A 72,089-nucleotide genomic window follows, 5' to 3' on the forward strand; every position below is an offset into this window, starting at 1 on the left:
TTAATGAAGAAATAGACAAAATATAAAAGAACCAAAAGGAAATCCTGAAGCTGAAGCATACATAGACACAACTAAAAAATAAATTGGATAGAGTTTTTGAACAGCCAACAACAGCATACATAAAACAAAATAAAACAAACAAAAAATCAGGCAACTGGAAGACAGAACATTTGAAATTAGCCAGTTGGAGGAACAACCACCAAAAAAAAAAAAAAAAAGAAGGGAGAAGGAGAAGGAGGAGGAGGAGAAGGAGAAGGAGAAGAAGAAATTTTAAAGCCTACATAAATTGTAGGACACTGTCAAATGAGTAAATATCTGCATCACTAGAGGTGCAAAGGACAAGAGAGAGAGAAATGGCCAGAGAGCTTATTTAAATAAACAACAGCTCAAAATTTCAAAATACTGGGAGAGATATGGGTACCCAGATACATGAAGCTCAAAGGGCCCAAGTGTGGTCAACCCAAATAAGGTTATCTGATACATATTATAGTCAAATCATTAAAAGTCAAAGACAAACACAGAAATTTGAAAACAGCAAGAGGAAAATGACTCATCACATGCAAGGGAACCCACATAAAGCTATCAGTAGATTCCTCAGCAGAAACCTTGCAGATCGGGGTGGGGGGGGACTGAGATTGTAGATGCAGGGAACAAACAAGATGCATTTATTTTTAAACTACCAACTGTAGATACTATACCCAGCAAAAAGTTCCTTCAGAAATGGAGGAGAGATAAAGACTTTCCCAGACAAATAAAAGCTGGGGGATTTCATCACCAATAGATCTGCCTTATGAGAAATGCTAAAGGAAGTTCTTCAAATTGAAATAAAAGGACATGACATAACAACATGAAAACATACAAAACTAACAACAACATTTAAATTATAGTAACTTATATAAAACTCACTGGTAAAGCTAACCATATTGTCAAATTCAAAATACTCAATATTGAAATGATGATGCATAGGTCATTTTTGTCTCTAGTATAACATTTAGAAGACAATTGAGTTAAAACAATTATACCTGCAATAATTTGTTAATGGGTGCACAATATAAAAATTATAAATTATGATGTCAATATTATGAAATGTGGGTGAAGAATAGTATAGAGCCTTTGTATGCCATTGAAGGTAAGTTGTTATCAACTTAAAACAAACCGTTATATCCATAATATGTTTAACGTAGGCCTTGGGCTAGCCACAAAGGAAAAAACATCTAGAGGTAAAGGTAAAGGAATTAAAGTGTACCACTACAAAAACTAAAATGGGAAGCAGCAAGAAAGGTAGAAAGTAACAAAGGACTGTCAAAACAGAAAAACAAAATGGCAATAATAAGTCCTTACCTATCAATAATTACTATAAAAGTAAATCAATTAAATTCTCCAATCAAAAGAAATAGTGTGGAAGGATACAAAAGAAAAAAATGTTTCAAGAATATGCTGGGTAAAGGAGACTCACTCTAGCTTTAAGGACACAAATAGTCTGAAAGTGAAGGAGTGGCAAAAGATATCCCATGGAAATGGTAACCAAAATATAGCAGGAGTGGCTACACTTGCAATAGATAAAATAGACTTGCAATCAAAATTGGTCACAAGGGACAAAGAAGGTCACTAGATGCTGATAAAGGTGTCAATTAACCAATTTGATACAACAGCTGTAACCTGGAGGACATTACGCTAAGTGAACTTAGCCAAGCAGAGAAAGACAAATACTACATGATCTCACTTATATGTACAATCATAAAAGTGGTACCCATTGAACCAGAGAGTAGAAAAACAGTTACCAAGGGTTGGGGGTTGGTGGGGAAAATAGGCAGAAGTTGATCAAAGGGTAATAAATTTTAGTCATACGATAAATAAGTTTTAGGGGTATATTGTACAACATAGTGACCAGAGTTAATAATACTGTATTGCAGTTTGCTTGAAATTTGCTAAGAGAATAGACTTCGTGTTCTCAACATACTGGAGGAAAAAAAAAAGGTAATTATGTGGGGTGATAGATGTGTTAACTAGCTTGACTTCACAACGTATAACTATCAAACCATCATGTTGTACACCTTAAATATACACAATCTTTATTTGTTACTTAAACCCCAATTAACTGGTGGGAGAAAAACACCCTCCAAACAAAGAAAGCCTAGAACAAAATGACTTCACTATTAAATTCCAGCAAATATTTAAACTACAACAACAAAAAATATCTAATTTTTTCTTAACCACTTCCAAAATGTGGAGCTAAGGGACCACTTCAAAACTCACTTTTTTGAAGTCAGCCTTACTCTGATACCAAAGACAGACAAAGACACTACAAGAAAAGAAAACTACAGGCCATTGTCCCTGATGAATATAGATGTGATAATCCCCAACAGCATACCAACAAATCAAATTCAACAGTGCATTAAAAGGATCAGACAGCATGACTAAGTGAGACTTATCCCTGGAATGCAAGGATGTTTCACCTTTTGCAGTTCAACTAATGTGATACATCACGTTAAGAGAATGAAGGATGAAAATCATATGGCTATGTCAAGAGGTATGAAAAAACACATTTATCAGAATTGAAAATACTTTCATGATAAAAACTAGATATAGAAGCATTGTATCACAAACATAATAAAGACCATACATGACAAGCCTACAACCCATGTTCTATTTAATGGCAAAGAGAGAGAGAGAGAGAGGAGAGAGAGAGCTTTTCCCCTAAGATCAGGAACAAGACAAGAGTGCCCACCCTCACCACTTCTGTAAAACATAGTACTAGAAAATCCTAGTAAGAGCATTTAGGCAAGAAAAGACAAAAGAAAGGCATCCAAAGCAGTAAGACAGAAATAAAAATATGTTTTCAGATGATATGTTCTTGTATGTAGAAAATCCCAAAGAATTCAAAAACGCTGTTAGAACCAATACATACATTAAGTAGAGTACCAGGATACAAAGTCAACATACAAAAATTGGTTGGTTTCTATAGACTAATAAGAGCTCTCTGAAAATTAAATTAAGAAAGCATTCCCCATGCAAACAACAGCACATCGCTAGTAAATTATAAAATACTGAAAGTTAGTAAAGACTAAACCAAAGACTCCGTGAAAGAAGAATCTGGTCATGTATAAAAGGACAAGAATTAGAATGGCATTGGACTTCTTGAAAAAGAACTGGATTCAACAGTAACATCTTTTGAGTTTTACAATCAATACATCCTCAAGTACAAAGATGCAGAGATTACGTCCCATACGCTTTCTGGTGAAGTTATAAAGGATGTGCCCTAGAAAAACAAGGCAATACACAAAGAAAGAGAAAGAATGGGATCCAGAAACAACCCCTTCAACTCAGGAGAGCAAAAAAAGGCAACATCCTTGTGTTAACAGTGGGGCAGCCAGAGTAGAGAGTGTATAGTCCTCATTGAAGAAATAAGACTGGGGGTTTTGAGACAGAGGTCTCCAAGGAAGCAGCATTAGTTACTGGATAAGTGAGTATTTGGATTAATACAAACTATCTGCATATGCACATCAAATCCAGGAGGGGAAGAAAAAAAAAAGAATTCTAGAAATTGCTGGATCAGGGGAGAAGGAGAGGCTGTTCAAGAAAGTAAAATTGAATTAGCTGAAACCAGAGTTTGTATTTGGAGGATAGTCAGGAAGTCACTAGGTAAGGCCTACACTGGATAAAGCAAGAAATGGCAGAATGAAGACATTATTAAGAAGAAATATAGAGGACTACCAAAATAAGTAGCAAGAAGAATGTAAAGTGACTGTTTCTGGTAAGTAGGCCAGAGGTGGAGTAGAATAAGATGAAGTTACTTATATCTTTTTTTTTAAATAAATACTTGATTAAAATACTCTACATGTGTTAATTTTACAAAAATAAGAAAATAAAACACTTTACACTACTTTAAAAAAAAATTAATGCCACACATGGCTAAACACAAAACCCAAATCTAAGTCTTGGTCTTTTGCTATTTAAAAAATATGCCCTTTAATTTTTACTATGATCTCCTAGTGAATAGCATATATTTTTGCTAATTATTTAAAATTAGAAGGCTGATAAATTGTTTTGTGTAGTTATTTTATAATAACATTAAGTGTATGTTTATAAAATACTTTAATATCTATTTGGCTGATCCTCTAAGAAAAGCCATCAATGCCTACAAACACTTTAATACTTATTAATGTAAACTGGTGTTTGTGGCAAAAAGTATCTTCATTTACTCCTAAAGTATTTTGGAATTTATTCCCAAGAATAACTTTCATGTTAGATTACTTTTTGTGTCAATTGTGCAAAATCAGTTAGATTTAAACAAAACAAAACTATCACATTGATGTAGTCCCTCAAATCAAATGATTTTTATAACTTCAGTTGCATAAAAATAATGTAGAGAGATTGTTAAAATGCAGATTCTAAGATATCTCCCAGAAAATGATTGTTAGTGGGTCTGGGATGGGAAAGAAAAATCAGCTTCTTTAAGAAACACTCCAGTTGATTTGATGTGGTTGATTCTTGGATCACACCTTAAGAAACACTTTTCTTGAATATTATTTTTTAAATTTGCATTAATATGTTTAATTTTTGATAATATGGCAAGTGACCTTTAACCATGTATTCATGGGAGACTCTAGATACTGCACTGTCTAATACAAAGCTACAAAGCACATGTGGATAATTTAACAGCTATACTTTATTTTTAGATGCTAAAAATACTAATTCTATAGCAAACTGTAATCTTAGGTAATAGGACTGTCTACATAACTAAATTTGTGTCGTAACCCTATGCATTTAAAGGTGGTTCTTTGAGCCCCCCCACAAAATATTTATGATACAATTACTTTAGGATCTCTAGCTTCTACTTTTAATGGAGAATCAGAAGATGATGCATTTGAATTGAGGGATTGTCAACATATTTTAAGTGCCCAATAGAAATAAAAACTGCATTCTTATTAGTGGTCAGGGAAATGCAAGTTAAGACTACAGTGATATGCAGTTTCCCACACTAAATGGATGGGTACATTTAATGTGTTTAAAACATATGTATTGTTGTTCATACTATTTTTAAACTCAAGAGAAAAAATTTGTTTGCATCATTCATTTGGGATGCAATTTTAAAAGCCTCTGCAGTGCTCACTAAATCAATTTCTCCTATTCTCTGTAAGCAAATATTTGGCAATTCATTCAAGATCACCTCTACAGTTGAATTTCTAAACTTTTTGAGGTGACAGGACATGTATATGACATAACATTGAAACACCTGGAGAACAAGAAAACATGCAATCCAATTCCAACTTTTCCTTTCAGGCTTGATTTTTTTCTTTACCTGCCTCTCATACAGTCAAGGAGACTGCTTTGCAAATTACAAGCATTCAGTATTTTTTCTAAGTTTTAATACTGTCATTTAGTTAGGGAAGGATAATCGAGCTCATAAGTGTTTTTTTTTTTTCCCTTTCAAGAAATACTAACTGAAAGCATAAGTTGATGGCATTCATCCTTGCCATTCTTCTCTTACCCTTTACTTTTATTGTGTTTCTATCCAAACAGTTAAGTTGTATTTGTGAACAAGTGCTCTGTGTGAGTGTAGATGGATGAGCAAAAAAGATAAAATGATGCATTCAGAAAATGACCCTGCTTCCTTGCTCTGCTGCTGCCTCCTGACCAAAGAATTCCCATGCAGTGTCTCCCATGCAGACATTGCCTTTGTATAACTTGGCTCAGTGCATTTTGTCTGTGTAACTTTTACCACTCCAAAGGACTATGCAGTGAATATGGCAATGGAACACTAGTGTGACAGTGAATTTTAATCACCTCCTTATTAAGTTTATTCAGAAAAGAAAAATTAGGAAGTGTGCTTTGCCATGAAAGAAAGGACATGTGCTGTTGAGGTTTGGACACATGTTAAGTAACAAACAATTCCTGTGCAAGATTAGGCTTCTTTTGAGGAGCAGATAAAATCCAGAGGACAATGATTCTATCAGATTTGACTAACAGCCAACAAACTTCCAGCTGGTATCCAAGCTAGATATAAGAGGAAAACAAACTTCATTTCATTTTGCAATTGACTTGAAGTGCTTCTTAATGGAAAAACAAACTAGCAGAACCCTAGTTGCTGCTTTACTTACTATAAACACTGACAGGCTTAGAGGTAGTTATTTGAGGTTTACTTGTCTAAATTTTGAGCTAGTAGGCATTTGTTGATCATTCATCTATTTAAAGCCAACTGTGTGGAGCAAGTGTAAGGTGTGAAGATTGATGTGGACCAGGATCTGTGAATCAGTTGCATGGTACACCAAAAAGTGCTGCTAGTGGTTTTGTTCCTTTTGAAGTTTTGCATACTGATTCAGAGCAGGTTGAAACTGAGGGTATTTTCCAAATAAAGGATACAATTAAAAACCTGCTCATCTTTTTCCAATCTTTTGCTAATTTTCACTCATTAGTGATTCTTTAGGGTCATGAAAAGTGAATTCTCTATAATCAAATGAGAATTCCAGGAGAAGGGGCTATTGAAATTGTCCCATTGACTCCATGATTAATACACAAATCTCCTTCAAATCCTGTATCAAGGGCTGTGTATCCCATATCTGGAGGCTCACTTCTATCCTCAAATCTAGACCCAATCTAACTCTTAGCAGGAGAAACTTTATTTCTCAGTAACAAAACAGTCTTGGCACAAGATTGCACAATTAAAAGCCTGGGGAGAACCATCAGAACAAAAAAAAACAGTATATTAAGATGCAAAAATATGGAAATATATATCATGTTCGTGGATTGGAAAAATTAATGTTAAAATGTCTGCACTGCCCAAAGTGATCTGCAGATTCAATGAAATCTCTATCCAAATCCCAATGGCATTGCTCATAGAAATAGAAAACAATCCTAACGTTCATATGGAACTCCAAAATACTCCAAATAGTCAAAACAATCTTGAGAAAGTATAACAACATACTTCTTGATTTCAAAATACATTACAAAGCAAACAATTAAAACAGCATGGTACTGGCATAAAAACAGACCTATAGACCAATGAAATGCAATAGAAATCCCCCAAATAAGCCCAGACATACACTGTCAATTGGTTTTTCAACAAGAGTGCCAATACTACACAATGGGGAGAGGAGAATCTCTCCAACAAATGCTGTTGAGAAAAGTGAATATCTACATGCATGAGAATAAAATTGCAGCTTTATTTAATCCAAAAGACTACTCAAAATGGATTAAAAGCTTTAGCATATAAGACCTGAAAGTGTAAATCTACCAGAAGAAAATTTAGGGAAAAATCTTCACGTCATTGGTCTAGTAAATGATTTCTTGGCTACAACACCAAAAGCACAAGAGGAAAAAAAAAGGAAAAATAGGCAAGTGAAACTACATCAAACTGAAATGGCTTCTGCTTGGCAAAGGAAACAATCCACAGAGAGAAAAAGGTAACCTTGGAATGACAGAAAATATTGGCAAACCATGTATCTGAAAGGGGGTTAATATCTAAAATATATCAAGAACTCCTATAACTCAATAACAAAATAACCCAGTTAAAGAATGGGCAAAAGGACCTAAAAAACCTTAATGAGATATCAGCTGACACCTGTAAGTATGGAGGTCTTGTGTACTAAAAAAATATAATGAGTGCTGGCGAATTTGTGGAGTAATTCATATCCTGTGCACTGCTGGTGGGAATGTAAAATGACAAAGCTGCTGTGGAAAATGAAAATGTAGGTTTCTCAAAACAAAATAAATAAATAAACATAGAACTACTATGTGATCCTACAGTCCCACTTCTGAGTATATAACCAAAAGAGCTGAAATCAGGATTCCAACGACATATCTGCACTCTTGTGTTCCTGGCAGCATTATTGACAATATCCAAGATATGGAAACACCTGAATTTCATCAAAGGATGAATATATAGAGGAAATTTGGTATATGCACACAGTGGAATATAATTCAGCCTTAAAAACAGGAGGAAATCCTGTCATATGTGTCAACATGGATGTACCTGTAGGACATTACGCTGAGCGAAGTAAGCTGATCACAGAAGGACAAATACTGCATGATTCCACTTACATGAGGTACCTAAAGTAGTCTAATTCATAGGAACAGAGAACGGTGGTTACCAGAGGGTAGAGGGAAAGAGAAATGGGAAATTGGTGTCCAATGGGTAAAAAATTAGTTATACAAGATTAATAAGTTCTAGATATCTGCTGTACATCATTGTGCTTATAGTTAACAATACTGTATTGTGCACTTAACATTTTTTTATGAGGGTAGATCTCATGTTAAGTGTTGATACCACGATAAAAAATGTCGTATGTATATGTAATGGAATCTTATTCAGCCTTACAAAGGAATGCAATTCTGGTGCAGGCTGAAACATGGATGAACCTTGAAGACATTATGCTAATTGAAATAAGCCAGATACAAAAGGACAAGTACTGTATATACTTCACTTATGTGAAGTGCATAGAATGGTCAAATACACAGAGACACAAAGTAGTATGGTGGTTACCAGGGTCTGGAGATAGGAGAGAATAGGGAGCTTTTGTTTAATGGGCACAGAGTTTCCATATGGGAACATGGAAATCTCTGGAGATGGATAGTAGTGGTGGGTGCGCAACAATGTTAGTGTACTTAATGTCACTGGACCACACACTTAAAATGATTAAAATGGTAAATTTGATGGTATGCATATTTTGCCAAAGTAAAAATAAAACATGATTGACTTTTTAAACAAAAACAATAACAGTATGCTTTGGGTTTATAAAATGTGTAATAGTAATATATATGACAACATAGCATAAAGAACATATGAGGGGGGAGAAATGGCAACTTACTATTATAAATCTCTAACAGCAGTTTTGGAGTGGTACGGTGCCACCTGAAGAAAGACCATGATAAAATAAGACTGCAATATAAATCCAATAGCAACCACTAAAATAGCAAAATAATAGTTTTAGACAGTAAGCCAGCAAGAGACAAAACTTTGAATCATAAAAAAAATCCAATTCATCCAAAAGAAGGTCAAAAAAAAAGAGGGAAAAAGGTAACAAAGGAAAGATAGAAAACAAAGAGCATGAAAAACAACTATATCAATAATCACATTAAATTTAAATGGCCTAAGTCAAGGCCTAGCAAACTTTTCCCACAAAGGGCCACATAGTAAATATTCTAGATTTGAAGGCCTGTGTTCTCTGTGCATCTAAACAGATCTGTCATTGGACTCAAAAGCAGTAATAGTCAAAACATAAACAAATGAGCATGTCTGTGTTCCAAAATAAATTTGCTTATTAAAGTGTATAGGTGACCATTGCTTGCAGACCGCTGTAAATGGCCAAAATCTTACTCCAAATTAAAAGCAGACATCATGGGATTAGATAAAAGAGCAAGACTGAACAATGTGCTGGCAAAAAGAAACATAATTCAAAAATGAAGACCCAAATGCATTGTGAGATATCTATCTATATATATATATATATTTCATGCTAATAATAATCAAAAGAACCCTGGAGCGGCTATACTTATCTCAGACAAAACAGGCCTCAGAAGTAAGAATAGCAACATGTTTAAAGGAGATTTTGTCATAATGATAAAGGGGTCAATTCATCAAGAAGACATTAAAAATCCTCAGCAATTCTGCATCTGACAGAGCCTCAACATACACACACACACACACACACACACACACACGCATGGATTCAGCTGCAAGGAGAAATAGTCAAATCCATAATTATAGTTGGAGATTTAAAGAGTTCTCTCTCAGTAATAGATAAAACAAATAGACAGACAATCAGCAATGAGGTAGAACTAAGCAAGGCCATCAATCAAATGTAACATGTTGACACTTACAGAATACTTCTTCCACGGAATGGAGAATAAAACTTATTTTTGAGACAATATGGAACATTCACCAAAATAGCCAAATACCTTGGACTGTGAAACAAGCCTTACCAGATGTAACAGAATGGATATCAAACAAAATGTGTTCTCAGACTATGATGACATTAAGCTGGAAATTAATAGCAGAAAACTATCCCAACACTGGGAATTAAGCAGCACACGTCGAAATGATCCTTAGGTCAATAAGGAGGTCTCAGTTGAAATAAGAAGTTTCAGTTTTTTAACTGAACAATAACAAGAATACAACATACCAAAATGTGTGGGATGCAGCTAAGGCAGCAGTTATGGAGAAATTTTTAGGTTTAAATGCTTATGTTAGAAAAGAAAGAAAGACTCCAATTAGTAATCTAAGATTCACTCTCAAAGGAGAAAAGAGGAACAAAGTAAAGTCAAATCAAGCTGTGGAAAGGAAATAAGATAAAAGCCAAAATCAATGCAACTGAGACAGAAAAGCAGAAAAATCAATAAATCAAAACACTCGACCGTGGCTTGGAAAAGATTAATAAATTGATAAATCTCTTTTATGTCAGGCCTGACATAAAAGGTGTGAAGATACCAATATCAATATAGGACTGAATAAGGAGTTATCACTATAAACTTGGAAACATTAAGACGGAATACTACAAAATGGCTCTACAATGAAAACTAGATGGTTTAGGTGAAGACAGACTATTTCCTTAAAGAACAAAAGCTACTAAAATGCCCACAAGATCAAACAGATAACATTGAATATTCATGTAACAATTAAATGAATCAAAGTCTTAGTCAAAAACAGATTTAAAAGGAAATCTGCAGGGACTCGTGGTTTCATTTGAAAATCCTCCCAGTTACAGAGGAAATAATACCCATTGAGTACACACTTGTGTAAGGAATTGAAGAGGAAGGACTACATCAAAACTCTAAAACTTACTTTGTGAGACTGAAATTACTCTGATACTACAACCAGATAAAGACATTACCAAAACAGTGATCTGCAGTCCAATATTCCTAAAGAACATAGATGGAAATAATTGTCAAGGAATTATTAGCAGATTATATTCCACAGCATATTAAAAAGGATAATACAGCATGACCAAAAGAAGTGTATCAACAGGATGCAAAGCTGGTTCTATATTTGGAATTTAACAAGTGTAATCCACCACATAAACAGACTAAAGAAGAAAAACCACATGGTCAATGACAATAGATGCAGAAAAAGCTTTTGGCAAAGTGCAACATAATTTCATAATTAAAACTCTCCTAAGAGTAGGAACAGAAGGGTACTTCCTCAAACAAAACACATTTACAAAAATCTTACAGCTAACATCAAACTTAATGTTGAATTACTGGATGCCTTTCTTCTGAGATCAGGGGCAAGGCAAAGAAGTTATCTCCTGACAGTCCTATTCAACATGGTGCTGAAAGTATGAGCCAATGAAATAAGGCAAGAAAAAAATTAAAAATGCATACAGTTTGGGAAGGAATAAGTAAAAGGGTTTTTACTCACGGTCTACACACAGAAAAACCCAAAGAAAGAATCTACAGAAAACAAAAAACAAAAACAAAACCAACAACAATAACAATAACCACAACAAAAAACCCTCTAAAACCAATAAGAGTGTTTAACAAGGTGACAGGATACAGGGTCAACAAACACACAAACAATCAAACTTATTTCTATACACTAGAAATGTCCAATTCTTTGCAAAACAGTGAACCTCCACATAAGCCTGAAATCTTATGTGGAAGCTAACTCAAAGTGGGTGAAAGGTCTAAATGTAAACTCTAGAGCTCTAAAACTTTTAGAATAAAGCATAGGGGAATATCTTCATGAATTAGGGTTAGGCAAAGGCTTCTTAGATGTGGCATCAAAATCATGATCCATAAGTAAAATAATTGATAAATTGGACAATTCCAAGATTAAAAACTTTTGTTCTCTGGAGAACACTAGTAAAGAAGGAGAGAATAAACTACAGCTTAGAAGAAAATATTTGCAAATAAAATATCTGAAATAGGATTTATACGCAGGATGTATAAAAACTCCCCCAACTCAACAATAAGTTAAGAGAAAAAAAAAACTAGTTGTAGAGTGAGCAATAGATACTGAGATTTCAACCAAGATGACATAAAGATGACACAAATCTAAGAGGAAGTACCAACACGCATCTAATCAAATGACTAAAATACACACAAACACACACACACACACACACACACGCATTACCAAGTGCTGGAGGTGATGTGGAGCTACTGGATCTCTCAGGCATTGCTGCTATGAGTGCTAAAATCTGGCTCAAACTGTCACATGGTTTTGCAGTTTCTTCCAAATTTAAACCTATACTTACCATGTTATTCAGCAGTCCAAATCCTGTGTAACCTAGAAAATAGAAAACATAAGTTCACTGAAAAATCCTGTACGCAGATGTTATGGCAGGTCTATGCATAATTCACCAAAACAAAAACCCCAGAAAACAAAAACCTGGAAACAACCCAAAGGCCTTAAAATAGGTGAATGGATAAAATCCACCATGGTACATCCATACAATTAGATTGAATGAACTACTAATGCATGTGACAACTTGGATGGATCACAAGGTACTGCATGATTTCACTTATATATCATTCTCAAAATGACAAAATTACACTGATGGAGAATAGGTCTGTGGTCGCTGGGACTTGGGGCCAAGGTAGTGGTGTGATGGAACAGTGCCATATCCTGATTGCAGTAATGGTTACACTAATCTATACATTTGATACCATTCACAGAGCTTTATGCCAAGAGGGAAAAATCAAATTTTACAGGGTGATAATTTGAAAAAAATTAAAAATTAAAAATCATGCACACACACAGTATTCCACGACATACCTATTAAAATGGCTGAAGTCTATAGAATTTATTTTACTTTATTTTTTTTAATGGAGGTGCTGGGGATTGAACCCAGGACCTCAAGCATGCTAAGCACGCACTCTCCCACTGAGCTATACTCTCCCCCCTAAAGTGGCTAAAGTTTAAAACACCGATTTTATCAAGTGCTGGCAAAGATGTGGAGGAACTAGAATTTGAATACATTGCTGATGGAAATCTAAAATGGTACAACAACATTGGAAAACTATTTGGCAATATGTCTTAGTCCGTTCAGGCTGCCATAACAAAACACCACAGACTAGGTGGCTTATAGACAACAGAGATGTATTTCTGGAGGCTGGAAAGTCCAAGATCAAGGAGCCAGCATGGTCACGTTCTGGTGAGGGCTTTCTTCTTGGTTTGTACCAGGCGATGTCTTACTGTGTTTTCACATGGTTAGAAGCGCTGAGCTGTCCCTCTGGAGCTTCTTTCACAAGGGCATTAATGTTATTCATGAGGGCTCCATTGTCATGGCCTACTCACCTCCCAAAAGCCCTACCTCCTAATACCATCACATTGGGAATCAGAGTTTTAACATATAAATTTGGGGGGAACACAGACATTTAGACCATAGCAGGCAGTTTCTTAAAATATTACATATACACCTACCATATGATCCAGGCATTCTAGTCCTAGGAATTTACCAAAGAGAAAGGAAATCATGTGTATAAATACTTGTATATGAATGCTCAGAGCAGCTTTATTTTCAATAGCCAAATAATAAACATAATAATAAAACATCGGTAAAGTCCATCAACATGTGAATGGATAAACACACTGTGGTATTTCCACATAATGGAATATTCAAAGCAATAAAAATAATGAACCATTGATATACATTACAACATCAATGAATCGCAATATGCTGAGAGCAAGAAGCCAGACTAAAAGGAGTATATACACTATCATTAAATATATGTAAAATTCCAGAGAATGCAACTGAATATATACATATATATATATATATATATATATACACATATACATATATATCAGAGAGAGCAGGTCAGTGGTTGTCTGGTGACCAGAGGGAGTAAGGAGAGGATGGAGGCAGGGATCACAAAGGAGCAGGGGCAGGAAATTCATCATATCAAAATATACCTTGGAGGAGTGTATGTGAAAGGAAAGGGCAATGAAGAAAGGCTGCACAAGGTGCTTCCAAGTTACTCACAAGATTCTAAAACTTACTGAGGGGCAGCGACCATGCATTCTGCCTGATCAACATACAAATTACTATACACACACACACATATACTTCCTTCTTGTATGTGTGAAACATTTAAGAAAATGCACGTACGCATCATGAAAGATAAGTATATGCATAAATATGATAGAGTTAATGGTAACTATAGGGTTATTTTATAGACCAGGGATTCACACAGTTTTAGAAATGGATAGAGTACTATGATCATCAACTGTGAGGCCCTCAGTTTACATCGAGACTAGTGAAGCGACCTGCCTCAGGTCAAACAACTAAGACTTAAACCTTGGTTGTTACTTTACTCCCACAGGACAGCTCTTTTAATTACTCCACCTTCCTTTTCTCATCTCTTGAGCTAGTTGTCTTTCTGTGACTTCAGTTAAACACTCTGCCCCCTCACAAGTAAAAGACATTCCTACATACATATATAAACATATAGATACACAAATACAACATTTGCCCATACATCCATGCATATATGCACGCATACATACATACATACATGCATGGTGTGCTGTTTAAAAACCAGCTCTGTGGGAGGGGGACAAATTTGCAGCATGCACTTACCAATTTCTCTGTTCCCATTTCTCCCACCATGGCTGATTTCAAGCTCCCAACATGATGTCACTGAATATGGAGTTTTGGAAGAGATGTGCAGTAGAACGCCATTTATAGTTTTTTCACCCTACAGGTACAGTAGATGCAAATAAGCTCAAAAAAAAAACAGATTAATAGTAAAATGTAGTAAAATAATTAGGAAAGAATGTGTTTCGAGTGTTTACTTCCTTTGGCTATAATATAATGTATTAACGAATTCATTTACTTATTTTTTTATATAATTTGATATTTACTAATGGTATGCTTGCCAACTGGCTCACAAAATTTCCTAAAACTTTAACAACTGATTACCACCCGTTGATTTGAGCCAGCTTTAGCATACCATTGCTGCATAAACAGATGCAAACTTTGGTGTGTGCTTCAAAAGTTCCTTGGGGTATTTCTTCCCTACTATAAAACCAACAGAGTAAGCCTGCATTGCCCTTATTTGCTACATTTAAGAATTTGGCAAAGTAGTGGGTTAAATTTACGAACCATTCTTTGATCATCCTTATCAAATAAAAGGTGGAATTGAGTAAGCACTACATAGAGAGAGTCCATAATGTAAAATAAAGTAATTTGTACCTACTATACCTAGATGGATTGATGCTGGAATCACATTTCTCCAGATGTGTCTTCCTGTTTATCTAAAAATCTAGGCCCCATCCCTCCCTCCCTCCCTCCCTCCCTTTCCTCCTTTCCTTCCTTTTCTCCCTTCCTTCCTTTCCTCCCTCCCTCCCTCTTTCGTTTGTCATTGTTTTCTTGAGAACAGAAACAATAGAATATAGAGAGAGATAGAAATATAGGTAGTGAGAGAGAGACCGAGGGAGGAGAGAGAGAGACAGAGAGAGATTTTACAGAATTGGCCCCCACCATATGAAGATGTAATAAATATTTTTTTGATATTATGTAATTATTGTTTTGGCATCTTGAGGTCATGGGGCCATGCTAGTGACCCAAGGTTGTTTTCACCCCACCATCCCAGTGTTTTTGCAAGTATGTGGAAATCTTATTACAAACACTCCATCCACTAGCCTCAACAGGTATGATTTGCTTCTTTCCCAATAGGGGGCATCTCCACCTAGCTAGTTCCTGCCAACATAGCAAAAGACTTTACCCAAGTTCCTCTCTCTTCTTCCTGTAGGTGACCCCATGTGCCCCTGTGTGGTGTGTCACGCCTCCCATCCTCTGAGGAATTGTGAGTAATAAACTTTTCTTTCAAAGGCAGTAAGCTCCTTTTCTGACATCTTACCATACCTGAGTACAACAAATGCTGGGTGCATCTTAAAATAAATCCTGGGTACAATGGCAAGTCCAAAACCTGTGGGATAGACTGACAGTCTATTTGTCTTCGGTCAACACAATCTTGATACTAGTCTGGATAAACCTGTGCCAGTTTAGCATCTCTCAGGCCTAGCATGCTAGCCCTGGCATGTGTTCCCCTGTGTTCCCCTGCAGGAACATAAAAACACAACCAACCAACCAACCAACCAACCAACCAATCAACCAACCCACCCCACATCAGGCTTCTTCCATTGGGTCTTAATTTCACGCCGTTGTCATTTTGCCTGCTTACACAAAATGGCTAACCCACGGAGAGGGGACAGCAGGGTTTGGAAGAGGACCACAGTTTTGTGAGTGAATATTGGGAGAGTGCCCCTTAGAAGGCTGCCAATCTCCTCAACCAAGGCAGGGGGATGGAAGGAGGGTCCTCTCTTGACAACCACTCAAGCAAGCAAGAGCGTCTTCAAGACCCCTCCCTAGAGCGTCCTGTGCCCCTGCTCCACCAGGGCCACGAGGCGCTGTGACGTGATGGCAGGAGCACGGGGCAGAGCACATGTGCCCCGCCCCCATCTCGAGCCCCCGCTAGGGCCCCATTGAGACGTCACCGCGGTAGCCATTGTCATTGGCAACACGTCGCGTTGCCCCAGGAGACTCCACAGGCCTCTCCAAGGCTCTCAGAGCGAAGCCACAGGGTCCTTGGCCCTGACCCACGACCCTCCCCGAGAGAGGCTCCTACCTCCAGCCCAAGCCCCCTCCCCCACCTTCCAACCTCAGAGGACCGACTTTCCCTCAGATTCTCTGAGAAAGGAGAGCAAGGACTGACGGCCTCATGAGTGAGGCCGGAGAGGCCACCTGCACGGAGGTGGCAGCTTCCATCTCCCCTCAAGCCGCGCAGAAACACCTGGCGTCCTTGGGAGGCGGAGATCCTCCCCGGGCCCTAGTCGCAGGCAACCTCAGCGGCGATGGGATCCCCAGGACCCCCGCGGAGGGCGCCAAGGGAAAGGTGCCCAAGCAGGTCATCGCTAAGAGCGTGCGAGGCTCCGTCAAGTGGTTTAACGTGAAGAATGGGTACGGTTTCATCAGCAGGCACGACACCCAGGAAGATGTGTTCGTTCACCAGAGGGCCATCACCCGAAACAACCCTCACAAGTACCAACGCAGCGTGGGCGACGGCGAGACGGTCGAGTTCGACGTGGTGCAGGGCGAGCGGGGCACCGAGGCCGCTAACGTGACCGGGCCAGCCGGCGCACCAGTGGAGGGCAGCCGCTATGCTGCCAACCGCCCCCGCTTCCGCCGGGCCTTCTATATCCACCGCCGCGAGCAGCCACCACGCGGTCCCAAGGGTGCTGAGGACGACGCTGACGAAGGCGAGGGCAGCGGCGAAGGCTCCACCGCAGCCCAGGGCCTGAGGCGCCGCCCGCCTGGCCACTCCCAAGACCAACGCCTGCGGCGCTTCCCGCCCTGCCGCAGGGCCCCGGCGGTGATCCGCCGCCCCTCGATGCAGGCTACTAGCAACGGTCCACGGGCCGCCCAGCTGCCGGGGGCCGCCCAGACCGCAGGGCCCGAGCCACGGCGGGGGCCGCGCGTCAGCTACCTGCAGAGTCGCCCTAGGGGCCGAGGCACCGCGCTTGCTCCAAGACCCTCACCAAGTATCTCTGTGGAGCCCGAGGAGGAAAACAAGGAGAGCGGACGCGTCGCTGGAGATCCGAAGCAGAGCCCCCCTCCACGCTACGGATCCCGCTGCCCCAATAACCCGCAGCAGGCTCCTGGCACCCAGGACCAGGACCCCGAGGGAGGAGAGGGCAAGATACGGAAGAGCCCTGCTGAAACACCTGCTGCCGTTGCTGTGGCCAAGAAGAACAGTGCCACTGCGGAGGAGGATCCTCTGCCCATGGATGCCCCCTCTGCCGCCCAGGCCGACTAACAGCTCGGCTCCCTCCCCAGGGGCTCCCTGGCTTGGGCTGCAGGTGATGTCCCCTTGAAGAGAAGATGCCCTTTGGGTGCATCACAGTCCAAACATCCACACTGTTAGACTTGTGCCCTGAGAAAAATCCATGCCCCTTCCCCAAGGCTTGAGGATAAATCACAAGATCTATACGTCTCTAGACTCCCTCGTACCATCTGCCTTGGTAGTTTCTGCACACACGCAGGCATGTACACACACACACACTCACACACACACACTCACACACACACACACACACACACACTCTCTCTCTCTGTCTCTCTCTCACTCCCTCCCTCATACAGTCTGCCTTGGTAGTTTTGGTACACACACACACACACGCCTGTGCTTCTGACTATTCTTTTTAAAGATCTGACCAGGACCACAGCTATTATACTGCATCCCCAGGTGAATTAGTTGGAGTGCTTTTAAAAATTAGTTTTTATTTTTAATACAAAAACTAAGATTATCTGATGTTGAAGATTATCTGACATTGGTTGCTGTGTGATATTACTCACCTGAGTGGTCATTTTTTCAATAAAATATTTCCTGTTACTTTTATCTGTTATCACTGTTGTCTGATTTTTTTTCAAGCCTGTTAGCACATAATTGTATTGACACAGTCCTTTCAATCCTTCTTAGAGCCAGTTTTAGCAAAGATCGTGCCTATTGTTCTCTTTACAAGTCATGAATTTAAAGCTAATTCTGGACTTACAGGTTGAACTTCTCAGGGTATTCTAAAGGATAAGAATACTTGGAAAAGAAAGACATATCCTCATCACTTTCTCTTTCATCCTCTTCCCCTGCCCTGCCATTTGAGCAATAAATCTGGAGGGTGGGCCCAACTACCCACACTTCCTGCTTAGGTAGTGAGTACTCTATGAGGCAAAACACAAAAAGCTGAGCAAAACACCATGACAAGTAAAAAATGTGGCTCTCTGGAAACAGAATTTGCCTCCTCTGTATTTTGTTTCTTTTAATGGATTCAATATAATACGATTTAAGTGGTTAAAAGAAAATGGGCATGAAGGGCTGGGGGGTGGGGGAAATGGGGAGATACTGGACAAGGGGTACAAACTTTCAGTTGTAAGATGAATGAGTTCCAGGGACCTAATGTACAGCATGGTGACTATAGTTAACAGTACTGTATTGTGTACTTGATAGTTGCTGTGAAAGTAGAGCATTAATGTTCTCACCATGACAACAAGAAACAAAATGATAACTATGTGAGGTGAAGGGTGTGTTAATTAACCTTATTGGGGGAAACATTTCACAATGTATACCTGTCTAAACTTATCACATTGTATATTTTAAACTTACACAATGTTATGTGTCAGTTATACCTCAATAAAGCTGGGGGAAAATCTGAAAGAAAACAAAAAAGTGAGCATGGAAGCAGGTACAGTTTTCGTTGTGCATGTCTCTGGAGCTGAATAGAAACAGCTAGTCCACAGTTTTCATCTGTGCTTCCTGGTTGAGTTCATCCAGGGGGCCTGTGCAGGATTCCTGGAGGGCTGAGCAAGTGTAGTTTAGCCCACCTCAGCCCCATTTTTGCATCAAACAGAGAAGCTCTTACTGGGAATGTCATCCCTATCCTGGTTTTCATTTGAACATACAGTGAGGTTGGTGGATGGGAGGCATGAGTTGGGTCTGGGGGGCTGGGGGAAGTGAGCGATCAATAGATTTGAAACCAACAAGGGTCTTTAAAACCTCATTTTACAGATTAATGTAATTGGATTATAAATGGCAAGATCAAAATACTTTTCTCATTTAAATGTTGAGGCATTTTATTCCACATTATAGGCTAGCATAAGGTATTTGGAGAGTGAGTATTTAATCATTCATCATGACAAAATGTCCTCAATCAATTGGAGTAGAAACAGTACAGATTCCTCATTCAGCAAAATATTTGGGTGCTCACTTGTGCCAGACACTCTGCAAGGCACTAGGAGTTGCATCATGGTGAAGAAGATGGTCCCTTCTCTCGAGAAGCCCACAGCCTAGTGGAGAGTGAGACAAAACTAGCAGCGACTACACAATGGAGTGAGTGCTCTGGTGCAATTAGCACAGGATGTGAGAGAAAACACGGGTGACCCAGATGGTGGCAGGGTTATTTCCAGGCTAAAGGAACCGCTACTTGGACGCTTGAGTTTAAAATTATACTCAGCAATCACCACAAACAGAGCTCAGATTTTTTTTAATTTAATTTTTTTCTTAATTCAAGTATAGTCAATTTACAATGTTGTGTTAATTTCTGGTGTACTGCATAGTGACATATATACATTATATATACATATATAATATTATATATATATACACACACACATACATATACATATATGTATATATACACACACATATGTATGTGTATTCCTTTTCATATTCTTTCTCATTATAGACCATCACAAGGTATTGAATATACTTCCCTGTGCTATACAGTAGGACCTTGTTTGATAAAGTCATGTCAGCATACATCTAGAAGATTTTCCTCCAGACTCCTAGCCCAGCGCATGTCCCACTATACCAGCTGACTTCTTCAGAGACTAGCAGGGTGCACCACAAATCGTTAAACATAAGAATTTATACTGACACACAGCGCCAAGAGAGAATGGGGGAAGACCTGAAGCGAGACTAAACCTACTATGATTAGGAAATGACTCAGAGCCATCCTGGATGCCTTTTCGTGCCAAACAACAGGCATGGACATGATGTGGGGAAATTTTTTCTGTATATGCATGTTGGGTTCATAGGCCGCTCCCTGTTGTGTGAGGTATACGCATCGGGAAACAGTGAATTGGCCATCCTTGCCATGGAGGCTTCACTTTGGGGGAATGGAGGACATGAAGGGCCAGGCTAAGGAATCTAGGATTTTCCCTGCTCACAAAGGTATCTGACAGGATCCATTAAGTGGAGTTGATCTGGTGATTTCTGGCTGGGTGTGGAATTGAAGGGTACAGAGGCACATATCTGGAGGTGAACATATTTAACTGAGAGCAGGAATATTCTGCTGTTTCCCCGCTGCTCCAGGATTTAGGTGTACTTACTTAAGGGCGACTTCAATAGCCCAATAGGAGCCAAAGAGTATCACCCAAGACACGACAGAAGGATGCCTGGGCTGTCTCCAGGAAACTTTGATTTAAAACAAAACCAAAAAAGAAATATATCCTTTGAGATAATCCTCTTCCCTCTCTCACTGCCCCTTCACATACCAGATATTACTTGGTTTTCCTGACTGAAAATGTGAATGCAGCAGTCATCTTTGTTTGGGTCACTGAAAGGTGACGTGCTCCAGCCTAAAGCCTTTAGTAAGAGCAGGCCTCCCTTGGATGCCCTTGATTGGGAGACTATATCCCAGAGAGCATGGGTAGGAAGGCTGTTTGCACATTAGAGCGACGTCTCAGAACCCCCAGTGTCCTATTATAATTGAATGTGAAGTCAAGAGGGTGGGATTCTTCACCCTTCTAAGAAAAAGGTGAGTCGTGAATCTGAAGCAGAAACCCCAACCGCAGTCCATTGCCTTCCTGTGGCTTGCAGTATCAACAAAATGGCACTTAGTAGCTGATCTGAATCACTTCATGGATCCCCTTGATGTGGGAAGGCACGCAGTCGCAGGTGTCAATTTGGATTCCCTTTTTCTCTTCTGTATTTGGCGCTATCTGCTCCCATGCCACTATTGACTGGCTGCATAAGTTCTTTATTTTTTATTGAACCATAGTAATTGCAACATTATGTTAGTTTTGGTTGTACAGCATTGTGATCCAGTGTTTTTCCAGATTATACTCCGTTATAGATTATTACAAAATAATGTCTATAATTTCCTTTGCAATACAGTATAGCTTGTTGCTTATCAATTTTATACGTATTGGCTTGTATCTGTTAATCCTTCCCCACAATTTGTCCCTTCCCCCTTTCCTCTCCTCTTTGGTAACTGCAAGTCTGTTTTCTGTATCTGTGGTCTGTTTCTGTTTTGCATATGATTCATTTCTATTATCTTTTAGATTGCACATGTAAGTGAAATCTTGCAGTGTCTGTCTTTTTCTGTCTGACATTTCACTAAGCATGATAATCTTTAGGTCCTTCCATGTTGCTGCAAATGGCAGTATTTCGTGCTTTTTAATGTCTGAGTTACATTCCATTACATAGATATAGTTGTATAGATATATAGGTATGGTACATTCTACATCTTCTTAATCCAATCATCTGTTGATAGGCACTTGGGTTGCTTTCATGTTTTGGCCATTGTAAATAGAGCTGCTATGAACATTGGGGTGCATGTATTTTTTTCAAATTAGTGTTTTCATTATTTCTCTGCATATATACCCAGGAGTGGAATTGCTGGATCATATGGTAGTTTTAGTTTTAGTTTAGTTTAGTTTAGTTTTTTTTTTTTTTTTAGGAGCCACCATACGAGTTTCCACAGTGGTTGCACCAATTTACATTTCCATCAACAGTGTACAAGGATTCCTTTTTCTCCCCATCTTCTTCAACATTGGTTCACTGTGGACTTCCGATGATATGCAGTCTGACAGTTGTGAGGTGATATCTCATTGCTGATTTGATTTACATGTCTCTAATAATTAAAAATATTGAGCATCTTTTCATATGCCTGTGAGTCATTGATGTGTCTTCTTTCAATATAAATGTCTGTTCAAGTCTTCTGCCCAATTTTAAATTGATTTATTTTTTGATATTGAGTTGTATGAGCTCTTTGTATATTTTGGATATTAACCCCTTGTTGATTGCATCATTTGAAACTATTTTCACCCATTGCATAGATTGTGTTTTTGTTTTGATGATGGTTTTCTTTGCTGTGCAAAAGGTTTTTTTCTTTTTTAACGTTTCTTATTGAGCTATAGTCATTTTACAATGTTGTGTCAATTTTCAGTGTAGAGCACAACTTTCTCGTTATACATGAACATACATATATTCATAGTCGCATTTTTTTTTCACTGTGAGCTACCACAAGATCTTGTATATATTTCCCTGTGCTATACAGTATAATCTTGCTTATCTTTTCTACATATGCCGGTCAATATCTACAAATTTCGAAATCCCAGTCTGTCCCTTCCCACCCCATCCCCCTTGGCAACCACAAGTTTGTATTCTATGTCTATGAGTCTATTTCTGTTTTGTATTTATGCTTTGTTTGTGTGTGTGTGTGTGTGTGTGTGTGTGTGTGTGTGTTTTAGATTCCACATATGGGCGATATCATATGGTGTTTTTCTTTCTCTTTCTGGCTTACTTCACTTAGAATGACATACTCCAGGGACATCCATGTTGCTGCAAATGGCGTTATGTTGTCACTTTTTACGGCTGAATAGTATTCCATTGTATAAATATACCACCACTTCTTTATCCAGTCATCTGTTGATGGACATTTAGGCCGTTTCCACGTTTTGGCTATTGTAAATAGTGTTGCTATGAACATTGGGGTGCAGGTGTCTTTTTGAAGTAGGGTTCCTTCTGGATATATGCCCAGGACCAGCATTACTGGGTCACATGATGAGTCTATTCCTAGTCTTTTGAGGAATCTCCATACTGTTTTCCACAGTGGCTGCACCAAACTGCATTCCCACCAGCAGTGTAGGAGGGTTCCCTTTTCTCCACAGCCTCTTCAGCATTTGTCATTTGTGGACTTTTGAGTGATGGCCATTCTGACTGGTGTGAGGTGATACCTCATTGTAGTTTTGATTGCATTTCTCTGATAATTAGTGATATTGAGCAGCTTTTCATGTGCCTTTTGATCATTTGTATGTCTTCCTTGGAGAATTGCTTGTTTAGGTCTTCTGCCCATTTTTGGATTGGGTTGTTTGCTTTTTTCTTATTGAGTCACATGAGCTGCTTATATATTCTGGAGATCAAGCCTTTGTCAGTTTCATCTTTTGCAAAAATTTTCTCCCATTCTGTAGGCTGTCGTTTTGTTTTGCTTATGGTTTCCTTTGCTGTGCAGGAGCTTGTAAGTTTAATTAGGTCCTATTTGTTTATTCTTGCCTTTATTTCTATTGTGGTGGTAGACTGCCCTAGGAGAACATTTTTGAGATGTATGTGAGATAATGTTTTGCCTCTATTTTCTTCTCGGAGTTTTATTGTATCTTGTCTTATGTTTAAGTCTTTGATCCATTTTGAGTTTGCTTTTGTGTATGGTGTATGGGAGTGTTCTAGCTTCACTGATCTACATGCTGCTGTCCAGTTTTCCCAACACCATTTGCTGAAGAGACTGTCTTTATTCCATTGTGTATTCTTGCCTCCTTGGTCGAAGATTAGTTGACCAAAAGTTTGTAGGTTCATTTCTGGGCTCTCATTTCTGTTTCATCGGTCCATATATCTGTTTTTGTACCAATACCATGCTGTCTTGATGACTGTAGCTCTATAGTATACTCTGAAGTCTGGGAGAGTTATTCCTCCAGCCCCTTTCTTTTTCTTCAGTAATGCTTTGGCAATTCTAGGTCTTTTGTGGTTCCCTATAAATTTTATTATGATTTGTTCTAGTTCTACAAAATATGTCCTGGGTAATGTGATAAGGATTTCATTAAATCTGTAGATTGCCTTGGGCAGTATGACCATTTCAACAATATTGATTCTTCCAATCCAGGAGTAGGGGATACCTTTCCATTGTGTCAGGTTTGTTTTTATTATATTACTTATGACAATACAATCACATCAAGTTAATATTTGTTGACAAGTTTGTAACAGATGTAATACAACCTTTCTGACTTTTAGTAAACCTAGGTATAATAAAAGTATTATTTTTAATATTGGTGACTCCAAAGACATCTCATGCCTGTTTATGGCTTGCTAAACATGTATTTTACATCTGCTTTAATCATTAAGAGGGGAAAAAAAGGTACTACAAAGTTGCATTTTGATCATTATCCTCATTGTAAAATGTCTACTAATATTCAAATGTTTGTCCAGGTGCTATGACAAAGCAGTCAAAGAAAGAAGCAGTGCTTTCATAATACAAAATATTGATGCTAAGTTTAAAACTAGAAACTATTTCTAAATCAGTGCCCATTCTGCAAATTAAGGCAGTACCAAACCCCATTTCAGGAGAAAATAGCCGGAGAGATTGTTGCCCTACTCCCTCAAAGATTTGGGGAAAATTGAAACAAAAATGGGAACTAAAACTGTATTCCTCTGCCAAGTTTATGACTAACCTCTCTATCCAAAAACTTCATTCCCCTTCTTCTTCTGCATCTGTTCCTTCTCAAGATTGACGAATATTAAAAAAATAAAGGGAGATTAAATCCAAGACTCTGGGACCTTTCCTGGGACAAAACCCAGTCCCATGTCCTCTCTCTGCCTTTTGTTTCCAAAAAAAAAAAGTAGCCTCCTATCTAATTCCCAAAAATAACTTTAATCAGATAAATGAGAAAATGCAGAAGCAAAGGCAAGCAGTCAAAAAAAGACAAAGTAATAGTAGTTTAGCCATTAAACAAAGTCAAGGTCCTTTAGTTCCTCCTCAAGGGCTATAGATAATATTCTGAGCCATATCCTTTGAGCTGTTTGCAAATACTAAAATCTCCACCAAGTGGAAGAAATTAATCACATGGAGATCAGACTGTAGCCATGACATAAGCTGCTCCATCTCACACAGTTCCAAGAACTGGCCTCAAGGTAAGGAACACAAACTGACCCTGGAATTAAAGATTAACTCTACTTAAAACAATCTAGATGACACTGAGAAGACCACCACATAACCAACTTCAAGATGATTGTTTGAGCTAGGCCTTCTGCATGTAGGTCCCTCCCTCTGCCTATACACTCCTGAAACTCCCCTTTAGAAGCTCTTTTCCCCCTGATTGGCAGTTGGGAATTGGCTTTTGGATATGAGTCTTCCTTCTCCCCAGGCCGCTGGCTTCCTAAATAAAGCAAGCTTTCCTTTATTACCAACACCTGTCTTCTGAGTATTGGCTTTTGAGTGGTGAGCAGCCAAGCCTGAGTACGGTACCAGAACCACAATGAGATGGGCAGGAGAGGCAGAGATACTGTATGGTCAAGACCCACACCCCTGGGTAGGTTACCCACAAGTGGGAGAATAATCACAATTGCAGAGGTTCTCCTCAAGGAGTGCGGGGTCCAAACCCCACATTGAGCTCCCGAGCTTGGCAGTCTTGCCCTGGGAAGATGTGTCTCCAGAACATCTGGCATTGAAGGCTAGGGGGACTTGCATAAAGAAGTGCCAGAGGACTGTGAGAAACAGACTCTGCTCTTAAGGGGCACATGCAAAATCTCACATGCTCTGAGTCCCAGTACAGATGCAGCATTCTGAAAGGAGCCTGGGTAAAACCTATTTACTGATCTTGGAGAGCCTCCCAGAGGGGCTGGGAGCAACTGGGACTCCTGCTCAGGACACAGACACTGGCGGCAGCCATTTTGGAGGTCTCATCCAACCACAAAGACACTGGTGCTGGCAAGCATCATTTTGGAGTCCTCTCTGTAGCTTGTTAGCCCTGGGGGCTTATATGCCCACCAGCAGGCTGACAACAGTGCTGAGACACCCAGGGCCAAACAGGCTAGAGCAAACAATCCTAAAATCCATATGGAACCACAAAAGATGCCTAAAAGCCAAAGTGGTCTTGAGAAAAAAGAACAAAGCTGGAGGTCTAACCCTCCCAGGCTTAAGACCATACTACAAAGCTACAGTAATCAAATTGCATGGCATTGCGACAAGAGCAGAAACATAGAACCAACAGAACAGAAAAGAGAGCCCAAAAGTAAACACACACACCTGTGGTCAACCAATCATGACAAAGGAAGCAAGAGTACACAACGGAGAAAAGACCATCTTTTCAACAAGTGCTGGGAAAACTGGACAGCCATATGTAAAACAATGAGATTAGATCATTCCCTCACACCACATACAACAATAAAGAGCAGAAACTATAAAATTCCTAGAAGAGAGCATAGGCGGATCACTCTTTGACATAAATCTTAGCAATATTTTCTTGGATCAGTCTATTAAAGCAAAAGAAATAAAGGCAAAAATAAATGAATTGGACCTAATTAAACTTAAAACCTTTTGCACAGCAGAAGGGGGCTAAGATGGCGGAGTAGAAGGACGCTCATAGCTCACCCTCTCCCACAAATACACCAAAACTCACATCCGTGCACCCATCCAGCCAACCAGAGCACCTGCTGAACTCCGACAGAACATCGACCTCTTCAAAAGACAAAGACACCACGGATCCTGTGGGAGAAAAGGAAAAAAGAAAGAAGAAAAAGCAAAACAGTGTGGGACCGGTCCCGCAGGGAGGGAGCAGCAAAGGAGGAATAGCACTCATTCACTGGGTCCTTCCCTCTCCAACAGAGAGGTCGGCGGGAGGGAGGGGGAACCTCCGAGGCTCGGATCTGTACGGATCTACACCCCTTGACTGACAGAACTAAGTTAAATGGGCACAGAGGGTCTCCACAACCCCTAGCCCTAGAGGCAAAGTGGCTGGTGGGGGAAGGGACAGGCTGCCCGAGCAGGGTGGAGGACGGGGGCAGGCTGCACAGAGGCAACCCCAGGGGGCTGCAGGGGGCTGCACGCCATGGATGAGTGGGTACACAGGGCAAAACAAACTGGGCCCTCCATAAAATACAGGAACAAAAAGAAACCCACAGCTGATGTTCCCTGGGGGGAAGGGTGCCACGCACCCATTCCGAAAACCCGCTGAAAGTTTCCGGGGGAGGAGAGGTGGGGCTCAGCCACAGCCTCCATATCCTCCTGTGCTTAGCACCCAGGCGGTGGTGGGGTGGAAACCTGAATCCTAAGGGCTTAGGAGCCTCAAAGGCCAGACGGAGACTTGTTTACAGCCTGAGGCAGATAGGCTCCTTCTGCCCTGGTACCTCTGAGAATTCACACTGCCAAGACAAACAAGGAGCTGCGTTTTGGCAAGGAACAGGGGCGGGGCTGTTTCCCCGTCTTCCCTGAGCCTGCCTATGGAGCGTGGGCCCAAGGCAGAGCAGGCAGCTGCACAGAGCAGGGGAGCGACTGGCGCCAGGAGAGGGCAGGTGGCCACCCGCCTTCCCGGCAGGAGCACAGCACCTGACCAGGGTGCTGGGAGGGGGTGCAACCTGCCCACCAATGTCTGTGATGCTCACAGTGCCTGTCGGCAAGCATTTCGCGCCCCCTCCCAACTCTGTGGTCAGGTGATGTGCTTTTACACGGTGGGTGGGCAGGTCACTCCCCCTCCATATGCCGCTGTCAGATGCTGCCCTCCGGCGAGGTAGGTGGGCGGATCTCGCCCCCTCCCAACATCACAGTAGGTGGCGGGTCACTCCCCCTCCCAATACTGTAGGCCAGATGCTGCACTAGGGCAAGATAGGTGGGCAGGTTGCACCCCCTCCCAGCACCCTGGTCAGGTGCTGTGCTCCTGCCGGGAAGGCGGGTGGCCACCTGCCCTCTCCTGGCGCCAGTCGCTCCCCTGCTCTGTGCAGCTGCCTGCTCTGCCTTGGGCCCACGCTCCATAGGCAGGCTCAGGGAAGACGGGGAAACAGCCCCGCCCCTGTTCCTTGCCAAAACGCAGCTCCTTGTTTGTCTTGGCAGTGTGAATTCTCAGAGGTACCAGGGCAGAAGGAGCCTATCTGCCTCAGGCTGTAAACAAGTCTCCGTCTGGCCTTTGAGGCTCCTAAGCCCTTAGGATTCAGGTTTCCACCCCACCACCGCCTGGGTGCTAAGCACAGGAGGATATGGAGGCTGTGGCTGAGCCCCACCTCTCCTCCCCCGGAAACTTTCAGCGGGTTTTCGGAATGGGTGCGTGGCACCCTTCCCCCCAGGGAACATCAGCTGTGGGTTTCTTTTTGTTCCTGTATTTTATGGAGGGCCCAGTTTGTTTTGCCCTGTGTACCCACTCATCCATGGCGTGCAGCCCCCTGCAGCCCCCTGGGGTTGCCTCTGTGCAGCCTGCCCCCGTCCTCCACCCTGCTCGGGCAGCCTGTCCCTTCCCCCACCAGCCACTTTGCCTCTAGGGCTAGGGGTTGTGGAGACCCTCTGTGCCCATTTAACTTAGTTCTGTCAGTCAAGGGGTGTAGATCCGTACAGATCCGAGCCTCGGAGGTTCCCCCTCCCTCCCGCCGACCTCTCTGTTGGAGAGGGAAGGACCCAGTGAATGAGTGCTATTCCTCCTTTGCTGCTCCCTCCCTGCGGGACCGGTCCCACACTGTTTTGCTTTTTCTTCTTTCTTTTTTCCTTTTCTCCCACAGGATCCGTGGTGTCTTTGTCTTTTGAAGAGGTCGATGTTCTGTCGGAGTTCAGCAGGTGCTCTGGTTGGCTGGATGGGTGCACGGATGTGAGTTTTGGTGTATTTGTGGGAGAGGGTGAGCTATGAGCGTCCTTCTACTCCGCCATCTTAGCCCCCTTCTGCTGTGCAAAAGGTTTTAAGTTTAATTAGGTCCAATTCATTTATTTTTGCCTTTATTTCTTTTGCTTTAATAGACTGATCCAAGAAAATATTGCTAAGATTTATGTCAAAGAGTGATCCGCCTATGCTCTCTTCTAGGAATTTTATAGTTTCTGCTCTTTATTGTTGTATGTGGTGTGAGGGAATGATCTAATCTCATTGTTTTACATATGGCTGTCCAGTTTTCCCAGCACTTGTTGAAAAGATGGTCTTTTCTCCGTTGTGTACTCTTGCTTCCTTTGTCATGATTGGTTGACCACAGGTGTGTGTGTTTACTTTTGGGCTCTCTTTTCTGTTCTGTTGGTTCTATGTTTCTGCTCTTGTCGCAATGCCATGCAATTTGATTACTGTAGCTTTGTAGTATGGTCTTAAGCCTGGGAGGGTTAGACCTCCAGCTTTGTTCTTTTTTCTCAAGACCACTTTGGCTTTTAGGCATCTTTTGTGGTTCCATATGGATTTTAGGATTGTTTGCTCTAGCCTGTTTGGCCCTGGGTGTCTCAGCACTGTTGTCAGCCTGCTGGTGGGCATATAAGCCCCCAGGGCTAACAAGCTACAGAGAGGACTCCAAAATGATGCTTGCCAGCACCAGTGTCTTTGTGGTTGGATGAGACCTCCAAAATGGCTGCCGCCAGTGTCTGTGTCCTGAGCAGGAGTCCCAGTTGCTCCCAGCCCCTCTGGGAGGCTCTCCAAGATCAGTAAATAGGTTTTACCCAGGCTCCTTTCAGAATGCTGCATCTGTACTGGGACTCAGAGCATGTGAGATTTTGCATGTGCCCCTTAAGAGCAGAGTCTGTTTCTCACAGTCCTCTGGCACTTCTTTATGCAAGTCCCCCTAGCCTTCAATGCCAGATGTTCTGGAGACACATCTTCCCAGGGCAAGACTGCCAAGCTCGGGAGCTCAATGTGGGGTTTGGACCCCGCACTCCTTGAGGAGAACCTCTGCAATTGTGATTATTCTCCCACTTGTGGGTAACCTACCCAGGGGTGTGGGTCTTGACCATACAGTATCTCTGCCTCTCCTGCCCATCTCATTGTGGTTCTGGTACCGTACTCAGGCTTGGCTGCTCACCACTCAAAAGCCAATACTCAAAAGACAGGTGTTGGTAATAAAGGAAAGCTTGCTTTATTTAGGAAGCCAGCGGCCTGGGGAGAAGGAAGACTCATATCCAAAAGCCAATTCCCAACTGCCAATCAGGGGGAAAAGAGCTTCTAAAGGGGAGTTTCAGGAGTGTATAGGCAGAGGGAGGGACCTACATGCAGAAGGCCTAGCTCAAACAATCATCTTGAAGTTGGTTATGTGGTGGTCTTCTCAGTGTCATCTAGATTGTTTTAAGTAGAGTTAATCTTTAATTCCAGGGTCAGTTTGTGTTCCTTACCTTGAGGCCAGTTCTTGGAACTGTGTGAGATGGAGCAGCTTATGTCATGGCTACAGTCTGATCTCCATGTGATTAATTTCTTCCACTTGGTGGAGATTTTAGTATTTGCAAACAGCTCAAAGGATATGGCTCAGAATATTATCTATAGCCCTTGAGGAGGAACTAAAGGACCTTGACTTTGTTTAATGGCTAAACTACTATTACTTTGTCTTTTTTTGACTGCTTGCCTTTGCTTCTGCATTTTCTCATTTATCTGATTAAAGTTATTTTTGGGAATTAGATAGGAGGCTACTTTTTTTTTTTGGAAACAAAAGGCAGAGAGAGGACATGGGACTGGGTTTTGTCCCAGGAAAGGTCCCAGAGTCTTGGATTTAATCTCCCTTTATTTTTTTAATATTCGTCAATCTTGAGAAGGAACAGATGCAGAAGAAGAAGGGGAATGAAGTTTTTGGATAGAGAGGTTAGTCATAAACTTGGCAGAGGAATACAGTTTTAGTTCCCATTTTTGTTTCAATTTTCCCCAAATCTTTGAGGGAGTAGGGCAACAATCTCTCCGGCTATTTTCTCCTGAAATGGGGTTTGGTACTGCCTTAATTTGCAGAATGGGCACTGATTTAGAAATAGTTTCTAGTTTTAAACTTAGCATCAATATTTTGTATTATGAAAGCACTGCTTCTTTCTTTGACTGCTTTGTCATAGCACCTGGACAAACATTTGAATATTAGTAGACATTTTACAATGAGGATAATGATCAAAATGCAACTTTGTAGTACCTTTTTTTCCCCTCTTAATGATTAAAGCAGATGTAAAATACATGTTTAGCAAGCCATAAACAGGCATGAGATGTCTTTGGAGTCACCAATATTAAAAATAATACTTTTATTATACCTAGGTTTACTAAAAGTCAGAAAGGTTGTATTACATCTGTTACAAACTTGTCAACAAATATTAACTTGATGTGATTGTATTGTCATAAGTAATATAATAAAAACAAACCTGACACAATGGAAAGGTATCCCCTACTCCTGGATTGGAAGAATCAATATTGTTGAAATGGTCATACTGCCCAAGGCAATCTACAGATTTAATGAAATCCTTATCACATTACCCAGGACATATTTTGTAGAACTAGAACAAATCATAATAAAATTTATAGGGAACCACAAAAGACCTAGAATTGCCAAAGCATTACTGAAGAAAAAGAAAGGGGCTGGAGGAATAACTCTCCCAGACTTCAGAGTATACTATAGAGCTACAGTCATCAAGACAGCATGGTATTGGTACAAAAACAGATATATGGACCGATGAAACAGAAATGAGAGCCCAGAAATGAACCTACAAACTTTTGGTCAACTAATCTTCGACCAAGGAGGCAAGAATACACAATGGAATAAAGACAGTCTCTTCAGCAAATGGTGTTGGGAAAACTGGACAGCAGCATGTAGATCAGTGAAGCTAGAACACTCCCATACACCATACACAAAAGCAAACTCAAAATGGATCAAAGACTTAAACATAAGACAAGATACAATAAAACTCCGAGAAGAAAATAGAGGCAAAACATTATCTCACATACATCTCAAAAATGTTCTCCTAGGGCAGTCTACCACCACAATAGAAATAAAGGCAAGAATAAACAAATAGGACCTAATTAAACTTACAAGCTCCTGCACAGCAAAGGAAACCATAAGCAAAACAAAACGACAGCCTACAGAATGGGAGAAAATTTTTGCAAAAGATGAAACTGACAAAGGCTTGATCTCCAGAATATATAAGCAGCTCATGTGACTCAATAAGAAAAAAGCAAACAACCCAATCCAAAAATGGGCAGAAGACCTAAACAAGCAATTCTCCAAGGAAGACATACAAATGATCAAAAGGCACATGAAAAGCTGCTCAATATCACTAATTATCAGAGAAATGCAAATCAAAACTACAATGAGGTATCACCTCACACCAGTCAGAATGGCCATCACTCAAAAGTCCACAAATGACAAATGCTGAAGAGGCTGTGGAGAAAAGGGAACCCTCCTACACTGCTGGTGGGAATGCAGTTTGGTGCAGCCACTGTGGAAAACAGTATGGAGATTCCTCAAAAGACTAGGAATAGACTCATCATGTGACCCAGTAATGCTGGTCCTGGGCATATATCCAGAAGGAACCCTACTTCAAAAAGACACCTGCACCCCAATGTTCATAGCAACACTATTTACAATAGCCAAAACGTGGAAACGGCCTAAATGTCCATCAACAGATGACTGGATAAAGAAGTGGTGGTATATTTATACAATGGAATACTATTCAGCCGTAAAAAGTGACAACATAACGCCATTTGCAGCAACATGGATGTCCCTGGAGTATGTCATTCTAAGTGAAGTAAGCCAGAAAGAGAAAGAAAAACACCATATGATATCGCCCATATGTGGAATCTAAAACACACACACACACACACACACACACACACACACAAACAAAGCATAAATACAAAACAGAAATAGACTCATAGACATAGAATACAAACTTGTGGTTGCCAAGGGGGATGGGGTGGGAAGGGACAGACTGGGATTTCGAAATTTGTAGATATTGACCGGCATATGTAGAAAAGATAAGCAAGATTATACTGTATAGCACAGGGAAATATATACAAGATCTTGTGGTAGCTCACAGTGAAAAAAAATGCGACTATGAATATATGTATGTTCATGTATAACGAGAAAGTTGTGCTCTACACTGAAAATTGACACAACATTGTAAAATGACTATAGCTCAATAAGAAACGTTAAAAAAGAAAAAAACCTTTTGCACAGCAAAGAAAACCATCATCAAAACAAAAACACAATCTATGCAATGGGTGAAAATAGTTTCAAATGATGCAATCAACAAGGGGTTAATATCCAAAATATACAAAGAGCTCATACAACTCAATATCAAAAAATAAATCAATTTAAAATTGGGCAGAAGACTTGAACAGACATTTATATTGAAAGAAGACACATCAATGACTCACAGGCATATGAAAAGATGCTCAATATTTTTAATTATTAGAGACATGTAAATCAAATCAGCAATGAGATATCACCTCACAACTGTCAGACTGCATATCATCAGGAAGTCCACAGAGAACCGATGTTGAAGAAGATGGGGAGAAAAAGGAATCCTTGTACACTGTTGATGGAAATGTAAATTGGTGCAACCACTGTGGAAACTCGTATGGTGGCTCCTAAAAAAAAAAAAAAAAAACTAAACTAAACTAAACTAAAACTAAAACTACCATATGATCCAGCAATTCCACTCCTGGGTATATATGCAGAGAAATAATGAAAACACTAATTTGAAAAAAATACATGCACCCCAATGTTCATAGCAGCTCTATTTACAATGGCCAAAACATGAAAGCAACCCAAGTGCCTATCAACAGATGATTGGATTAAGAAGATGTAGAATGTACCATACCTATATATCTATACAACTATATCTATGTAATGGAATGTAACTCAGACATTAAAAAGCACGAAATACTGCCATTTGCAGCAACATGGAAGGACCTAAAGATTATCATGCTTAGTGAAATGTCAGACAGAAAAAGACAGACACTGCAAGATATCACTTACATGTGCAATCTAAAAGATAATAGAAATGAATCATATGCAAAACAGAAACAGACCACAGATACAGAAAACAGACTTGCAGTTACCAAAGAGGAGAGGAAAGGGGGAAGGGACAAATTGTGGGGAAGGATTAACAGATACAAGCCAATACGTATAAAATTGATAAGCAACAAGCTATACTGTATTGCAAAGGAAATTATAGACATTATTTTGTAATAATCTATAACGGAGTATAATCTGGAAAAACACTGGATCACAATGCTGTACAACCAAAACTAACATAATGTTGCAATTACTATGGTTCAATAAAAAATAAAGAACTTATGCAGCCAGTCAATAGTGGCATGGGAGCAGATAGCGCCAAATACAGAAGAGAAAAAGGGAATCCAAATTGACACCTGCGACTGCGTGCCTTCCCACATCAAGGGGATCCATGAAGTGATTCAGATCAGCTACTAAGTGCCATTTTGTTGATACTGCAAGTCACAGGAAGGCAATGGACTGCGGCTGGGGTTTCTGCTTCAGATTCACGACTCACCTTTTTCTTAGAAGGGTGAAGAATCCCACCCTCTTGACTTCACATTCAATTATAATAGGACACTGGGGGTTCTGAGACGTCGCTCTAATGTGCAAACAGCCTTCCTACCCATGCTCTCTGGGATATAGTCTCCCAATCAAGGGCATCCAAGGGAGGCCTGCTCTTACTAAAGGCTTTAGGCTGGAGCACGTCACCTTTCAGTGACCCAAACAAAGATGACTGCTGCATTCACATTTTCAGTCAGGAAAACCAAGTAATATCTGGTATGTGAAGGGGCAGTGAGAGAGGGAAGAGGATTATCTCAAAGGATATATTTCTTTTTTGGTTTTGTTTTAAATCAAAGTTTCCTGGAGACAGCCCAGGCATCCTTCTGTCGTGTCTTGGGTGATACTCTTTGGCTCCTATTGGGCTATTGAAGTCGCCCTTAAGTAAGTACACCTAAATCCTGGAGCAGCGGGGAAACAGCAGAATATTCCTGCTCTCAGTTAAATATGTTCACCTCCAGATATGTGCCTCTGTACCCTTCAATTCCACACCCAGCCAGAAATCACCAGATCAACTCCACTTAATGGATCCTGTCAGATACCTTTGTGAGCAGGGAAAATCCTAGATTCCTTAGCCTGGCCCTTCATGTCCTCCATTCCCCCAAAGTGAAGCCTCCATGGCAAGGATGGCCAATTCACTGTTTCCCGATGCGTATACCTCACACAACAGGGAGCGGCCTATGAACCCAACATGCATATACAGAAAAAATTTCCCCACATCATGTCCATGCCTGTTGTTTGGCACGAAAAGGCATCCAGGATGGCTCTGAGTCATTTCCTAATCATAGTAGGTTTAGTCTCGCTTCAGGTCTTCCCCCATTCTCTCTTGGCGCTGTGTGTCAGTATAAATTCTTATGTTTAACGATTTGTGGTGCACCCTGCTAGTCTCTGAAGAAGTCAGCTGGTATAGTGGGACATGCGCTGGGCTAGGAGTCTGGAGGAAAATCTTCTAGATGTATGCTGACATGACTTTATCAAACAAGGTCCTACTGTATAGCACAGGGAAGTATATTCAATACCTTGTGATGGTCTATAATGAGAAAGAATATGAAAAGGAATACACATACATATGTGTGTGTATATATACATATATGTATATGTATGTGTGTGTGTATATATATATAATATTATATATGTATATATAATGTATATATGTCACTATGCAGTACACCAGAAATTAACACAACATTGTAAATTGACGATACTTGAATTAAGAAAAAAATTAAATTAAAAAAAATCTGAGCTCTGTTTGTGGTGATTGCTGAGTATAATTTTAAACTCAAGCGTCCAAGTAGCGGTTCCTTTAGCCTGGAAATAACCCTGCCACCATCTGGGTCACCCGTGTTTTCTCTCACATCCTGTGCTAATTGCACCAGAGCACTCACTCCATTGTGTAGTCGCTGCTAGTTTTGTCTCACTCTCCACTAGGCTGTGGGCTTCTCGAGAGAAGGGACCATCTTCTTCACCATGATGCAACTCCTAGTGCCTTGCAGAGTGTCTGGCACAAGTGAGCACCCAAATATTTTGCTGAATGAGGAATCTGTACTGTTTCTACTCCAATTGATTGAGGACATTTTGTCATGATGAATGATTAAATACTCACTCTCCAAATACCTTATGCTAGCCTATAATGTGGTATAAAATGCCTCAACATTTAAATGAGAAAAGTATTTTGATCTTGCCATTTATAATCCAATTACATTAATCTGTAAAATGAGGTTTTAAAGACCCTTGTTGGTTTCAAATCTATTGATCGCTCACTTCCCCCAGCCCCCGAGACCCAACTCATGCCTCCCATCCACCAACCTCACTGTATGTTCAAATGAAAACCAGGATAGGGATGACATTCCCAGTAAGAGCTTCTCTGTTTGATGCAAAAATGGGGCTGAGGTGGGCTAAACTACACTTGCTCAGCCCTCCAGGAATCCTGCACAGGCCCCCTGGATGAACTCAACCAGGAAGCACAGATGAAAACTGTGGACCAGCTGTTTCTATTCAGCTCCAGAGACATGCACAACGAAAACTGTACCTGCTTCCATGCTCACTTTTTTGTTTTCTTTCAGATTTTCCCCCAGCTTTATTGAGGTATAACTGACACATAACATTGTGTAAGTTTAAAATATACAATGTGATAAGTTTAGACAGGTATACATTGTGAAATGTTTCCCCCAATAAGGTTAATTAACACACCCTTCACCTCACATAGTTATCATTTTGTTTCTTGTTGTCATGGTGAGAACATTAATGCTCTACTTTCACAGCAACTATCAAGTACACAATACAGTACTGTTAACTATAGTCACCATGCTGTACATTAGGTCCCTGGAACTCATTCATCTTACAACTGAAAGTTTGTACCCCTTGTCCAGTATCTCCCCATTTCCCCCACCCCCCAGCCCTTCATGCCCATTTTCTTTTAACCACTTAAATCGTATTATATTGAATCCATTAAAAGAAACAAAATACAGAGGAGGCAAATTCTGTTTCCAGAGAGCCACATTTTTTACTTGTCATGGTGTTTTGCTCAGCTTTTTGTGTTTTGCCTCATAGAGTACTCACTACCTAAGCAGGAAGTGTGGGTAGTTGGGCCCACCCTCCAGATTTATTGCTCAAATGGCAGGGCAGGGGAAGAGGATGAAAGAGAAAGTGATGAGGATATGTCTTTCTTTTCCAAGTATTCTTATCCTTTAGAATACCCTGAGAAGTTCAACCTGTAAGTCCAGAATTAGTTTTAAATTCATGACTTGTAAAGAGAACAATAGGCACGATCTTTGCTAAAACTGGCTCTAAGAAGGATTGAAAGGACTGTGTCAATACAATTATGTGCTAACAGGCTTGAAAAAAAATCAGACAACAGTGATAACAGATAAAAGTAACAGGAAATGTTTTATTGAAAAATTGACCACTCAGGTGAGTAATATCACACAGCAACCAATGTCAGATAATCTTCAACATCAGATAATCTTAGTTTTTGTATTAAAAATAAAAACTAATTTTTAAAAGCACTCCAACTAATTCACCTGGGGATGCAGTATAATAGCTGTGGTCCTGGTCAGATCTTTAAAAAGAATAGTCAGAAGCACAGGCGTGTGTGTGTGTGTGTACCAAAACTACCAAGGCAGACTGTATGAGGGAGGGAGTGAGAGAGAGACAGAGAGAGAGAGTGTGTGTGTGTGTGTGTGTGTGTGAGTGTGTGTGTGTGAGTGTGTGTGTGTGTACATGCCTGCGTGTGTGCAGAAACTACCAAGGCAGATGGTACGAGGGAGTCTAGAGACGTATAGATCTTGTGATTTATCCTCAAGCCTTGGGGAAGGGGCATGGATTTTTCTCAGGGCACAAGTCTAACAGTGTGGATGTTTGGACTGTGATGCACCCAAAGGGCATCTTCTCTTCAAGGGGACATCACCTGCAGCCCAAGCCAGGGAGCCCCTGGGGAGGGAGCCGAGCTGTTAGTCGGCCTGGGCGGCAGAGGGGGCATCCATGGGCAGAGGATCCTCCTCCGCAGTGGCACTGTTCTTCTTGGCCACAGCAACGGCAGCAGGTGTTTCAGCAGGGCTCTTCCGTATCTTGCCCTCTCCTCCCTCGGGGTCCTGGTCCTGGGTGCCAGGAGCCTGCTGCGGGTTATTGGGGCAGCGGGATCCGTAGCGTGGAGGGGGGCTCTGCTTCGGATCTCCAGCGACGCGTCCGCTCTCCTTGTTTTCCTCCTCGGGCTCCACAGAGATACTTGGTGAGGGTCTTGGAGCAAGCGCGGTGCCTCGGCCCCTAGGGCGACTCTGCAGGTAGCTGACGCGCGGCCCCCGCCGTGGCTCGGGCCCTGCGGTCTGGGCGGCCCCCGGCAGCTGGGCGGCCCGTGGACCGTTGCTAGTAGCCTGCATCGAGGGGCGGCGGATCACCGCCGGGGCCCTGCGGCAGGGCGGGAAGCGCCGCAGGCGTTGGTCTTGGGAGTGGCCAGGCGGGCGGCGCCTCAGGCCCTGGGCTGCGGTGGAGCCTTCGCCGCTGCCCTCGCCTTCGTCAGCGTCGTCCTCAGCACCCTTGGGACCGCGTGGTGGCTGCTCGCGGCGGTGGATATAGAAGGCCCGGCGGAAGCGGGGGCGGTTGGCAGCATAGCGGCTGCCCTCCACTGGTGCGCCGGCTGGCCCGGTCACGTTAGCGGCCTCGGTGCCCCGCTCGCCCTGCACCACGTCGAACTCGACCGTCTCGCCGTCGCCCACGCTGCGTTGGTACTTGTGAGGGTTGTTTCGGGTGATGGCCCTCTGGTGAACGAACACATCTTCCTGGGTGTCGTGCCTGCTGATGAAACCGTACCCATTCTTCACGTTAAACCACTTGACGGAGCCTCGCACGCTCTTAGCGATGACCTGCTTGGGCACCTTTCCCTTGGCGCCCTCCGCGGGGGTCCTGGGGATCCCATCGCCGCTGAGGTTGCCTGCGACTAGGGCCCGGGGAGGATCTCCGCCTCCCAAGGACGCCAGGTGTTTCTGCGCGGCTTGAGGGGAGATGGAAGCTGCCACCTCCGTGCAGGTGGCCTCTCCGGCCTCACTCATGAGGCCGTCAGTCCTTGCTCTCCTTTCTCAGAGAATCTGAGGGAAAGTCGGTCCTCTGAGGTTGGAAGGTGGGGGAGGGGGCTTGGGCTGGAGGTAGGAGCCTCTCTCGGGGAGGGTCGTGGGTCAGGGCCAAGGACCCTGTGGCTTCGCTCTGAGAGCCTTGGAGAGGCCTGTGGAGTCTCCTGGGGCAACGCGACGTGTTGCCAATGACAATGGCTACCGCGGTGACGTCTCAATGGGGCCCTAGCGGGGGCTCGAGATGGGGGCGGGGCACATGTGCTCTGCCCCGTGCTCCTGCCATCACGTCACAGCGCCTCGTGGCCCTGGTGGAGCAGGGGCACAGGACGCTGTAGGGAGGGGTCTTGAAGACGCTCTTGCTTGCTTGAGTGGTTGTCAAGAGAGGACCCTCCTTCCATCCCCCTGCCTTGGTTGAGGAGATTGGCAGCCTTCTAAGGGGCACTCTCCCAATATTCACTCACAAAACTGTGGTCCTCTTCCAAACCCTGCTGTCCCCTCTCCGTGGGTTAGCCATTTTGTGTAAGCAGGCAAAATGACAACGGCGTGAAATTAAGACCCAATGGAAGAAGCCTGATGTGGGGTGGGTTGGTTGATTGGTTGGTTGGTTGGTTGGTTGGTTGGTTGGTTGGTTGTGTTTTTATGTTCCTGCAGGGGAACACAGGAAGGCTGCCAGGGCTAGCATGCTAGGCCTGAGAGATGCTAAACTGGCACAGGTTTATCCAGACTAGTATCAAGATTGTGTTGACCGAAGACAAATAGACTGTCAGTCTATCCCACAGGTTTTGGACTTGCCATTGTACCCAGGATTTATTTTAAGATGCACCCAGCATTTGTTGTACTCAGGTATGGTAAGATGTCAGAAAAGGAGCTTACTGCCTTTGAAAGAAAAGTTTATTACTCACAATTCCTCAGAGGATGGGAGGCGAGACACACCACACAGGGGCACATGGGGTCACCTACAGGAAGAAGAGAGAGGAACTTGGGTAAAGTCTTTTGCTATGTTGGCAGGAACTAGCTAGGTGGAGATGCCCCCTATTGGGAAAGAAGCAAATCATACCTGTTGAGGCTAGTGGATGGAGTGTTTGTAATAAGATTTCCACATACTTGCAAAAACACTGGGATGGTGGGGTGAAAACAACCTTGGGTCACTAGCATGGCCCCATGACCTCAAGATGCCAAAACAATAATTACATAATATCAAAAAAATATTTATTACATCTTCATATGGTGGGGGCCAATTCTGTAAAATCTCTCTCTGTCTCTCTCTCTCCTCCCTCGGTCTCTCTCTCACTACCTATATTTCTATCTCTCTCTATATTCTATTGTTTCTGTTCTCAAGAAAACAATGACAAACGAAAGAGGGAGGGAGGGAGGAAAGGAAGGAAGGGAGAAAAGGAAGGAAAGGAGGAAAGGGAGGGAGGGAGGGAGGGAGGGATGGGGCCTAGATTTTTAGATAAACAGGAAGACACATCTGGAGAAATGTGATTCCAGCATCAATCCATCTAGGTATAGTAGGTACAAATTACTTTATTTTACATTATGGACTCTCTCTATGTAGTGCTTACTCAATTCCACCTTTTATTTGATAAGGATGATCAAAGAATGGTTCGTCAATTTAACCCACTACTTTGCCAAATTCTTAAATGTAGCAAATAAGGGCAATGCAGGCTTACTCTGTTGGCTTTATAGTAGGGAAGAAATACTCCAAGGAACTTTTGAAGCACACACCAAAGTTTGCAGCTGTTTATGCAGCAATGGTATGCTAAAGCTGGCTCAAATCAACGGGTGGTAATCAGTTGTTAAAGTTTTAGGAAATTTTGTGAGCCAGTTGGCAAGCATACCATTAGTAAATATCAAATTATATAAAAAAATAAGTAAATGAATTCGTTAATACATTATATTATAGCCAAAGGAAGTAAACACTCGAAACACATTCTTTCCTAATTATTTTACTACATTTTACTATTAATCTGTTTTTTTTTTTTTGAGCTTATTTGCATCTACTGTACCTGTAGGGTGAAAAAACTATAAATGGCGTTCTACTGCACATCTCTTCCAAAACTCCATATTCAGTGACATCATGTTGGGAGCTTGAAATCAGCCATGGTGGGAGAAATGGGAACAGAGAAATTGGTAAGTGCATGCTGCAAATTTGTCTCCCTCCCACAGAGCTGGTTTTTAAACAGCACACCATGCATGTATGTATGTATGTATGCGTGCATATATGCATGGATGTATGGGCAAATGTTGTATTTGTGTATCTATATGTTTATGTATGTATGTAGGAATGTCTTTTACTTGTGAGGGGGCAGAGTGTTTAACTGAAGTCACAGAAAGACAACTAGCTCAAGAGATGAGAAAAGGAAGGTGGAGTAATTAAAAGAGCTGTCCTGTGGGAGTAAAGTAACAACCAGGGTTTAAGTCTTAGTTGTTTGACCTGAGGCAGGTCGCTTCACTAGTCTCGATGTAAACTGAGGGCCTCACAGTTGATAGTACTCTATCCATTTCTAAAACTGTGTGAATCCCTGGTCTATAAAATAACCCTATAGTTACCATTAACTCTATCATATTTATGCATATACTTATCTTTCATGATGCTTACGTGCATTTTCTTAAATGTTTCACACATACAAGAAGGAAGTATATGTGTGTGTGTGTGTATAGTAATTTGTATGTTGATCAGGCAGAATGCATGGTCGCTGCCCCTCAGTAAGTTTTAGAATCTTGTGAGTAACTTGGAAGCACCTTGTGCAGCCTTTCTTCATTGCCCTTTCCTTTCACATACACTCCTCCAAGGTATATTTTGATATGATGAATTTCCTGCCCCTGCTCCTTTGTGATCCCTGCCTCCATCCTCTCCTTACTCCCTCTGGTCACCAGACAACCACTGACCTGCTCTCTCTGATATATATGTATATGTGTATATATATATATATATATATATATGTATATATTCAGTTGCATTCTCTGGAATTTTACATATATTTAATGATAGTGTATATACTCCTTTTAGTCTGGCTTCTTGCTCTCAGCATATTGCGATTCATTGATGTTGTAATGTATATCAATGGTTCATTATTTTTATTGCTTTGAATATTCCATTATGTGGAAATACCACAGTGTGTTTATCCATTCACATGTTGATGGACTTTACCGATGTTTTATTATTATGTTTATTATTTGGCTATTGAAAATAAAGCTGCTCTGAGCATTCATATACAAGTATTTATACACATGATTTCCTTTCTCTTTGGTAAATTCCTAGGACTAGAATGCCTGGATCATATGGTAGGTGTATATGTAATATTTTAAGAAACTGCCTGCTATGGTCTAAATGTCTGTGTTCCCCCCAAATTTATATGTTAAAACTCTGATTCCCAATGTGATGGTATTAGGAGGTAGGGCTTTTGGGAGGTGAGTAGGCCATGACAATGGAGCCCTCATGAATAACATTAATGCCCTTGTGAAAGAAGCTCCAGAGGGACAGCTCAGCGCTTCTAACCATGTGAAAACACAGTAAGACATCGCCTGGTACAAACCAAGAAGAAAGCCCTCACCAGAACGTGACCATGCTGGCTCCTTGATCTTGGACTTTCCAGCCTCCAGAAATACATCTCTGTTGTCTATAAGCCACCTAGTCTGTGGTGTTTTGTTATGGCAGCCTGAACGGACTAAGACATATTGCCAAATAGTTTTCCAATGTTGTTGTACCATTTTAGATTTCCATCAGCAATGTATTCAAATTCTAGTTCCTCCACATCTTTGCCAGCACTTGATAAAATCGGTGTTTTAAACTTTAGCCACTTTAGGGGGGAGAGTATAGCTCAGTGGGAGAGTGCGTGCTTAGCATGCTTGAGGTCCTGGGTTCAATCCCCAGCACCTCCATTAAAAAAAATAAAGTAAAATAAATTCTATAGACTTCAGCCATTTTAATAGGTATGTCGTGGAATACTGTGTGTGTGCATGATTTTTAATTTTTAATTTTTTTCAAATTATCACCCAGTAAAATTTGATTTTTCCCTCTTGGCATAAAGCTCTGTGAATGGTATCAAATGTATAGATTAGTGTAACCATTACTGCAATCAGGATATGGCACTGTTCCATCACACCACTACCTTGGCCCCAAGTCCCAGCGACCACAGACCTATTCTCCATCAGTGTAATTTTGTCATTTTGAGAATGATATATAAGTGAAATCATGCAGTACCTTGTGATCCATCCAAGTTGTCACATGCATTAGTAGTTCATTCAATCTAATTGTATGGATGTACCATGGTGGATTTTATCCATTCACCTATTTTAAGGCCTTTGGGTTGTTTCCAGGTTTTTGTTTTCTGGGGTTTTTGTTTTGGTGAATTATGCATAGACCTGCCATAACATCTGCGTACAGGATTTTTCAGTGAACTTATGTTTTCTATTTTCTAGGTTACACAGGATTTGGACTGCTGAATAACATGGTAAGTATAGGTTTAAATTTGGAAGAAACTGCAAAACCATGTGACAGTTTGAGCCAGATTTTAGCACTCATAGCAGCAATGCCTGAGAGATCCAGTAGCTCCACATCACCTCCAGCACTTGGTAATGCGTGTGTGTGTGTGTGTGTGTGTGTTTGTGTGTATTTTAGTCATTTGATTAGATGCGTGTTGGTACTTCCTCTTAGATTTGTGTCATCTTTATGTCATCTTGGTTGAAATCTCAGTATCTATTGCTCACTCTACAACTAGTTTTTTTTTTCTCTTAACTTATTGTTGAGTTGGGGGAGTTTTTATACATCCTGCGTATAAATCCTATTTCATATATTTTATTTGCAAATATTTTCTTCTAAGCTGTAGTTTATTCTCTCCTTCTTTACTAGTGTTCTCCAGAGAACAAAAGTTTTTAATCTTGGAATTGTCCAATTTATCAATTATTTTACTTATGGATCATGATTTTGATGCCACATCTAAGAAGCCTTTGCCTAACCCTAATTCATGAAGATATTCCCCTATGCTTTATTCTAAAAGTTTTAGAGCTCTAGAGTTTACATTTAGACCTTTCACCCACTTTGAGTTAGCTTCCACATAAGATTTCAGGCTTATGTGGAGGTTCACTGTTTTGCAAAGAATTGGACATTTCTAGTGTATAGAAATAAGTTTGATTGTTTGTGTGTTTGTTGACCCTGTATCCTGTCACCTTGTTAAACTCTCTTATTGGTTTTAGAGGGTTTTTTGTTGTGGTTATTGTTATTGTTGTTGGTTTTGTTTTTGTTTTTTGTTTTCTGTAGATTCTTTCTTTGGGTTTTTCTGTGTGTAGACCGTGAGTAAAAACCCTTTTACTTATTCCTTCCCAAACTGTATGCATTTTTAATTTTTTTCTTGCCTTATTTCATTGGCTCATACTTTCAGCACCATGTTGAATAGGACTGTCAGGAGATAACTTCTTTGCCTTGCCCCTGATCTCAGAAGAAAGGCATCCAGTAATTCAACATTAAGTTTGATGTTAGCTGTAAGATTTTTGTAAATGTGTTTTGTTTGAGGAAGTACCCTTCTGTTCCTACTCTTAGGAGAGTTTTAATTATGAAATTATGTTGCACTTTGCCAAAAGCTTTTTCTGCATCTATTGTCATTGACCATGTGGTTTTTCTTCTTTAGTCTGTTTATGTGGTGGATTACACTTGTTAAATTCCAAATATAGAACCAGCTTTGCATCCTGTTGATACACTTCTTTTGGTCATGCTGTATTATCCTTTTTAATATGCTGTGGAATATAATCTGCTAATAATTCCTTGACAATTATTTCCATCTATGTTCTTTAGGAATATTGGACTGCAGATCACTGTTTTGGTAATGTCTTTATCTGGTTGTAGTATCAGAGTAATTTCAGTCTCACAAAGTAAGTTTTAGAGTTTTGATGTAGTCCTTCCTCTTCAATTCCTTACACAAGTGTGTACTCAATGGGTATTATTTCCTCTGTAACTGGGAGGATTTTCAAATGAAACCACGAGTCCCTGCAGATTTCCTTTTAAATCTGTTTTTGACTAAGACTTTGATTCATTTAATTGTTACATGAATATTCAATGTTATCTGTTTGATCTTGTGGGCATTTTAGTAGCTTTTGTTCTTTAAGGAAATAGTCTGTCTTCACCTAAACCATCTAGTTTTCATTGTAGAGCCATTTTGTAGTATTCCGTCTTAATGTTTCCAAGTTTATAGTGATAACTCCTTATTCAGTCCTATATTGATATTGGTATCTTCACACCTTTTATGTCAGGCCTGACATAAAAGAGATTTATCAATTTATTAATCTTTTCCAAGCCACGGTCGAGTGTTTTGATTTATTGATTTTTCTGCTTTTCTGTCTCAGTTGCATTGATTTTGGCTTTTATCTTATTTCCTTTCCACAGCTTGATTTGACTTTACTTTGTTCCTCTTTTCTCCTTTGAGAGTGAATCTTAGATTACTAATTGGAGTCTTTCTTTCTTTTCTAACATAAGCATTTAAACCTAAAAATTTCTCCATAACTGCTGCCTTAGCTGCATCCCACACATTTTGGTATGTTGTATTCTTGTTATTGTTCAGTTAAAAAACTGAAACTTCTTATTTCAACTGAGACCTCCTTATTGACCTAAGGATCATTTCGACGTGTGCTGCTTAATTCCCAGTGTTGGGATAGTTTTCTGCTATTAATTTCCAGCTTAATGTCATCATAGTCTGAGAACACATTTTGTTTGATATCCATTCTGTTACATCTGGTAAGGCTTGTTTCACAGTCCAAGGTATTTGGCTATTTTGGTGAATGTTCCATATTGTCTCAAAAATAAGTTTTATTCTCCATTCCGTGGAAGAAGTATTCTGTAAGTGTCAACATGTTACATTTGATTGATGGCCTTGCTTAGTTCTACCTCATTGCTGATTGTCTGTCTATTTGTTTTATCTATTACTGAGAGAGAACTCTTTAAATCTCCAACTATAATTATGGATTTGACTATTTCTCCTTGCAGCTGAATCCATGCGTGTGTGTGTGTGTGTGTGTGTGTGTTTTGTATGTTGAGGCTCTGTCAGATGCAGAATTGCTGAGGATTTTTAATGTCTTCTTGATGAATTGACCCCTTTATCATTATGACAAAATCTCCTTTAAACATGTTGCTATTCTTACTTCTGAGGCCTGTTTTGTCTGAGATAAGTATAGCCGCTCCAGGGTTCTTTTGATTATTATTAGCATGAAATATATATATATATATAGATAGATATCTCACAATGCATTTGGGTCTTCATTTTTGAATTATGTTTCTTTTTGCCAGCACATTGTTCAGTCTTGCTCTTTTATCTAATCCCATGATGTCTGCTTTTAATTTGGAGTAAGATTTTGGCCATTTACAGCGGTCTGCAAGCAATGGTCACCTATACACTTTAATAAGCAAATTTATTTTGGAACACAGACATGCTCATTTGTTTATGTTTTGACTATTACTGCTTTTGAGTCCAATGACAGATCTGTTTAGATGCACAGAGAACACAGGCCTTCAAATCTAGAATATTTACTATGTGGCCCTTTGTGGGAAAAGTTTGCTAGGCCTTGACTTAGGCCATTTAAATTTAATGTGATTATTGATATAGTTGTTTTTCATGCTCTTTGTTTTCTATCTTTCCTTTGTTACCTTTTTCCCTCTTTTTTTTTTGACCTTCTTTTGGATGAATTGGATTTTTTTTATGATTCAAAGTTTTGTCTCTTGCTGGCTTACTGTCTAAAACTATTATTTTGCTATTTTAGTGGTTGCTATTGGATTTATATTGCAGTCTTATTTTATCATGGTCTTTCTTCAGGTGGCACCGTACCACTCCAAAACTGCTGTTAGAGATTTATAATAGTAAGTTGCCATTTCTCCCCCCTCATATGTTCTTTATGCTATGTTGTCATATATATTACTATTACACATTTTATAAACCCAAAGCATACTGTTATTGTTTTTGTTTAAAAAGTCAATCATGTTTTATTTTTACTTTGGCAAAATATGCATACCATCAAATTTACCATTTTAATCATTTTAAGTGTGTGGTCCAGTGACATTAAGTACACTAACATTGTTGCGCACCCACCACTACTATCCATCTCCAGAGATTTCCATGTTCCCATATGGAAACTCTGTGCCCATTAAACAAAAGCTCCCTATTCTCTCCTATCTCCAGACCCTGGTAACCACCATACTACTTTGTGTCTCTGTGTATTTGACCATTCTATGCACTTCACATAAGTGAAGTATATACAGTACTTGTCCTTTTGTATCTGGCTTATTTCAATTAGCATAATGTCTTCAAGGTTCATCCATGTTTCAGCCTGCACCAGAATTGCATTCCTTTGTAAGGCTGAATAAGATTCCATTACATATACATACGACATTTTTTATCGTGGTATCAACACTTAACATGAGATCTACCCTCATAAAAAAATGTTAAGTGCACAATACAGTATTGTTAACTATAAGCACAATGATGTACAGCAGATATCTAGAACTTATTAATCTTGTATAACTAATTTTTTACCCATTGGACACCAATTTCCCATTTCTCTTTCCCTCTACCCTCTGGTAACCACCGTTCTCTGTTCCTATGAATTAGACTACTTTAGGTACCTCATGTAAGTGGAATCATGCAGTATTTGTCCTTCTGTGATCAGCTTACTTCGCTCAGCGTAATGTCCTACAGGTACATCCATGTTGACACATATGACAGGATTTCCTCCTGTTTTTAAGGCTGAATTATATTCCACTGTGTGCATATACCAAATTTCCTCTATATATTCATCCTTTGATGAAATTCAGGTGTTTCCATATCTTGGATATTGTCAATAATGCTGCCAGGAACACAAGAGTGCAGATATGTCGTTGGAATCCTGATTTCAGCTCTTTTGGTTATATACTCAGAAGTGGGACTGTAGGATCACATAGTAGTTCTATGTTTATTTATTTATTTTGTTTTGAGAAACCTACATTTTCATTTTCCACAGCAGCTTTGTCATTTTACATTCCCACCAGCAGTGCACAGGATATGAATTACTCCACAAATTCGCCAGCACTCATTATATTTTTTTAGTACACAAGACCTCCATACTTACAGGTGTCAGCTGATATCTCATTAAGGTTTTTTAGGTCCTTTTGCCCATTCTTTAACTGGGTTATTTTGTTATTGAGTTATAGGAGTTCTTGATATATTTTAGATATTAACCCCCTTTCAGATACATGGTTTGCCAATATTTTCTGTCATTCCAAGGTTACCTTTTTCTCTCTGTGGATTGTTTCCTTTGCCAAGCAGAAGCCATTTCAGTTTGATGTAGTTTCACTTGCCTATTTTTCCTTTTTTTTTCCTCTTGTGCTTTTGGTGTTGTAGCCAAGAAATCATTTACTAGACCAATGACGTGAAGATTTTTCCCTAAATTTTCTTCTGGTAGATTTACACTTTCAGGTCTTATATGCTAAAGCTTTTAATCCATTTTGAGTAGTCTTTTGGATTAAATAAAGCTGCAATTTTATTCTCATGCATGTAGATATTCACTTTTCTCAACAGCATTTGTTGGAGAGATTCTCCTCTCCCCATTGTGTAGTATTGGCACTCTTGTTGAAAAACCAATTGACAGTGTATGTCTGGGCTTATTTGGGGGATTTCTATTGCATTTCATTGGTCTATAGGTCTGTTTTTATGCCAGTACCATGCTGTTTTAATTGTTTGCTTTGTAATGTATTTTGAAATCAAGAAGTATGTTGTTATACTTTCTCAAGATTGTTTTGACTATTTGGAGTATTTTGGAGTTCCATATGAACGTTAGGATTGTTTTCTATTTCTATGAGCAATGCCATTGGGATTTGGATAGAGATTTCATTGAATCTGCAGATCACTTTGGGCAGTGCAGACATTTTAACATTAATTTTTCCAATCCACGAACATGATATATATTTCCATATTTTTGCATCTTAATATACTGTTTTTTTTTGTTCTGATGGTTCTCCCCAGGCTTTTAATTGTGCAATCTTGTGCCAAGACTGTTTTGTTACTGAGAAATAAAGTTTCTCCTGCTAAGAGTTAGATTGGGTCTAGATTTGAGGATAGAAGTGAGCCTCCAGATATGGGATACACAGCCCTTGATACAGGATTTGAAGGAGATTTGTGTATTAATCATGGAGTCAATGGGACAATTTCAATAGCCCCTTCTCCTGGAATTCTCATTTGATTATAGAGAATTCACTTTTCATGACCCTAAAGAATCACTAATGAGTGAAAATTAGCAAAAGATTGGAAAAAGATGAGCAGGTTTTTAATTGTATCCTTTATTTGGAAAATACCCTCAGTTTCAACCTGCTCTGAATCAGTATGCAAAACTTCAAAAGGAACAAAACCACTAGCAGCACTTTTTGGTGTACCATGCAACTGATTCACAGATCCTGGTCCACATCAATCTTCACACCTTACACTTGCTCCACACAGTTGGCTTTAAATAGATGAATGATCAACAAATGCCTACTAGCTCAAAATTTAGACAAGTAAACCTCAAATAACTACCTCTAAGCCTGTCAGTGTTTATAGTAAGTAAAGCAGCAACTAGGGTTCTGCTAGTTTGTTTTTCCATTAAGAAGCACTTCAAGTCAATTGCAAAATGAAATGAAGTTTGTTTTCCTCTTATATCTAGCTTGGATACCAGCTGGAAGTTTGTTGGCTGTTAGTCAAATCTGATAGAATCATTGTCCTCTGGATTTTATCTGCTCCTCAAAAGAAGCCTAATCTTGCACAGGAATTGTTTGTTACTTAACATGTGTCCAAACCTCAACAGCACATGTCCTTTCTTTCATGGCAAAGCACACTTCCTAATTTTTCTTTTCTGAATAAACTTAATAAGGAGGTGATTAAAATTCACTGTCACACTAGTGTTCCATTGCCATATTCACTGCATAGTCCTTTGGAGTGGTAAAAGTTACACAGACAAAATGCACTGAGCCAAGTTATACAAAGGCAATGTCTGCATGGGAGACACTGCATGGGAATTCTTTGGTCAGGAGGCAGCAGCAGAGCAAGGAAGCAGGGTCATTTTCTGAATGCATCATTTTATCTTTTTTGCTCATCCATCTACACTCACACAGAGCACTTGTTCACAAATACAACTTAACTGTTTGGATAGAAACACAATAAAAGTAAAGGGTAAGAGAAGAATGGCAAGGATGAATGCCATCAACTTATGCTTTCAGTTAGTATTTCTTGAAAGGGAAAAAAAAAAAACACTTATGAGCTCGATTATCCTTCCCTAACTAAATGACAGTATTAAAACTTAGAAAAAATACTGAATGCTTGTAATTTGCAAAGCAGTCTCCTTGACTGTATGAGAGGCAGGTAAAGAAAAAAATCAAGCCTGAAAGGAAAAGTTGGAATTGGATTGCATGTTTTCTTGTTCTCCAGGTGTTTCAATGTTATGTCATATACATGTCCTGTCACCTCAAAAAGTTTAGAAATTCAACTGTAGAGGTGATCTTGAATGAATTGCCAAATATTTGCTTACAGAGAATAGGAGAAATTGATTTAGTGAGCACTGCAGAGGCTTTTAAAATTGCATCCCAAATGAATGATGCAAACAAATTTTTTCTCTTGAGTTTAAAAATAGTATGAACAACAATACATATGTTTTAAACACATTAAATGTACCCATCCATTTAGTGTGGGAAACTGCATATCACTGTAGTCTTAACTTGCATTTCCCTGACCACTAATAAGAATGCAGTTTTTATTTCTATTGGGCACTTAAAATATGTTGACAATCCCTCAATTCAAATTCATCATCTTCTGATTCTCTGTTAAAAGTAGAAGCTAGCGATCCTAAAGTAATTGTATCATAAATATTTTGTGGGGGGGCTCAAAGAACCACCTTTAAATGCATAGGGTTACGACACAAATTTAGTTATGTAGACAGTCCTATTACCTAAGATTACAGTTTGCTATAGAATTAGTATTTTTAGCATCTAAAAATAAAGTATAGCTGTTAAATTATCCACATGTGCTTTGTAGCTTTGTATTAGACAGTGCAGTATCTAGAGTCTCCCATGAATACATGGTTAAAGGTCACTTGCCATATTATCAAAAATTAAACATATTAATGCAAATTTAAAAAATAATATTCAAGAAAAGTGTTTCTTAAGGTGTGATCCAAGAATCAACCACATCAAATCAACTGGAGTGTTTCTTAAAGAAGCTGATTTTTCTTTCCCATCCCAGACCCACTAACAATCATTTTCTGGGAGATATCTTAGAATCTGCATTTTAACAATCTCTCTACATTATTTTTATGCAACTGAAGTTATAAAAATCATTTGATTTGAGGGACTACATCAATGTGATAGTTTTGTTTTGTTTAAATCTAACTGATTTTGCACAATTGACACAAAAAGTAATCTAACATGAAAGTTATTCTTGGGAATAAATTCCAAAATACTTTAGGAGTAAATGAAGATACTTTTTGCCACAAACACCAGTTTACATTAATAAGTATTAAAGTGTTTGTAGGCATTGATGGCTTTTCTTAGAGGATCAGCCAAATAGATATTAAAGTATTTTATAAACATACACTTAATGTTATTATAAAATAACTACACAAAACAATTTATCAGCCTTCTAATTTTAAATAATTAGCAAAAATATATGCTATTCACTAGGAGATCATAGTAAAAATTAAAGGGCATATTTTTTAAATAGCAAAAGACCAAGACTTAGATTTGGGTTTTGTGTTTAGCCATGTGTGGCATTAATTTTTTTTTAAAGTAGTGTAAAGTGTTTTATTTTCTTATTTTTGTAAAATTAACACATGTAGAGTATTTTAATCAAGTATTTATTTAAAAAAAAAGATATAAGTAACTTCATCTTATTCTACTCCACCTCTGGCCTACTTACCAGAAACAGTCACTTTACATTCTTCTTGCTACTTATTTTGGTAGTCCTCTATATTTCTTCTTAATAATGTCTTCATTCTGCCATTTCTTGCTTTATCCAGTGTAGGCCTTACCTAGTGACTTCCTGACTATCCTCCAAATACAAACTCTGGTTTCAGCTAATTCAATTTTACTTTCTTGAACAGCCTCTCCTTCTCCCCTGATCCAGCAATTTCTAGAATTCTTTTTTTTTTCTTCCCCTCCTGGATTTGATGTGCATATGCAGATAGTTTGTATTAATCCAAATACTCACTTATCCAGTAACTAATGCTGCTTCCTTGGAGACCTCTGTCTCAAAACCCCCAGTCTTATTTCTTCAATGAGGACTATACACTCTCTACTCTGGCTGCCCCACTGTTAACACAAGGATGTTGCCTTTTTTTGCTCTCCTGAGTTGAAGGGGTTGTTTCTGGATCCCATTCTTTCTCTTTCTTTGTGTATTGCCTTGTTTTTCTAGGGCACATCCTTTATAACTTCACCAGAAAGCGTATGGGACGTAATCTCTGCATCTTTGTACTTGAGGATGTATTGATTGTAAAACTCAAAAGATGTTACTGTTGAATCCAGTTCTTTTTCAAGAAGTCCAATGCCATTCTAATTCTTGTCCTTTTATACATGACCAGATTCTTCTTTCACGGAGTCTTTGGTTTAGTCTTTACTAACTTTCAGTATTTTATAATTTACTAGCGATGTGCTGTTGTTTGCATGGGGAATGCTTTCTTAATTTAATTTTCAGAGAGCTCTTATTAGTCTATAGAAACCAACCAATTTTTGTATGTTGACTTTGTATCCTGGTACTCTACTTAATGTATGTATTGGTTCTAACAGCGTTTTTGAATTCTTTGGGATTTTCTACATACAAGAACATATCATCTGAAAACATATTTTTATTTCTGTCTTACTGCTTTGGATGCCTTTCTTTTGTCTTTTCTTGCCTAAATGCTCTTACTAGGATTTTCTAGTACTATGTTTTACAGAAGTGGTGAGGGTGGGCACTCTTGTCTTGTTCCTGATCTTAGGGGAAAAGCTCTCTCTCTCCTCTCTCTCTCTCTCTCTTTGCCATTAAATAGAACATGGGTTGTAGGCTTGTCATGTATGGTCTTTATTATGTTTGTGATACAATGCTTCTATATCTAGTTTTTATCATGAAAGTATTTTCAATTCTGATAAATGTGTTTTTTCATACCTCTTGACATAGCCATATGATTTTCATCCTTCATTCTCTTAACGTGATGTATCACATTAGTTGAACTGCAAAAGGTGAAACATCCTTGCATTCCAGGGATAAGTCTCACTTAGTCATGCTGTCTGATCCTTTTAATGCACTGTTGAATTTGATTTGTTGGTATGCTGTTGGGGATTATCACATCTATATTCATCAGGGACAATGGCCTGTAGTTTTCTTTTCTTGTAGTGTCTTTGTCTGTCTTTGGTATCAGAGTAAGGCTGACTTCAAAAAAGTGAGTTTTGAAGTGGTCCCTTAGCTCCACATTTTGGAAGTGGTTAAGAAAAAATTAGATATTTTTTGTTGTTGTAGTTTAAATATTTGCTGGAATTTAATAGTGAAGTCATTTTGTTCTAGGCTTTCTTTGTTTGGAGGGTGTTTTTCTCCCACCAGTTAATTGGGGTTTAAGTAACAAATAAAGATTGTGTATATTTAAGGTGTACAACATGATGGTTTGATAGTTATACGTTGTGAAGTCAAGCTAGTTAACACATCTATCACCCCACATAATTACCTTTTTTTTTTCCTCCAGTATGTTGAGAACACGAAGTCTATTCTCTTAGCAAATTTCAAGCAAACTGCAATACAGTATTATTAACTCTGGTCACTATGTTGTACAATATACCCCTAAAACTTATTTATCGTATGACTAAAATTTATTACCCTTTGATCAACTTCTGCCTATTTTCCCCACCAACCCCCAACCCTTGGTAACTGTTTTTCTACTCTCTGGTTCAATGGGTACCACTTTTATGATTGTACATATAAGTGAGATCATGTAGTATTTGTCTTTCTCTGCTTGGCTAAGTTCACTTAGCGTAATGTCCTCCAGGTTACAGCTGTTGTATCAAATTGGTTAATTGACACCTTTATCAGCATCTAGTGACCTTCTTTGTCCCTTGTGACCAATTTTGATTGCAAGTCTATTTTATCTATTGCAAGTGTAGCCACTCCTGCTATATTTTGGTTACCATTTCCATGGGATATCTTTTGCCACTCCTTCACTTTCAGACTATTTGTGTCCTTAAAGCTAGAGTGAGTCTCCTTTACCCAGCATATTCTTGAAACATTTTTTTCTTTTGTATCCTTCCACACTATTTCTTTTGATTGGAGAATTTAATTGATTTACTTTTATAGTAATTATTGATAGGTAAGGACTTATTATTGCCATTTTGTTTTTCTGTTTTGACAGTCCTTTGTTACTTTCTACCTTTCTTGCTGCTTCCCATTTTAGTTTTTGTAGTGGTACACTTTAATTCCTTTACCTTTACCTCTAGATGTTTTTTCCTTTGTGGCTAGCCCAAGGCCTACGTTAAACATATTATGGATATAACGGTTTGTTTTAAGTTGATAACAACTTACCTTCAATGGCATACAAAGGCTCTATACTATTCTTCACCCACATTTCATAATATTGACATCATAATTTATAATTTTTATATTGTGCACCCATTAACAAATTATTGCAGGTATAATTGTTTTAACTCAATTGTCTTCTAAATGTTATACTAGAGACAAAAATGACCTATGCATCATCATTTCAATATTGAGTATTTTGAATTTGACAATATGGTTAGCTTTACCAGTGAGTTTTATATAAGTTACTATAATTTAAATGTTGTTGTTAGTTTTGTATGTTTTCATGTTGTTATGTCATGTCCTTTTATTTCAATTTGAAGAACTTCCTTTAGCATTTCTCATAAGGCAGATCTATTGGTGATGAAATCCCCCAGCTTTTATTTGTCTGGGAAAGTCTTTATCTCTCCTCCATTTCTGAAGGAACTTTTTGCTGGGTATAGTATCTACAGTTGGTAGTTTAAAAATAAATGCATCTTGTTTGTTCCCTGCATCTACAATCTCAGTCCCCCCCCACCCCGATCTGCAAGGTTTCTGCTGAGGAATCTACTGATAGCTTTATGTGGGTTCCCTTGCATGTGATGAGTCATTTTCCTCTTGCTGTTTTCAAATTTCTGTGTTTGTCTTTGACTTTTAATGATTTGACTATAATATGTATCAGATAACCTTATTTGGGTTGACCACACTTGGGCCCTTTGAGCTTCATGTATCTGGGTACCCATATCTCTCCCAGTATTTTGAAATTTTGAGCTGTTGTTTATTTAAATAAGCTCTCTGGCCATTTCTCTCTCTCTTGTCCTTTGCACCTCTAGTGATGCAGATATTTACTCATTTGACAGTGTCCTACAATTTATGTAGGCTTTAAAATTTCTTCTTCTCCTTCTCCTTCTCCTCCTCCTCCTTCTCCCTTCTTTTTTTTTTTTTTTTTGGTGGTTGTTCCTCCAACTGGCTAATTTCAAATGTTCTGTCTTCCAGTTGCCTGATTTTTTGTTTGTTTTATTTTGTTTTATGTATGCTGTTGTTGGCTGTTCAAAAACTCTATCCAATTTATTTTTTAGTTGTGTCTATGTATGCTTCAGCTTCAGGATTTCCTTTTGGTTCTTTTATATTTTGTCTATTTCTTCATTAAAATCTCAGTCTGTTTATGCATTCTTTTCCTGATCTTGTTCAGTTTTCTATCTGCATTTTTTTTATTCCATTGAGATTTTTAAGATGACAATTTTTAATTCTTTGTCAGGCAATGTATAGATTCCCATTTGTTTGGTGCCACTTACTAGAGTATTGTTTTCTCTTGGTTGTGTCATAGTTGCCTGATTTTTAATGATCCATGCACACTTTCATTGGTGTCTGTGTACTGGAGGGAGCAGACACCTCTTCCAGTCTTTGCAGATTGGTTTGGGAAGGTAAGTATTCTATCCTGTCAGTTCCCTGGGTTGCTGGGATTTTGTGTGGAGTCACAGTTGTTCTGGATTTGAACTGGGTCATGAGGCTGTTGCTGCATCTGCAGTGGGGTACATGCTTTGTGGGCTTTGTGCTAGGGACCTGGGCAGGTGTAGCTCTTGTCTGGCCCCTGGGTGGACTAGAGTGCCTCCAGAACTTTGTTCACTAGGGTGGTGCTGGGACAAGTGAATTTCAGGGACCACAGTTGAGTCCTTTGACTGCAATCCTATAACCAGGTGAGCAGACAGGCGTGGTTCCTGTCTGGTCCCTGGGCAGGCAAGACTGCTCTCTGACTACAGCTGGGAAGGGCTGGAGCCAAGTTAGAGTGTCATTTCAGGATGTATAGTCAGATTGAATTTAGTGGGCTTACTTTTAGAGGCTCCTGCTCTACAGCCTCGAGTGCCTAGAGCTGAGTCATAGATGACTCTTCAGGAACAAAGTTTTCAAATTTATTTCTCTAGACACTGGTGTGCACGACTCCTCCAAGGACCTTTGGTTTATGCTGCTGATGGCAGCACCGACACCAACTGGGAATATAGCTGTGTCTACAGGGTCATGGATCTGTTTCCAGATCTGCAACCAGGATCACAATCAGTGTGTTAGCCACCAGGGGGAGGCCAGATTTCTAAGTGGCTCTCCTTGGTCTTGGACCTGGGGAGCAAAACACCATGCACCAGTTACCAATCACAGGGGAGGAACTTGAACATTTCTGCCCATAGCATCTTGGTATCGGTATCACCAAGAGTAGCACAAAATATTCAAGCACTGGATGTAACAATGCTTTGTTTACAAGAGACAAGGCAAGTTCAGCTTCTATAGTGAGTGTGGTCCCCACAACTAGCAGGTCTCTTCTAGCAGCCAACAGACAGGATTTTGTCTATGTGCACCCATCTCATGCCACAGTGGGAGAACCTCATCCCATTCTCACAGGACAGATATAGCAGTGTTTGGGGCATACAGTTAAGCAGACCAAATTATAATATGTTTGGCCTTTAAAAGAAAACAAAAATCTGTGCAAAGTGATAAGCCAAGGAGAGGCTGTGTGGGCTATTTGTTTTTCAGAAAGGAAGTGCTCCAGGTCCAAGACCTTATGCAGCCAAGTCGGGGTCGAAAGATTGCATGCACAAAAGTGATTTTCCCCAAAATTAGAGTGTGGTGAACACATCTATTCACCAAAAGAGCATTATATCCAAAAGAAAATAGCACTATTAGAAATAGCTTTTATACATGAATCCTTACACAGTGTTTAAACAAATAGTGCAGAACAAAGTGGTCAACATATCTGTTCACTGACGAAACAATGTTTTTGACTTTGAAAAAAAAAGATTCTTAGAATGTGTTTAATACATATGTCTTTAAATACTCTTTTACATGTGTGGAGAATATATTCACTAAAATTGAAACTGTCCTCAACTTCATGAAAAAGTGGCATTCTTACAAGACTTAATATACATGTATCTTTAAACATTGTTTTGCAGGTAGAATAGTGTGATCAAAACATCCCTTCAATGAAATAACACTATTCTCCACTTTAGAAGTAACTAACACTCTTAAAGTCAAGTTTTCTATAAGTCTGTTTAAACACGGTTTTACATACATTTATATACATGTGGTGAACACATCCAGACGTTGAAATAACGCTGTTCTAAAGTTCACTCAGCAGAAGCACTAGCACTCTTAAAGTCATCTTTTACTTTTCTTTTCTTTTCTTTTCTTTTTGTATTGAATTATAGTCAGTTTACAATGTTCTGTCAGTTTCTGGTGTACAGCATAATAGTTCAGTCATACATATACATACATATATTTGCTTTCATATTTTTTCATTAAATTGAATATTATTTCCCAGTGCTATACAGTATAAACTTGTTGTTTATGTATTTTATGTATACTCTTTAGTATCTGCAAATCTCAAACTCCCAATTTATCCCTAACTACTCCCTTCCCTGCCAGTAACCATGTTTGTTTTCTGTGTCTGTGAGTCTGTTTCTGTTTTGTAAATAAGTTCATTCATCTTTTTTTAGATTCCACATATAAGTGATATCATATGGTATTTTTCTTTCTCTTTCTGGCTTACTTCACTTAGAATGACGATCTCCAGGTCCACCCATGTTGCTGCAAATGGCATTATTTTATTCTGTTTTATGGCTGAGTAGTATTCCATTGTATAAATATACCACAACTTCTCTATCCAGTCATCTGTCATTGGGCATTTAGGTTGTTTTCATGTCCCTGGCTACTGTAAATAGTGCTGCTATGAACATTGAGGTGCATGTATCTATTTGAATTAAGGTTCCCTCTGTATATATGCCCAGGAGTGGGATTGCTGAATCATATGGTAAGTAGGAGGTTAGAATACTCCCTCACACCATACACAAAAATAATCTCAAAATGGCTTAAAGACTTCAACATAAGACAAAACACTATAAACCTTTTAGAAGAAAACATAGGCAAAACATTTTCTGACATAAATCTTAGCAATGCTCTCCTAGGGCAGTCTACCCAGGCAACAGTAATAAAATCAAACATAAACTAGTGGGACCTAATTTAACTTACAAGCTTTTGCACAGCAAAGTCGGGGTAGAAACCATAAGCGAAACAAAACAACAACCTACAGAATGGGAGAAAATATTTGCAAACATGAGACTGACAAGGGCTTAATTTCCAGAATATATAAACCACTCACACAACTTAATAATAATAAAAAAAGACACACCAATCCAAAAGTGGGCAGAAGACCAAAACAAGTAATTCTCCGATGAAGACATACAAATGACCAATAGGCACATGAAAAAAATGGTCAGCATCGCTAATTATCAGAGAAGTATAAATCAAAGTTACAATGAGGTATCACTTCACACCAGTCAGAATGGCTATCATTAAAAAGTCCACAAATGGCAAATGCTGGAGAGGATGTGAAGAAAAGGGTACCCTCCTACTGTTGGTGGGAATGTTGTTTGGTGTAGCCATTGTGGGAAACAGTATGGAGATTTCTTAAAGTCATCTTCTGTATGTCTGTTTAAGCGTGATTTTACATGCATTACAGTATGGTGAACACATCCAAACACGGAAATAACACTGTTCTGAAATTTAAACAACAGTAACAGTCAAGGAATATCCTTTATACATCTGTCTTTACACAATGCATTACATGCATAAAAGTGTGGACAACACATCCATTCACTGCAATAACAATGTTTTCAACATCTCAATCAAGTAGCACTCTTACAAAATTATTGTTTACATGTTTGTTTGCATTGTGGTAAACACATGCCTTCACTTAAATAATACTTTCCAAAACTTTACTTCAAAGTAGCAATATAAAAATCATGTATTATATATACATCTTTTTTGGAAAGGTTGGATATTTTTATTGAAGTATTGTTGATTTACAATATTATATTAGCTTAAGTTTCACAATATGGTGATTCAAAAGTTTATATTGTATTCCATTGAAAGTTATTATAAAATATTGGCTATTTTCCCTGGTTTGTACATTATCTTATTTATTTTATATGTAGTAGTTTGTACCTCCTGATCCCCTACAACTGTCTTGCTCCTCCTGCTGGTAACCACTAGTTTGTTCTCTGTACCTGTGAGTCTGTTTCTGTTTTTTCCTACTGATTGATTTGTTTTATTTTTTTAGATCATATATATATATATATATATAGTATTTGTCTTTCATGAAGTATAATACTGTCCAGGTCCAGCCATGTTGTTGCAAATGGCAGAATTCCATTCTTTTTATGGCCAAGTAGTATTTCATTGTGTATGGATATATCATTATTTTTATCCATTTATCTGTTGATGGACACTTAGGTTGCTTCCATATCTTGGCTTTTATAAATAATACTGTTATGAACATTGAGGTGCATGCATCTTTTTTAAATTAATGTTTCCATTTTCTTTGGCTATGTACCCAGGAGTGGAATGGCTGGATCATGGAGTAGTTCTATTTTTAGTTTTCTGAGGAACTTCCCTACTGTTTCCACAGTGCCTACACCAATTTCCACACTAATTTCTCACCTACAGTGTACAAGGGTTCTCTTTTCTCCACAGCCTCGCCAACCTTTGTTATTTATGGGCTTTTTTCTTTAAATTGAATTATAATTCGTTTACAATATTGTGTTAATTTCACGTGTATGGCATAGTGATCCTCCCCCCTCCCGGGGTATATTCCTTTATAGGTTATTATAATATATTGGGTATAATTCCCTGTGATATACACTAAATCTTTGTTGTTTATTTTATGTGTGGTAGTTTGTATCTATTCATCTTTAAATGGTGTTTTACATGCAGAATAGTGTGTTGAACACATGTTTTTACTGAAATAATGCTGTTCTCAAACTCAGAGGCATGCATAACTGCTAGAAGCACCATATATAGTTTTACATCTATATCTGTATCTAGATCTATTTTTATATCTAGATCTACATACCATTTTAAATACATTACAGTGTGGTGAACACACACACATATGCTATACACTAGCAAAAATCTATCTGAAGAAGAAATAAATGAAAAAAAATCCCATTTACAATAGCATAAAATACTAAAATACTAAAGAATAATTTAACCAAGGAGGGGAAAGATCTGTACACCGAAAATTATAAGATACTACTGAAAGAATTTCTAAAGGCAGCAAGAGAAAACAGTTAGTTACAGGGAAACCTCCATAAGGCTACTAGCTGATTCCTCTACAGAAATATTGCAGGCCAGAAGGGAGTGGGAAGATACATTCAAAGTCCTGAAAGGGAAAAACCTGCAACCTAAGATACTCAACCCAGCAGGATTATCATTTAGAATTGAAGGAGAGTTAAATAATTTCTCAGACAAGAAGAACTAGAAGATTACAGCAATACTAAACCTATCCTAAAAGAAATATTGAAAGGTCTTCTCTAAATAGAAAAGAAGCAAGAATCCATAGGAAAGAGAAAATTACAACAGGGAAAGCAAATATATGAAAGGATTGAAGATCAATAACTAAGTACATAGATTAAAAAAATGTAATTTGTGAAAGTGATGCTCCAACCAAAAGGCATAGAGTGGCAGATTGAATCATAAAACAATAATGTACAATATATTGACTAAAAGAGACTCACTTCAGGTTAAAGGACCTGCATAGATTGAAAGTGAGATAATAGGAAAATATCCTTTAAGCAAGTGGAAATGACAAGGAATGGGGGTAGCAATAATCATATCAGACAAAACAGGCTTTAAAACAAAGACTACAAAGAAAGACAAAGAAGGACACTATGTAAGAGATAAGGGATCAATAAAAGAAGAGGATATTACACTCATTAACTTATATGCATCCAATATAGGAGGACCTAAATACAGAAATCAACTACTAACAGAAGTAAAGGGAGAAATTAACAGGAATACAATAATAGTAGAGGAATTAACACCCCACTGATATCAAGGGACTAATCAACAATTCAAAAATAACAAGTGCTAGGAAGGACATGGAGAATTTCAAGCAATTTTGCATTGCTGGTTAGAAAGTAAAATGGTGGAGCCACTATGAAAAACAATATAGTGTTTCTTCAAAAATTAAATATAGAATTACTACATAACCCAACAGTTCCATAGATATAGATATAGAGATGTAGAGATATTCACACAACATTATGTGACGTGAAATAAACTAGACAGAAAAGGGAAAATATTGTGTGATTCCTTTTTTAATGAAGTACCTAGAGTAATCAAATTCATACAGGCAGAAAGCCCAAGGATGGGTACTGGAGTAGGAGGGAGGGGGAAATGGGAAGTTATTCATTAATTGGTTTGGAGTTTCAGTTTAGGAAGATAAAAAAATTATAGAAATAGATGATGGTGTTGGTTGTGCAACAATGTGAATATACTTGTTACCACAGGACTGTACATGTAAAACGGTGAATTTTATGTTATGTACATTTTACCACAACTAAAGAATAAAAAATAAAACATAAATGAAAAACAATGATATGGAAGTACTGCTCCTTCTAGAACTTGTTAGCCAACTGAGAACACATGCTGTTGAATTAAAATCTCCTCCCATACTGGGAGACAGTTCTAGCAAATATTAAGTTGAAACACCACAAATATCTCCTACCATGTTTTAGTGGTCTTTATCCTAATTAAGCAGTCTCTTGGTTGCTGTAAACTGTTCAAAATCTTCCAGAGTTCTGATCAGTTTGATTCTGACATTTTGCCATTCTTTGTGTGTTTTAAGGCAGGTAAAAGCTCCTAGATTCCCTTTCTTCTCCATTTTTACTGACGTTATTACTAATATTTTGCACATTTCCAATTCTATTATATTTTTTAAAAGTTTTAACTGCCATAAAACACACATCAACAAAAAGAAAATTACCTTGTTATCAATTGTAAGTGTACAGTTCAGTGGTATTCAGCACAGGCACATTGTTGCACAACCATAACTTTCATTCATCTCCAGAACTTCTCATCGTGCAAAACTGAAGCTCTGCACAGATTAAACGATAATTTTCCATGCACTCCTTCATGAATGTCCTGTCAATCGCCATTATACTTTCTGTGTGTATAAATTTAACTACTCCATGTAACCCATATAAGCGAAATCATACAGCATTTGTCTTTTTGTGACTGTCATATGTTAATTAATATAATGTCAACGATGTTTACCTATTTTGTGTCAAAATTACCTTCCTTCTTATGGCTGAATATTACTCTTTTGTATGTATATAACACTTTTATTTCTCCGTTATTTTATTGATGGAAACTTAGGTTACTTCCAGTATTTCAGTATTGTTAATAATAGTGCTAATGAACATGGGTTTCCAAATCCTGTTGGAGTCCTCACTTCTATTCTTCTGAGAATAACAAGAAGTGGAAATGCTGAATCGTATTGTAATTCTATTTTCAATTGTATGAGGAGCGACTGTATTGTTTTCCATAGTACTTGCATCATTTTATATTCCCACCAACAGTGTACAAAGTTTCCAACCTCCACATCTTCACCAGTATATTTTAAAAATTTCTTTTATTTTTTATAGCACCCATCCTAACGGGTGTGAAGTGGTTATTTTTATTGTGGTTTTAATTTGCATTTTCCTAATGATTAGTGGTACTGAATAAATTTTCACATGTTTATTGGCTATTTTTATGTATTCTTTGGAGAAATGCATATTTACAGACTTTTACATTTTGCCCTTTTGTGATCAGGTTTTTCTTTGTTTTGATGTTGTTGCATTGTAGGAGTTCTTTATATAAAATGAATATGAGCCCTCTTTAGATATAAATTTGCAAATAATTCTTCCATTCTGTAGGTTACGTTTTCATTTTATTGACCGTGTCCTTTGATGCACAGAAATTTCTAACTTTGATATAGTCCATCTTATTAATTTTTCTGTTTTGCTGCATGTGCTGTTATCATATCCAAGAAACCATGGACAAATCCAATGTTATGAAGTTTTATCTTTTTATTGTTTTAGGATTCTTATAGTTTTTGTGTTTGTCTTTGATACATTTTGAGTTTTTTAATTGAGATATATCTGAAATACAGCATTGTGTAAGTTTAAGATGTACAACACACTGATTTGATACATTTACGTTGAAATAGGATTGCCATTGTATATTGGGTTACATCACCTTTATTTTTTTCTGGTGGTGGGAATAATTAAGATGCATTCTCTTAGCAAGTTTAATGTTTATGATACAGACTTATTATTTATAATCATTGCACAGTGTGTAATAAATCACCAGGACTTATTTATTTATTAGTTGCACATATGGACTTTTAACATCTTTCCCATTCTCCCAACCCTCAGCCCCTGGTAACCAACATTGCAATCCCTGTATTTTTCAAGTTTATTCATTTATTTTTTTAGATTCCACATAAAAGATATATCAAACATTGTTTGTCTTTCTCTGACTTATTCTACTTAGATAACATCCTCAAGTTCTATCCATGTTGTCATAAATGGCAAGGTTTCCTTTTGTCTCACAACTGAATATATATATTTTATATGTATATATATATATATATACACACATACACACACATATATATATGCGCACATAGACACACACACACACACGCGTGTGTGTGTGTACAGCTATGCCCAGTTTTCAAAAGTTTACTTTTGCCACATTGCTTTTATAAAAGGCTCAATTTAGTATCTGTTGTTGCTAACTGAGAGAAATAACGAAGGATTTTTTTTTGCTGTTACAGAAATAAAATTGAAAAGCAAAAATATCATTAAGAGTTTATTTTGCAGTGAGCCATTATATAGGCAGTGAGCACTAGAGCCGCTAGAGTGGCTCCACTATGCTCTTGTCCCAGGAAGTATATTCAGCATCTCAGCATCAAGTCAGTACATCTTTGAACTGTGTCTGTGAACATCTGTGCTTTATCTAATTTATTTTGTACATTCATTAGCAAAATGCATCCTAGGGTAATTGTTTCTTTGCCTTATGCCATTTCAGCATACAAATGGTTTCATAGAAATATTCTATGTCTATATCTATATCTATCTGATATATATCCTGCATAGATCCTCATACTATTTTCCATAGTGGCTGAACCGGATTACAATCCCACCAATTGCACAAGGGTTCTGCTTTCTCAGCAACCTCACCAACACTTGTTACCGCTTATCTTCTTGAAGGTAGCCATTCTTTCAGGTGTGAGATGACATCTTGTTGTTTTCTGATATGCATCTCCTTGATGATTACTACTATTGAGGACATCTTTATGTAACTGTTGGCCATTTGGATTTCTTCTTTGGAACAATTCTATTTAGACTCTCTGCCTAATTTAATTATTTTCCTTGGGTTTGTTTTGTTGTTGTTGTTGTTGTTGTTGTTACTGAGTTGCATAAACACTTTGTACATTTTATATAGTAACCCTTTATGATACACATGGTTTCCAAATGTTTTCTTCAGTCTCACAGGTTGCCTTTTCATCTGGTTGTTTCTTTTGCAGTGAAGAAGCCTTTAAGTTTGATGCATTCCCACTTGTTAGTTTTTATATTTCTTGTGTCTGCTTTTGGTGTCATGCAAAAACTCATCGCCAAGACTAATGTCAAGGAGCTATTTTCCTTATCTTTTACTATAAGAGTTTTATGGAATCAGGTCTTATGTTTAAGCCTTTGATCTATTTTGAGTTGATTTTGGTGAGTGGTGTAATATAGTGGTACATATATATATATGTGTGTGTGTGTATATTTATATATATATATATACACATTTCTGATTATTATATCTTCTTGGTGGACTGAACACTTTATCACTATATAATGACCTATTTCTCTTATTACTCTTTTTGGATTAAAGTCCATTATGTTTGATATAAGTATAGCTATTCCCATTGTCTCTTGGTTTTCACTTGTATGGAATTCCTTTTTATATTTCTTCACTCTGAGTCTATGTGCATAATAAAATCTTAAGTGGGTCTTTCTTTGAAATATACAGTTGCACCTTGTTTTTCTAATCCATCCAGCCACTCTATGCCTTTTGATTGGTGAGTTCAATCTACTTATATTTAGGATAATTGTTTATATTAAATGACTTACTATCTTCTTTATAGGTTTCTCTTTTATTTTTGCATTTTTATTGCTTCTTCTCCCCTGTTACTACCTACCTTTGCAAACTGGTTATTTTCTGTGGTGAATGCTCTATTTTCCCTTAGTCTTTTATGAATCTACTTGATACTTTTTTCTTTGTGGTAACTTGCAATTATATAAAACATAGATAAAACAGTCAATTGTAGGCTAATAGAAACTTACCTTTGATCACCTATAACCACTCCAACCTTTTAATCCTCTCATATTATTGATGTCACAATTTCCCTTTTTTCATAGTGTATAATTGTTAACAACTTAGAATGACTGCAGTTATTTTTACTACTCTTTTCCTTTAACCTTTATACTACAGTTGAGTGCTTAATCCATCATCCTAATAAAATGTTAGAGTTTTCTTAGTCTGACCATATATATTTTATCTTTACCAGTGTGTTGTTTACTTTTATATGTTTTCATGTCACTGATTAACATTTTCACCTTTATCTAGAAGTCTTTTTATCATTTATTGCAAGATAAGTCTAGTAGGTGAACTCGCTCAGCTTCTGTCTGAGAAAGTCTTTATTTCTCCAACATATCCAAAGGAGAACTTGCAGATAAAGTATGTTTTGCTGGCAATTTTTACCTTTCAACACTTTAGAGATGTCTTTCTACTATCCTCTGGCCCATAGAGTTTCTTCTGAAAAATCTATTCATACTCTAATGGGGCTTCTTTTGTAAATTACATTCTTTTTTTTTTTCCTGCTGACAGACTTTAAGATTCTTTCTTTATCATTTATTATGAACAGTTTGATTATAATGTGTCTTTTGGAAGGCTCTTTTTGATTGAGATAATAGGGTTTTCTGTTAGCTTCTTGAACTTGTATGGATTGGGATAGTGGGGTTTTCTATTAGATTCATAAGCCTGCACGTCCAATTCTCCCCAGGCCTGTAAAGTTATCAGCTTTATTTCTTTAAGTAAACTCTCCACCCTTTTCTCCTTATGGATCCTCAGTTATTCTGATATTTGTGTCTTAGATGGAATTCCATAACTCAAATAAACGTTCTTTACTCTTTTTAAAGTATCGATCCTTCTTTTCTTCTGTGTTATTTCAGATTTCATATCCTGAAGTTACTTATTCTTTCTTCTATCTAGTCTACACTGCTACCGATGCACTTTATTGCATTCTTCATCTCATTTATTGAATTATTCAGCTAAAGAATGTCAGCTTAACTTTTGATAATTTTAATCTCTTTGGCAAACAATTAATTTTGTTCATGTATTTTATTCTTGATTTCATAAAATTGCCTTTCTCTGCTTTCCTGTAACTCACTGAGTTTCTTCATAAAAGATATTTTGAGTTATGTATCAACTAGATTGAAATACTATGTGACCTTCAGCTCGGTTACTGGAAACTTTTACTTGTTTTTGTGTGTGTGTGTGTGTGATGACACCTTTTCTTATTTTTTTATTTATAGTTACGTGTTGGTGCTTTTGCGTTTGAAGTAGAAAGCAACTCATTTACTCCTTTCCCATTGTCTTTAGGAGATGGGGCATTAAATTCTATGATACTGTTATTTTGCAAAGGTGTACCTTCTCCACTCTTCTTGTTCCCCCTTTTGGGTGAATGCTTAAGCTTACATATTTTGTCTCATTCTTAAAATTCACCAGATTGTCTCCTGGAAATTTCTGTCTATTTTTTTTTTAGAAGATGGCACTATAGCTCAAGCTATGGCTTCTCTCTTGCCCACAGACTATAGCCTGTTTCCTGTGCATGCTCCATGTCCACTGGAGCTTGGACTTGTGGATGCACTCAGCAATGCCTACAAGGTATGGGCAGAAGAGTAGGAGGAGGTGTGGGCTTAGAACTCAGTGTTTGGTTCATTTGGTTTCCCCAAACCCAGCAGGCGATTTCTGGTGCTGGTACTATCACAGGCTCATAGGTGGACATCTCACTGGGCCCAGTTTTATATATATATATATATATATATATATATATATATATATATATATATATATAGCATTGATCCCTTTATTATCATATCATGTCCTTTTTTGTCTTTTGTTATCAATGGGTCAATCAATTTGTTAACAATGGGTCAATATATATATATTGCTGTTTGAAATTTTATCTGCCTTTTACCCAGTATCCTCCCTCCCCCTCAGTTTTACAACTCTCATCTCAGTACTCTGGGTGCTGGTAAAAAGAAGTGGATTCCTCCAATCATGTTCTACCCAACCGGGGGAGCCAGGTATTAACTCATTACTTTTCTTTCCTTCTGTGAGACAGGTCCTGCTTAATGGATAAATTTGCCACATTTAGTGTTTCCTTGTGGAAGGGATGACACTGAAAAATTTCTTTTAATGTCTGCACTGTGACCAAACTTGTATTTTCCCCCCAAAGTTATGCAAAAATGTACCTGCCTTTGGAAAGGCTGGAGTTCTGCAAGTTTTTTTTTTTTTTCGTGCATGAGTGACTGCCTGGGTCAAGACTCACTGAATTACTGCATGACAGTGGTGAGAAAGGTCTAGGCAGTTTCTCTGGCTCTGCTGATCCTGCAGTCTGCACAGAGGGTTGTATGTTTGTTACAGGCTTCACTGATGGGAAAGACCCCATTCAGTTCCCACAGAGTAAGATTCTAGGTCAAAAAACACCTACAAAGGCACTTTTGTTTATATATGGATGCCTAATTTGCTGATTAAAAAGGGGGATAAATAGGAGGCACATCTTACACAGCCATGTTGCTGAGGTCACTATTCTCTTGAGTATATTTTTGTACATGATAAAATGTAAAGGTCTACCATTATTCTCATGCATGTGGATATCTGATTTGCCTAGCAATATTTCTTGAAATGGCTTTCCTTTTCCAGAGTTAAAAAGTCTTGGAAAACTAGTCAAAAATCATTTGAACATATACAAAAAGTTTTATGTCTGGGCTGGCAGAGACTGTCTTCTTGATCAAACTTTATTTTGGTACCCTGAGACCTCTTCTTGACTGAAATTCAACCATGGCATTTTGTGCTTGTCTTGTCCTTACTAGTGCTGCATAGTCCAGTAGGCAAGTACGTTACCAAGTCAGTTTAGAAAAAAAATCTTCTGACCCTTGATATTTCATCATAGTAATTTCCCTAGGTGTAAATCCACACCTGTTCTTGTTGTGTTTAGAGTTTACATAGCTTGAATTAGCAACAAGAAGAAAGAGTATGGGAAAAGAGATTCGTTTTAATCATGCAGTTAGAAGAGCAAGAGGGAAAACAATTTTAGAAAGAGAAAAGAAAGACAACACGCATCATGATAAACACCTAAAAATAACATTTTATGCATTACTGGAGTTCCAGAAGTAGAAGAGAAAGAAACATGAAAATTAATCTTATTTAAAGAAATAATGGCTGATGGGGCACAGCCTAGATGGGGTGGTGGTGGCCACTGGTGGTGGTTATTCAAGTGGTACCACAAATATAGCTCAAACAACTGCAGCAGCATGGCTGCCAGAATTTCTATAACCACTTCACTGCATGCCCCAGCCTAAGCCAAGTTAATGCTCAGGCTCCATTCACTCCTAGCCACAACTTGGTGCTAGATCTAGAGCAGTCATGTCCCAAGAAAATATTTGACAGTAGGCTGCATCTGAGCAGAGCTGTGGATGCTTATACAGGCAGAGCATTGGACATCTATAATTACACATGCTTCACTTGCTTTAGCACTCCCTTCCTTTGGGGAAAATGATCCTGGTGTAGGGAGAAGGGAAAATGCACACTTGAAAGGAATAGAGCCAGCTTAAGCCTGAATCTCATAACTTCTACTCCAGCAACTGGGGAGTCGACCCTGCCCATGAAATGGAGGTGACATCTATTGAGTAGAAAGGAAGCTCTGGCTCAAACCCTGCACAAGCTGTAGATCCTTCATAAACATCAACAACACCTAACAACATGTTAGCTGTCAGCATAATCCAAGGCAAGATGTCACTTGTATCCGTATCAAATCGAGCCCTCCCCCCCCAAAAAAAGTAATTGGGCACACACAGCCTGTATAGGGACATTCCCACATAAAAAACACCCTTTCAAGGCCATAATAGGAAATAGTTTTACTTAATTTAAAGAAGCAGAGAAAGTTAAGTAAAATGAAAAAGCAGAGGATCTACTCCCAATTGCAAGGGCAAGAGAAAACCCCTGAAAATGAAAATAATACAACAAAAATAAACAATTTGCCAGATTAAAAAATAAGTAATAAAAATGCTAAATGAATTAGGAAAGGGCAATTATCTAAACATGGATTATTTTATGAAAGAACTAGAAAATACAAAGAGGGCCCAATCAAAAATAAGTAATTCAATATCTGAGATGAAAAACACTCTAGAAGCAAATAATAGCAGAATAATGACACAAAAGAACACATAAGTGATCTGGAAGATACAACAATGGCAATCACTAAAACAGCAGACAGAAAGATGAAGAAAATAAGATTGAAACATATTAGATATCTGGGGTAACACCAAATGTGCCAAGATTTGTACTACAGGAGTTTCAGCAGGAGAAGGGAGAAGGGTATCAAAACTGCATTTGAGGAGATTGACTGAAAATTTCCCTAACCAATCGAAGAAAACAGATTATCAAGGTACAGGAAGCACACAGGATCTGAAATGTTATTAACCCAGACAGACCCACATCAAGACATATCATAATAAAAATAACAAAAGTTAAAGATAAGGAGAGGATTCAAAAAGCAGTAAAAGAGAAATAAAAGAGTTATATACAAGGGAATCCTCATAAAGCTATCAGCAGATTTATCTGCAGAATCTCTGGAGGCCAGGAAGGGATGACATAATACAGTCAAAATGCCAAAAGTGGAAAAACAAAAACAAAACCCAAAACAAAACACCCTGCAACCTAGGAGAATCTACCCAGAAAAAAAATAGTATTTAGAATAGAAGAGAAAAAGTAATTCTGAGACAAGCAAAAACCTGAAAAAAATTTAGCAATACTAACCCTGCACTACGAGAAAATTTGAAGAGTATATTCTAAATTGAAAAGAGGTAAGACCCTATAAGAAAGGGGAAAATCACACTAGAGAAAGCAAATATATAGTAAGGATTGATGATCACTTAAATAAGCCAACATATAGATTGAATAGAGATGAAAACTTTGTAAAATTATCTATATGATAAACAGTAAATGGATAAGCAAAAAGATGTAAAGTATGGCATGAAAAACACAAAATACATAGGAAAGGAGTACAAAAAGAAGAATGTGTTTGAACTTCAGTGTAAATCAGGAAGATATAATATGCATCAGAATATATGAACTCCATGGTAATCAGAAATCAAAAACGTACAATAGATACACAAAAATGGAAAACAAAGGAAACCAAGAGTACAAAAAAATAAGTAAACCACAATGGAAGGGGAAAAAGAAGATGAAATGAACAGAGTACTACAAAAATAACTGGAAAAGAAGTAATGAAATGGAAATAAGTACTGACCTATCAATAATTAGTCTAAAAGTCAATGAACGAAAGTCTCCACTAATTAATTAAAGACATAGTGTGGATGATAAGGTAAGACTAACAGCAACATGTTTTAATATGCTAGTGACAAGAGACTCAACTCAGTTCAGGGTTAAAGATACACACAGACTGAAAGAGAGAGAAAGGAAAAAGATGTTTCATGCAAATGGAAACTACAAGAAAGCAGGGGTAGCAATACTCATATCAAACCAAATAGACTTTAAAACAAAGGTTGTAACAAAAGACAAAAAAGGACATGATACGATAATAAAGGGATCAATGCAAGAAGATATTACACTAGTGAGCATACATACACCCAATATAGGAGTATGTAAAGCAAATGCTGACTGATATAAAGAGAGAAATGGACAATAATAAAATAACAGTAGGGGACTTTAACACTCAACTGACATCAATGAACAAGTCATCCTAGAAGGAATATCAATAAGGCAAAAGTAGTCTTAAATGGCACACTATACCAGTTGGAATTAACAGATATCAAAGGACATTACATTAAAAAAAAACAGCAGAATACATATTATTTTCAAGTGGACATGGAACACTCTCCAGGATAGATCACATAATAGGCCACTAAATCAAGCCTCAACAAATTTAACAGGATAGAAATTGTATCAAGCATTTTTTTTCTGACCACAATGATAGGCAATTAAAAATCAACTACAGAAAGGGAAATGGGAAAATAACAAACACTTATAGACTAAACATGCTAGTAAATGGACCAATGATGAAATCATAGAGGAAATCAAACAATACCTTGAGACAAATGGAAATAGAAACATAATTTTCCACAATCTATGG

General features: G+C 38.7%; 2 protein-coding genes across 2 annotated transcripts; one reads left to right on the forward strand and one right to left on the reverse strand.

Annotated features, from left to right (window-relative positions):
• Window positions 1–16,483: 16,483 nt before the first annotated feature.
• LOC140691892 (uncharacterized) lies at window positions 16,484–18,342 on the forward strand. Its single transcript, XM_072956260.1, has one exon. The coding sequence runs from the start codon at window positions 16,666–16,668 to the stop codon at window positions 17,758–17,760; it is 1,095 nt and encodes a 364-aa protein (XP_072812361.1). The 5' UTR covers window positions 16,484–16,665; the 3' UTR covers window positions 17,761–18,342.
• Window positions 18,343–37,591: 19,249 nt separating this feature from the next.
• On the reverse strand, window positions 37,592–39,457 carry LOC140691884 (uncharacterized). Its single transcript, XM_072956254.1, has one exon. The coding sequence runs from the start codon at window positions 39,273–39,275 to the stop codon at window positions 38,181–38,183; it is 1,095 nt and encodes a 364-aa protein (XP_072812355.1). The 5' UTR covers window positions 39,276–39,457; the 3' UTR covers window positions 37,592–38,180.
• Window positions 39,458–72,089: the final 32,632 nt, after the last annotated feature.

This window comes from Vicugna pacos, chromosome X, assembly GCF_048564905.1.
Source record: "Vicugna pacos chromosome X, VicPac4, whole genome shotgun sequence".
In the NCBI taxonomy this organism is placed as follows: domain Eukaryota; kingdom Metazoa; phylum Chordata; class Mammalia; order Artiodactyla; family Camelidae; genus Vicugna; species Vicugna pacos.

Bases quoted from the DNA above. Each gene is read 5' to 3' on its own strand.
- LOC140691892 (XM_072956260.1), top strand. From the start codon at position 16,666: ATGAGTGAGGCCGGAGAGGCCACCTGCACGGAGGTGGCAGCTTCCATC.
- LOC140691884 (XM_072956254.1), bottom strand. From the start codon at position 39,275: ATGAGTGAGGCCGGAGAGGCCACCTGCACGGAGGTGGCAGCTTCCATC.